We start from the raw sequence: 72,089 nt of genomic DNA on the forward strand, positions 1-72,089 counted from the left end.
CGCCAAATTAAAGGGAGATATAACGTCGTTGATCCGGTAATGCAAAGGTATCAGCAACTCGTGAAAGAATACTCAGTAAAGATACGAAGCCTTATTTGGAGAAACATAGGCTGGGAAAATAACAGACATGCGGATACGCTTGCCTTCATAGCCTCAATGATGGAGGATCCAAAAATCGGGCATATCATGATTGAGCGGTTAATGCAACCTTCAGTGAGCAGAGAGGAAAGGGAGTCCCAAGTAATGATGATAGAAGAAACAGATGTGGAAATAAGCGATGATGATTGGCGAGCCCCCATATACAACTATTTGATGAAAGGAGATCTCCCACGAGACCGGAAAGAGGCAAATAAAATTAAAAGTAAGTCCACAAATTACGAGGTGCGAGAAGGAATCCTGTATAGAAGATCTTATTTGGGTCCGATGATGAGATGCTTGTCGCAGAAAGAATGGATAAAAATCATGAAATCTATTCACTATGGGGATGCTGGTAACCATAGTGGAACCAGGTCACTAGCTCTCAAAACCAGGACGCAAGGGTATTTTTGGCCATATATGCACAGAGACACGAAATATATATCCACGAGGTATGAAGCTTTTCAAAGATTCGAGAAAAGGATACATGCACCATCCACGGGTTTAAACTCTGTATTGAGTGTATGGCCCTTCGCCATGTGGGGAATAGATATCGTGGGACCATTTGTAACCAGGACAAAGCAAATGAGATACCTGATAGTGACAACATATTATTTCACGAAATGGGTGGAAGCCAAAGCCTTACAGCACAGGCGAGATGGTGACGTGTACGATTTCATCCTGGAGCATATTATTTGTAGATTTGGGATACCGGTCATGATTTTTTCAGACAATGAGAAACAATTTTAAGGAGAAAATGTAAGGATGTTACTCAACGCATTCAAAATTCAAACCGGGAAGTCAACTCAGTTATACCCACAAAGCAACAGGCAAGCGGAGGCTACAAACAAGACGCTAACAAAAAAATTGAATAAAAAGTTGGACGGTCATCATAATGGATGGTGTGAACAGATTCCAAACGTGTTATGGTCATATATAACCACCAGGAGGGATGCAACGGGGATGTCACCCTTTTGTTTGAAATATGTAGCTGAGGCAGTGCTACCTGCTGAAATTATCCTTCCGACCACGAGAAGAGAAGCATGGGAGAAAGGGGTAAACTCATATTTGATTCTAGCGAAATTAGACGACCTTGAGGAAAGCAGGGAATTCACATTACAACATATGGTAAATTATCAACAGAGGTTGTCAAGGGAGTATAAAAAAAGGATAAAACCTCGGAGCTTCGTACCTGGAGAGCTTGTGCTGCGAGAAATACCCCCATATCAGAAGGGATCAGGAGGAAATCTAGATCCTACGTGGGAAGGTCCTTATATCATGAAAAGGGTAGTTGGCAATGGGGCATACGAGTTGGCGGACTGCGAAGGAAAGGCAATAAACGTATATATCAAGAAGTATTATCCGTGAATGTAAGTTCTAATGCAGAAAAGTCAATAAACGTGTAGTTGAATGGGGTTTATTAATGAAATATCTCTTTCATAATCAGCTTATACAAAAACAAGACTTTTGAAATCAGCGAACAAAATTCACGAGATAACCAAGGAGAAATAAGACCTCACATTTGGAGGAAAAGAAGATTCATGGATAAACAATTTCTAGGGAAATTTAAAACCTTCTCCGAAGGCTGAGAATCCATGGCATGCACCCTAGTTCGCATGAAAGTGCAAGAGGCAAGACCTAATGCATGTCGTGAACAACTCTCAGAGAGATAAGCTAGAGGCAATGATAAGACCTATCCGCTGAGGGTCCCTTTTTATGATGGCCTTCCAGTAAGGGGTGCAGAAATATGACCAAGGCGCCGACGTATTCGGTTGAGCTGCGGGTGCCTGGGACGTCTGGAGCGTTACCGGCCATGTCCGTTTGGAAAGTATTGGCTACGATGCACTCGATCCCAAAGAAACCTCACTTAGGGTGTAGCTTTGTAACCCCAAGCCATATCGGCGAAGGAGATAAGAAGCCATGAAAACAACTGACTGTCGTAATAACTGGACGGGAGGAGACCAACATGCATGTTAGGGTTGCCCTCCTTTAAGGGGAAATCAGGGGGAATATAAAGGGATGGCACCCTCCATACTAGGGAGCTGTGTGACCAAAAAATACGGCAATGTCATGGGTCTAATGTTAATGGGAATAGGTAGGCCTATCGCATTGTCGCGGAGAAAAATAAAATAAATGTTAAGACGAGGTAGATGGATTATCATTCGCAAGGGTAATAAGCGCATGATACTTCGTCGAATTAAAATCCCTCAAAAGGGATGAGGAAAAATAAGACCTTAACTAGGAGGCGCAATAAGATCTCGTAGAGCCATATGGTAAACATAAATTCATGCAACAAGGGATAAGCATGAAATTTGACTAATAATGCGACACTATATTGATCAGCTAATTCTCAACAAGAACAAGAGGCAAGTATATACTTTTTAATTTATGTTCTTCTTTAGCATTATCCTCACAATACTCAGCGTCTTTCCAAAGTATATACTTGGTACGAAGTTCGTATTACGAAGGTAAAGGCACGAGATAGAGGTAAACAAAAAAACACAAAGAAGAGGTAAATACATTATTTACATACAAATAAGTCTGCCCCTAAGATTGGGAGTATTAAACCGAAATAAAAGTTAAGATTACAAGAATATCAAAGTTCAAAAAAGTCATGTGTCCTTAATCATCTCTTTCATGACCCTCGTCGGATTATGTATCCTCGCAATCATCCTCTTCATGAACCTCGTTGGTTTCAGTATCCTCGCCAACAGGGGATGACTCATGGACGGTAGGAATTAATTCTTTGGCAGCGGGATCAGGCTCGTCATCAGAAAGTACTTTGAGATCCAGAGGAACGCGAGGAATACCTTGGGAATCACAGAACTCGTTAAAGAGCCGGACCTTCTCGTCCTGGGCATTTCTGCGAAGACGTTTTGCCATCAGGGTTGCGTCCTTCACCGTCTGATCGAGATCCTCCTGCAGAAACCGGACATCCTCTTGGAGAGTGGAGACCTTATTAGAAAGATCGTCCTTCTCCTGTAATAGAAGAGAAACCTGATCCTTAAGCTCCGGCTCATGTTCCGAGGAATGATCGAATTAAACGGATAAGTCATCATCAAGAGAAAGCCAGTGCCAAGGTAACAAAGAAAAGGAGACTCACGGTGAAGACCAGATGAGATTTTCCTCTCTTCTGCAAGTTGCTCCTCTAGATGGAGAATACGAGCGCTAGACTTTTTCATCAGTTCACGAGTCTCCGAAGTTCCACGAGATGAGCCATACTGCGATGTTGTTCCTAAAAAATAAAAAATCTACTTTAAAATTCCGCGAAATACCATAAGGTAAAAATGAATGATTAGCTCAGGACAAAGACTCACCAAACACATTATGACAGAATGTTGCTCCATAGAAAGGTTCAAAGAAGCGTTCAAAATAAAAGATTGATCTTCAGCCAAAAAATCGTTAAAACTGAGAGAAACCAAAGACTCAGTAGCCTCAGACCTTAAGGAGGGATTTCCGCGTGTCAAAACAAAAATCTCTCTTAAAAATTTAAGGTTAGGAAGAAGATCAGGCTCCTCCACTTCGTTAGCTTGCTGACCCCCTCTAGTCGAAGTAGGTTCGGGAAAAGGGGCACTATGCGACGGGATAGTTTCTCCAGACGAACGAGGATGCTGACGAGGAGAGTAATCGGTGCGAGGTAGTACTGAGGAATGGACTTGGGTCAAGCTGTCCACATCCAAGACATGACGACGACGCTGTGAAGTGCGAAAGGTGGGAGGATCGTCCTGAAATCCATGAGGTTAAGGGTTAACGAGAGAAGAAGAAAGCAAGTTAAGGAAGAAAAGGATACCTGGGAAGTGGCGGAAGGAGCCCCAGAATGTTGGCGTTTCCTCAAATTCTTAGCAGGGCCATCCGTTGTTTGAGGCTCATTCTCCTGAAAATGGGAAGTCATGAATCAACAAAAAAAACGACCAAAAGGAATGCCACGAGATACGAACCTATATTTGGACTGGTTTTTTAGAACGGTCTTTCAGCATACCAGGCGGGGGAAGAGATACTGAGACAGGAACAGGGACGTTAGGAGACAATAAAATGAAGGCAAGGAGACCAAAGAAAGATAATACTAACCTCGTTGGGCATCTTATGCCAGCGAAATCGACCTGCGTCATACGCCGTGAGATGGGCATGTTGAGGGAGAGGACTAGTTCAAGCATCCCCATTCTATTAAAGGGAACATCATCGAGTCCTCATCACTAGAAAAACGAAGATACTTATTTCGTTTCGTACCAACAGGATCAACATCTAAAAGAAGGGCCTTGGACGGGTCAGCCAAAGTTTTACGAGAAAGTTTGACGCCCCACTCCTGATAGGCTCTCATGGTCATATATTGGCCAGTGTAATTCGCAGAAAACGATACAATGTTGTAATCCACGGGAACAAAACTTTTCACCAAGAGTGGAATCTGGGAAGTATCGCCATTAGACCTTCTGACAAATTCATTAGAAATACGGATGGCATTTCCACTCAACTGATAGACGCCTCGCTGAAGCTTGACTAGGATTTCATAAAAAAGAGGGTTCTTCGGATCATACAGGAGAAAAGAAAGACCTGCTCTCAGTTGACCAGCGGTGATCAACATCTTGGTAGAAGACCAAGTTTCTGTTTGAATCCATCGATAATTTAATTCCATGAACTTGGTTGCAGTAATAGGAGAAGAAACGGAGGAATCGATCGCCGGAGATGGAGAAATACCCAACTTCTGAAGATCGGCTTTAAATTCCTCATAAGTTGTGGATGTAGTAGTATTGGGAACTTTCTTGGGAGCCATTGGAGGAGAGCTAAACGAAACCTAAATTTACAGAAGGCAAGAGAAGGAAGAAGATAAGGTAAAGGTTATAAGGGATAGAGAAAAGGGATATTTATAGAGGTGACTGGTCAAACCAAGTTACATACGATCGAAGAATTCGAACCGGTGATCAGCGGTTACACGAGAAAAGTACCACGTGGAAAGCATTTAGGGGAAGGAGTGGAGGTTATCTAACTTCAGATGGTTCTTATTTTTCTTTCCCTACGATTGAGAAGAATAAGATAAGGAAAAATGTGGATACCAAAATATGGATCGCCACGTGGACATAAGGAAGACACGAAGATACGGCCTGAAGATCCTGCACGTGACACGAAAATCTTCGTCAGAGACTCGTCAAATCAAGTCAGAGTCACCATTATTGACAAATTGACGAGGTAAAAACTATGTGAGAGATAGTGTTTCGTTAAGAGGCAAACTCTACGAGGAACATGGATTTGAAGGATCTATGGAGTACCCTACAAGGCAAGCCACGAAGTAGAATAGGACGAAGAAAGATTACTTGGAAGAAAAGGCAAGCCGCAAAGTAGATAAATTATGGAGCAAGAAAATAGACAGATGTCCCGACAGACCCATGTGAGAATAGCGAAAGAAGGGGAAAAACTTTATGGAAAATGGTCCGGGCGAAGTATAAAGCACCTCCGCGAGGATGTTGCGAGGTAAAATGAGCTGTAACCCATTAGGATTGATTAGCCTATAAATAGAGACCCTTGGGCAAGATTAAGGAGAAGGCAGATTTTAGTAGAGTGAGAGTGCTAAGTCTAGAGTGAGATTAGGGTTTCCTTGTATTGAGAACTTGTATCTTTGTTAATTTGAATGATTTCATCAATAAAAATATTTGTGTTTATATTACTTAGTATGACTTAGATTTTGGTTACGATCACTTTGGGTGTACTACTGGGTTTCCAGTAGTTACATTTGCTACATTAAGCTTAATTTGAGATTTTTTTTTATCTCAACAGGCCAAGAGAATCTCACTACACATGTCAACCACGTACTTTAGGTTGAATATATTACTAAAGATAGTTCTCTTGTTGTGATACTTCAACATATACTGGTTCGTTAGTATCATGGATGAAGTAGAGCAATGGAAATTTTCTAACTCTTTTGAAGTACATGTGATTTTATTTGCAACTCTTTTGAAACTATTGACTTTTTAATAGTCTAGCACGTGGATTACATTTCACGAAACATTCAATTTTGGGGAGACAATATCAACTACGCAATAATGGTCCAAATACTTCTAAACCCAAAATAAATAAATTGGAGTTGGTACAACCAATTGAGCAAAAAGACACCATTCAACTATAGTCAATATCATATTCAAGAGAATAAAATAGCATTAAAACCAAAATTCTTAATGATCGACATCAGCAATCATAATTTAAATTGACAAAAATAAACAAAACTAGGCATGTAATAAAAACAAATAAATAATCCTACCAAGTACTCAATGTAAACACCTACATTGTAGTTACATACCTCAAAAATTTGGTTCCCACGGTGTATAGACATAACCAGAACAACCTTGATCGCACACATCCCAAAACCAGGCTCGATGGAACAACAACTGGACCAGGAACTGATTTGGATAGAGACTGGTTTTAAGATGACCTGGTTGGACCGGGTTCGGGTGGAGCGGGTTGGACCGAATTGGATCGGTTTGTATGGACCTAGTTGGTTGGACCAGAACGGACCGAGTTGACCTGGACCAGAGATTTTTCTTTCCATTTCTAAGATTCTTCTTTCTCCTTGTATGTCTCCTCAGATTTCAACCAAACAGGAACGAAATTCCTACCCAATAAATTAACACGACCAGAGATTCAATGAGACAAAAATTAGTACACACGGACGGTACAAATAAAAATATAGTTTAAATCAAATCAAATCATGATTCATAGATTTAATATCTATTACATGTATATAATCACAATTATATTGGATCTGACAAGATCAAAAGGAAGATTAAAACGAAGACATAAAGAGAAATTTTAGGTATACCTCCTCGAAGACCCAAGAACATACAGATTTTCAAGTTTCATTCGTATGATTAATCCAGATCCATTGATTACCACGCCTTGAACAGATGAAGAAGAAATCAATGATAACTAAAAAAAATTATTCCCTTTTTCGCATGGTTAGATATCGTGACTGATAACATTCTGTAATGGAAATTTAGGAAACACTCTTAGGATATCATAACAACTTCTGTAATGTAAGTCTTTTCCGTTGATATGAAGTCACTCCGCCCGGTTTTTTGTTCAATGTCCATCATAGTTTCACCATTCCTTATGTTTCGACTTGCTTGTATTACTAAAGAAACATATATTTCTCAACGCGCTCGCATTTCGGTTGTTTCGTTGTTTTCCAAAATGGACTGGCTTGGAGTGCACCACCAATGATAAGACGTTCAGTAAAAACACATAATTCCTACACATACATTCATCTTCTGCAATAATAAATTTTAGACTCTACCTTCCTATTCGATTTTGCATATTTGCTTGGTTAACAACTCTCTGATTTTCGACAGCATTTTGGTTTTCTATGTACTCAGCCATGTTCATATTTATTTATTTATTTGAAAAAATTAGAAGAGTTTTGAAAAGCATTGAAGACGTGCGAGTTTGAGATATTCTAGAGATATTTTGAAATACCGGTGTGGGTTGAAATAAACTTAAAGTTGAATATTTATAGGGGACGTGAGGGATTTCTGACTATTGGATGACAAGTAACAGAGCGATGATCATAACACCGAGCAAGATAAAGACTATTGCTGACGATTTTGTGATCATCTAGCCTTATAAAGACCTAGCCTTATAAAAACCATTGAGCGACAGAGCCTCTATCGCGTATGCCTAAGTGGTATATTTGCCTCTCAACCATCCCCGGTGGGTGTAAAAGTGGCAAACCACTTCAAATTTCCGTATGCATGGAACAGGTCTAATGCTTCGTAAATGACTAGCAAAATGTCGATATGTCCGAGTGGTTAAGGAGACAGACTTGAAATTTTTTGCGCTTCGCCCGATCAGGTTCGATCCCTGCTGTGTACGTCTCTTTTTTATTGGAAGTGCGCCGACAACTATAGTCAATTGACTCAATTTAGTTTGTTTGTTTTTGATTGGAAGTGACAAATTCTAAACTAAGACAATATACAAAATTGCAGCACAAATTTTAAGTGACAAGTTTATGTAGATATCTATCTATTCTATATCTATATTATATAAAACCAACCAACTACCCTTACTGTAACAAAATGAAGCTGCAGAAATTTTGGACAATTTTACCCATGATTGTATAACATTAAAATAAAAGATAAAATATTATTTGAGGACTAAATGGCAATCTAGATATCTGAAAATTATTATTCCCATTTTACCCTAACTTTCATATATACATTAAAAGAGATGAAAAATTATTGCAGGGGAACCACTGTAACTTGAACGCAATTAAATGTTCGGATCTCATCTTCCTTTCTCCAACCCATTGACCCGTATTTGATCTGAAATTTCATCACACATTCATAGATTTTTAATTGGAAGAATAGATTAAAAGGATGCACCGATTGCTTCTTCTCATAGATCAAAATCTTGAAAAACAAAATCAACAAAGTAGCAGTCCTTGAAAATGATCAAAATAGCCATACAAGCAAAACCCATATCTAAGCTGCTTCTTCTATGTAAGAGTGAAGTTTCAGTTCTAGATCTAATGGTGGACGGTAGATCAAAGGTGCATCATGTGTAACTTGCAACAAAAAGAATGAAAGTGGTGGTGGCATAGTATGAATCTGAGAGAGGTGGTTGTTGGAATGGTGGTGCATGTGCAGCAGCAATAAAACTGGGAGGGAGGAGAAGCTAAACAGAGTTTTAGGTTTTCTTTTCGGGAGAACGAGGAGGGAGGACGTCCTAAAACTTACCACCTCACATGTTTGCAGAGATACGTGTCTTATTTACACCTTGGACTGTTGATGCCCAAAAATTAACTCCACGCAGTTTATTTACTTTTGCACGCGCAGAGCGCGTGCCTGCCACCTTGTCAATAAGAATACATAGATCTCTTCATCTGCTAAGTGACCAAACAATGGCTAATATAATGGACAGAAAAACTAGTGTTTTAAGGGGGAAACAAGAAAGAGATACTGTGCATAATAAAGTCTGCTTGTTTTGCTTGAAGCTTGGACTGTTGAGAGGCAGAAAAAGAAAGCTGAGGAGCCAAAATATGGTAAAGCAATATACACGAAAAAAGCAAATAAGGAAGGAGACAGATCTTCTCTCCCACATAGGATCATCTGTCTGCTTACAAAATAATAAATTCTTAAAATGAAGACACGTTGAGAAGGAAAATGTAAGTGCTGGGTGATGATGGTCAATAAGAACTAGCTTTTTTCTATCATGAAAACATACATTTTAAAAACCTGGCTAGTTTCCGGCATATGTGATTATTTGGGGTCTATAAATTATTTCATCTACCCAATAGAAAATGATAAGGGGTGTTTAAATTTGTTGAAATTACCAATTTACTCTCTAAAAAAATTAATATTACCAATTTACCTCCATTAACTTTTAATAATAAAGCTTAAAACCAAAATCAGATTCATTTCCACCCCTATAAACCGATTCTTCTCTTCTCTACTCTTCTTCTCCCTCTTTTTTATTTGTTTTCAAACCAAAACATAGTCGATCATCGACGATCCAAAAACGATTAATCGTTTTTTTTTCTTCTATATAATGTCGAAACCAACGCTAGTGAAGCGTGCTACTAACAAGAAATTTCCTAGTGAGAATAATCCCGGAATTGTTGAAGCGATTCGAAACAAAACGAAGAACACAATGGTTGAGGAGGAAGAACCATCTTTGATCACACAACAAGAGGAGAAAATGGGTCGAACTAGGTACTTTTCTATCAGCCCAATCCTCTAAACTAGGTTTTAGTAACATGGAATCGCTCAAAAATCGAAAATTTTGAAATCAATTTTTTTCGGGTTTGCCAGAATCAGATTATGTCAATGTATTTGCGAATCGACTGCATTTAGAAACGATTGATGTTCCCGCCCACAAAGACCGGTTATGCTGCATGTGTTTTCAGGTTCGATAAATTTGAGCCAGAATCGGACAATGTTAATGTCCATATAGCCCAATTCAGTTACTGTAGGGATAATCGTTTTTCAGTAACTTTTTTTTCGTTAGAATCAGATCACATATGTGTCCACAAAACCGATTAAGTAGCCTTTGGTTTCATCATTGCTTAGACCATAATCGGATTTTATGAGCATTTATAAACATTGATTATTAATGTGTAATGTTAGAATCGGATTTTATATGTGTATCGAGTAAAGCAATTGTTGTAAGAAAAACTGCCCAATTTTTTTGTATCTTTTTTTTGTTGTTAGAATCGGATTACATGAGCACTTATATAATCCGATTATATATGTCTTATGTTAGGAATCAGATTTTAAATGTGTATCGATTAAATTGATTGTGTACCTACAATTCAAAAATATGCATTGAATTCCATTGTTGTTTGTCTCTTATCTCCGTATTCTACAAGCCAAACAAGGGAAAACAACCACGGAAAGACGAAAACAAATATAAGAGCGAAAATGACTTTGATTCTCCTCAAAGTTCGGGACCTCGTCGAGAGGGTGGTCAAAATTTGTATGCTTCCCCACCGAAGGGGCTCGGGGAGTAAATCCAAAAGGATCTGCATCAATGACCCACCGCCACAAGCGGAGCAATCAACACAAAAAGAATCTGATTCTGCCACACCTACTGAAAAAGGAGATGGTGATAGAGAAGTTGCTGAAGGAGAAAGTGAGGAGGTCAATGATGAAAAAAGTGGTGGTAAGGAGGTCAATGAAGAAGAAAGTGGTGGCAAGGAAGTTGATGAAGAAGAAAATGAGAATGAAGGTGATGAAGAAGAAAGTGAGAATGAAGGTGATGAAGAAGAAAGTGAGAATGAAGTTGGTGAAGAGATAGGAGAAGTTCAAGAACAAGTCCAAGGAGGAGAAATTCAAGAACAAGTCCAAGGAGAAGAATTTCCACAACAAGTTCAAGGAGGAGATGCTCAAGAACAAGGTAAAGACAGATGGTAAGAATGATGGTCCAAGAAGAAGAAAAGGGACCACATGCCCGACCCGCTGAAGATGTTTCCTCGCGGCCCTAATGATACCGTTTACGGTTTACCCGGTGATGGAGAAAAGTTATTATAGGGGGTATGAAGAGAGTTGGGCCGCTGTCGTCTGCCATACCATAGTACGACCTAAATCTTATGCTATGTAACATAAAACTTATTATCCATGTAGTGTTTTGATTATTGTCCATCGGATTTTATTTGTTTACATGATCACAAGGATGTCGTTCGTTGTATGAATCCAGGAACGTCAGTGAGTATGATGAAGAATTGGCTACTGGAAGCACCAGAATCAACAGTTGGAGAAGTTGAGAAAGTAATCGAGCTAGTCAAATCTATGGGGTTGTTGTCTGCGGTCGACAATTTGGTTCTTGGTTACGACAAACCTATTTGTGCCGCTTTTGCCGAGAGATTTTACAGGGAAACAGATACTTTGCATCTTCCGTTTGGCGAAATGACAATAACTCAAAATGATCCGAAGTTCATTACCAGTCTAAGCATAGAAGATAAAGCCGTGAAGCATGAAAACTACGCGGAAGAGCTTGAGTGGGACAAGATTTACGAGTTCACTAAGAATGCCTTCCAATGGGATGAGGAGAAGACCAAGTCAGAGATACTAGTAGGCAAAGCAAAGTTTAGGATATTGAGTCTCGCATGCTTGAGGTACAACTTCATGTGAAGGAAGAAGCTTCGTGCTGAGGGAGAGAGGTGACTAAGGAACGTATATTCGCCACGGCCAATGCGTATGTCCTCTACATCCTGGGAGATGTTATCCTCCCCGACGTTTCCGGTACCCATGTGAGCGCTAACTTTATTCAGCTGTTGCAACACAAGATTCACGAATACTCTTGGGGGGTATGCGATCCTTGCACACTCGTTGAACGAGTTGAGAAAGGTTTCTAGGGCTCAAAGGAACTAATTTGGAGGTAACATGGATTTTATGCAGGCGTGGATATATTTGCATTTTCCAATATTTGTTGAAAGGGATTTTGTGAACAAGCAATGGGATCGTAACTGTTATGGAGACATCTACACCTACAACAGTAAGTCGAAGTATCAAAAAGAGGATTATTTGAAGTTGAGACGCCAGTTGGACAAATTGTCGATGAAAGATATTGTATTTGACCCTTACAAGAAGAATTTGGCTAAAGGAAGAGGAAAAGTGTTTGGGTTCGTCGAGCAAGACCGTTATTTTGGGCCTTTGTTTTACCCAAGAGGATGTGTGATGTACAACTCAATGAGAGTCGCAACACAATACGGATATGTACAAAAAAATCCCAAGGGAGCACAAAAGTGATTCGATTCTCGAACTTGTGAAGGATAACTTTAGACTTAAATTCAAAACTAAATAGAAAACTCACTAATAATTATAACAAACACTGACAAAGTTGGTATCAATATTAAAAGAACACTGAGGCTAAGATTCCACTATTTTCCAAGTTTAAGGTGATTTAATCCAATCTTTGTATTCATGCAATTTTCTCGTTCAATTTGATTCTTAATATTGCAACAGGTAAATTTTCAAAAGCAATAATTGTAAATACCAAGTACGAAGCATCAAAAGTCTTAAACTAAGCATACTCCATCAAAATAGATCACAATTACTCAAATAAAAATCATATTCGATATTATTTCAAGGCAAATAATCATAATAAAATTGCAATAAATAGATAAAAGAGAATATACCACTTATTGTTGGAAAAATAGCTTCCTCTAGCGCCTCAGCAATGGGGTTTAGCTCCTCATATTAACCATGTTCTCAAAATATGTTTTTATACCTCAAAAGTGTACAAGGAGGTGAAAAAGTGGTAACACAGCCGATTCGCAACAGTGTGAGAGTGTTGCAGAATCTCTGTTACAAAGAGGAAACAGTAGATAAAGACCTAATACAATTACTGTTGATAAACGATAGATGAGTTCTGCTGTTGAATAGCGATAGTGTTCTGCGACAGATACTTGTGCGTCAATGTTCTTCGTGTTCTTCCTCTTCAGCAGCAGCAGCAGAATAAGGTATTTTCCTGCAACTCGATCTCTGGAGCTTTGTGGTGTTCCAAACTTCTCTGAAAGGATTCGTAAGTATTCTATGAGCTATCCCAACTCCTTTTATAGCCCACAGGTCAATTTAATCTCCAAGAAATCTCCTTTTTATTTTTGCCAAAGTTACGGGTTTTATCTATTCTTTCCATATCCTCATACGCGGCTTCAAACACTCCCTGTTTTGCTTCTCACGCGTCTTCCAAGTATAATCCAACGTCCCAGACTATCTCAAAGATAGTCTTAACTTCAAAAGAGAATTCTATTTCCTTATCTACCTGTATCTTTCCCGGAATAATCTAAAAATTACCGAGAATATATGCAACTCTCTGTTTTGATGCAAATCGATAAGTACTCATCTTTTCTCAAATCTGGCCGCCTTACCTTCCCTGTTTAATCAAAATAGGTTCCTACCAATCCAACCCGACAACCAAATCTGAATATAACTCCACCTTCTACCGAATCAGGATGTCCGTGATAGTTCCTCTCCGTTCTGCTCCAACACGATCATGCTGCCAATTATGGTCGATCAAAACACCCTTACCAGCTCCATTATACTCTAACAGGATCATCCCAACAATAATCTGCCCTTGAATCTCTTTAAATATCGCTTGAATCTCGAACCCTAATCTGCAGGTGTGATGGTTCATTGTCCCGCCAAAACTGATAATTCAAATGTAGAAGATGGTCGCCCCCTATCCAGAGTAGAGGTGCGATTAGCAGGTGCCTGGAAATGGGATGCCCCTTAGTAATTATATTACCCCCTATCCAAAGTGAGGGTCCGAATAACAAATGTCCTCCCACGAACGCAAAAAAACACTTTTCGAGCCAATTTCGCCGCAAAATCTTATTTCTCCAAAAACACCTAGAAAAACATAAAATAATCAAATAAGTATAAAATCGAGCACTAACAGTACACATAATTGAGATCAAAATAGACATATAAATGTGTCTATCAAATACCCCCAAACTTATTATTTGCTAGTCCTCGAGCAAATCAAATCTAGAAAATAAAATCCTAACTCACTGTCGCAGGAAACGTCGATTGCATTTAGCGCAGGCAATAAGCCTTTAAACCCCTAGGTGTCTCTAGTGGCGGAGTGTTGTCTCCGGAGGGCTTACCAGAGGTATACCCACAAAACCTTTATACTCCAGACTCTAGCTATCTACACATAACCTTGGAAGGCACTAAAGAATCTCCTTGGTTGGCATACTGATTGACTACAGGAGGAAATACCCTGATGCAAAATTCCAATTGTTGTATACGAGTTCGCACTCAAGCATACTAAAATTCATATAAAGTGACAAAGCTCTACTCAGATAGTCGCACTATGGACATCAATATCCGGAGTCAAAACTAATCAATGAATAGATCAAGAAGATGGATATAGATAAAAACATAGATGGTTTTGATGTTTACTAGGTGAACGGTGTTTCTCATATCTGTCTGAAGGCCTCCGCCAAAATGAACCTATCCTAATGGACTGAGATACTAGTCTGACTAATATCAACACACTGGCATATGCAAGGGTACCAGTGGTCGATAATCCTAACTTTAGGTCAACACAACTGGCATATACAAGGGTTCCAGTGGTCGACTTTATTGAATTTATTCCAGTTGGTCTGATGGTCTGGTCTCAATTTCTTTTTTTTCTTTCTTTTTTTACTTTTTTTTTTGTATCTCAATCACTCTAATTCACCCTAGCATTGTTAACAACTTGAATCGTGAGCCCCACCTAATCACTTAGAGAAACATAGTTTAAAAACAAAACAAAATAAAAACATAAGTGAAAAGGACTCAACGAGATATGGTGAAACTATCATGTTATTTCTAACACCTGAGCTCTGTGCTTTTATGAATAGACTCTTTAGATGTTTCCATCTAGTCATATTGGTTCCTCAACTCCTACAACCAAAGTGATTCCATCCACTTAGATTGGTTAGTGCCATCCTTAATAGAGATAAATTTCTAGGCTATGGAGTTTATTTATTGCAACGAAAAGGTAACAAAAAGTTCTACCCCACCCCCAAACTTAAATATAACATTGTCCCCAATGTTTCTAATTAAAGAACAGTACCAAAAATATAAGTAACATGAGGAAATAGTAAAGAGAGAAGTCGGAAAGATAGTACCTGGGTGAAGTGTACCAAAAACCTACAAAAATATTATACAACATACAAAATCGCCTCGATAGTCAATCAAGGTAAACAGGGTCCTCCAGAGGGACCTCCTCAACATCACCTGTAGGAAAATTCTCTAAAAAGGGCTTCAATCGCTGACCGTTAACCTTCGAAGAACTACTACCATCTGGTGTCTCAATCTCAACAGCGCCATGATGAAAAACAGTACGGACCACAAAAGGACCGGTCCACCGAGAGCGCAACTTCCCAGGGAATAGATGCAACCGAGTGTCATATAGAAGAACTTTTTGACCTAGAGAAAATGACTTTCGTAAAATATTCCTATCATGCACAAGTTTCATTTTGTTCTTATACTCCTTAGCACTATCGTATGCATCTCTACGAATCTCGTCCAACTCATTGAGATGGAGCTTTCTTTGAGCTCCTGCCTTGTCAAGTGAAAAGTTTAAGTTCTTAATAGCCCAATAGACTCGATGCTCTAACTCAACGGGCAGGTGACATGCCTTGCCAAACACTAAACGATAAGGTGACATTTCAATGGCTGTCTTAAACGCAGTACGGTAAGCCCATAAGGAATCAGTAAGCCTCGATGACCAGTCTTTCCTATTAGGATTAACTGTTTTCTCTAAAATACGCTTAATTTCCCTATTGGAGACCTCTACCTGACCACTAGTCTGTGGGTGATATGGGGTAGCTACTTTGTAGGTAATACCATATTTTTTCATTAAAAGTGCAAACGGTCTATTACAAAAGTGTGAACCTCCATCACTAATTATAACTCGCGGCGTACCAAAACGTGTAAGTATATTCTCTTTCAAAAACTGGACTACGACCCTGTGGTCATTCGTTTTACACGGAACCGCCTCAACCCACTTAGACACATAGTCTACAGCGACAAGTATGTAAAGATAACCAAACGGAATAGGAAATGGACCCATAAAATCAATGCCCCACACATCAAAGACCTCAATCACTAAAATAGGGTTCAAAGGCATCATATTTCTACGGGAAATGGTTCTTAAGTTCTGGCAACGCTCACAAGAAACACAATGACTATGGGAATCTTTAAACAACGAAGGCCAGTAAAATACACACTGCAAAATCTTAGCAGCAGTCTTCTTAGCACTAAAATGACCCCCACATGCATGTTCATGACAAAAGGAGATAATACTAGACTGGTCACTCTCAGATACACATCTCCTAATAATCTGGTCTGGACAATTCTTAAACAGATAAGGATCGTCCCAAAATAAATGCTTAACCTCGGCTAAAAACCTAGAACGATCTTGCTTACCCCAATGTTGAGGCATTCGACCAGTAATAATATAATTCACTATATTTGCATACCAAGGTGATTGGGAAACAGAGAACAATTGTTCATCAGAAAAACTATCCCTTATAGGAAGGGAATTATTAGGGGAACTAACAACTAGCCTAGACAAGTGGTCTGCTACCACATTCTCTGCACCCTTCTTGTCTCTAATGTCTGGACAAAATTCTTGTAACAAAAGGATCCATCTAATCAATCTAGGTTTGGTATCCTTCTTGGACAAAAGGTATTTCAAAGCAGCATGATCAGTATAGATTACAACCTTAGAACCTAATAAATAGGATCTAAACTTATCCAAGGCAAACACGATGGCTAGAAAATCCTTCTCGGTAGTTGTATAGTTCATTCGGTCATCATTCAGAGTTTTGCTAGCATAGTAAATCACATGGAGTAATTTGTTTTCTCGCTGACCTAGCACAACGCCTATAGCATAATCTGAAGCATCACACATAATTTCAAAAGGTAGGTTCCGGTTAGGTGCCTGGACTATCGGGGCAGTAGTGAGTAAAGTTTTAAGCTTATCAAAAGCCTTTAAGCAAGCATCATCAAAGACAAACTTAACATCTTTTGCAAGCAAATTGCAAAGAGGTCTAGAAATCAAGCTAAAATCCTTAATGAATCGACGGTAAAAACCTGCATTCCCTAAGATGACTTAATATCTTTTACGGTTTTTGGGACATGTAGAGTCTTAATAAGGTCAATTTTTGCTTTGTATACCTTTATACCCTTTGAAGAAACGATGTGCCCTAAGACAATTCATGATTCAACCATGAAATGACATTTTTCCCAATTAAGCACTAAATTCTTTTCCTTACACCTAGTCAACACTAATGTCAAATGATGCAAGCACTCATCAAAAGATGAACCAAACACTGAAAAATCATCCATAAAGACCTCTAAAAACCGTTCTACCATATCAGAAAATATGCTCATCATACAACGTTGAAAATTCGCAGGGGCATTACATAACCGTAAAGGCATACATCTATACGCAAAGGTACCAAAGGGACAGGTAAAAGTGGTTTTCTCTTGGTCTTTTGGGGCAATAACGATCTGATGATAACCGGAGTAGCCATCTAAGAAGCAATAGTGACCATGTCCAGCTAATCGCTCTAGCATTTGGTCGATAAAAGGAAGGGGAAAGTGATCCTTCCTGGTGACCTTGTTCAATTTCCTATAGTCAATACACACACGCCATCCCGTGGTCACTCGGGTTGGGATTAATTCATTATTATCATTCTGGACTACAGTGATACCTGATTTCTTGGGGACAACCTGAACAGGGCTGAACCACTTACTGTCTGAAATTAGGTAAATAATACCCGCATCTAATAATTTAAGCACCTATTTTCGAACTACCTCTTTCATGTTAGGGTTCAGTCGACGTTGCATCTCCCTAGAAGGTTTGGAGTCTTCCTCTAAATGAATCTGATACATACACACAGTAGGACTTATACCCTTAATATTCACTATAGTCCACCCTAAAGCTTCCTTATTGTCTTGAAGTACTTTTACCAGCCTACTTTCCTGATCACTATCCAAATCGGAAGCTACAATCACAGGTAAAGTCTCAAATGGGCCTAAAACACATACTGTAGAGTATCGAGTAGTGGTTTATGGTCCAACTTTGGGGGCTCTTCTAAAGAAGGAATTAGGGTAGTCTCAGAAACTGGTAACGGTTCGAACCTAGCTTTCCGTTTATCAGTGTCTAACACAGGGGTAGAATCTAATAGAGCATTCACTTGTTAAATAGTGCTATCGTCATCAAAATCTAAACCAAAATGGGATAGACAACTTTCTAATGGGTCTTCAAATAAAATGTTTGGTAATGACTTCTGAACTAAGGCTTCTATCATGTTCACCTCTTCAACACATGTGTCATCTAGCTCATAAGGTAGCTTACTGACATTAAAAATGTTCATCTCTATAGTCATATTACCAAAAGATAAATTCATCACACCATTTCAACAGTTAATGATCGCATTCGACGTAGCTAAAAACGGGCGACCTAAAATCACAGGTATCTGGTTCTCTGGGTCTGGGACAGGTTGAGTATCTAGGACCACGAAATCCACTGGATAGATAAACTTGTTGACCTCAATAAGGACATCCTCAATAACACCTCGAGGAATTTTAACAGACTTATCAGCTAACTGCAGTGTTATCTGAGTAGGTTTAATTTCACCAAGTCCTAGCTGTAAGTATACATGGAATGGAAGTAAGTTCACACTGGCTCCTAAGTCAAGTAAAGCTTTTTCTACCCGGAAGTTACCTATTGTGCAAGCAATGGTAGGAGAACCTGGGTCTTTGTACTTTAGAGTTCTGGTGTTCTGAATGATTGAACTTATGTGACTAGCTAAAAAGGCTTTCTTATGGACGCTAAGTTTTCGCTTTCGCGTACACATATCCTTAAGGAACTTGGCATAAGCAGGAATTTTCCTAATTGCATCTAATAAAGGAAGGTTTATGGTAACTTGCTTAAAAACCTCCAATATGTCATTAAAGTTCGACTCCTTTTTTGTTGGTATTAATAGTTGGGGAAATGGGGCTCTAGGCATAAAATCAGACCTTTCAGGAACCGATTCACATCATCAGAAACTTTATCAGTCTCCTCAGCTACTGGTCCTGAGAGGTGAGATTCTGAGGGGTGAACTAGAGTATGTTCACTATCGGGCACCTTATTGTCTACAACTCTACCACTCCTAAGGGTTCTAACAGCATTCAATTGATTCGATGGTTTTGCACCTAATTCATGAACTCCTCTAGGGTTGGGTTGTGTTTGACTAGGAAACTTACATTTTTCTCTCAAAGAATCACTTATCAGACCAACCTGGGTTTTTAACTCGGAAATAGCCTGACTATTTTCTTGTCCTATCCTGTTACTAGCTTGTAGACTCTGTTCTACGGATGACTGAAATTTTGCAGTTTGCTGAGTTAACAAGGCGAGAGATTCCTCTAAACATAGGATTTTCTTATCTGACTGATTCTGAAACTGAGCTAGTCCTGAAGGATTCTTAGTATAGCCAAAACCTGGAGGAGCATTAGAATTACTAAACTGACCTTGACTCTGGCCCTTAGACCACGAAAGGTTTGGATGGTTTCTCCAACCAGGATTATAGGTTTCTGAATATGGGTCAATCTTTTAACGGTTATCAAATCTAGTGTTACTATAAAGAGCATTGGCTTGCTCTTCAATATTCTGGCCTTCCAAAAAAGGCTCCACTCTACCACTAGTCTGGCCCACTTCTAAAGCTTCTAACCTTTTTGCTATAGCAGCAATTTTGGCATCTGATGCATAACCTCCTTCTACCCTATTAACGTTTCCTCTACTTAAAAGAATTATTTTCTGGGGTGCCCTACTATTTTCCCATTGCTGGGTTTTTTCGGCGATTTCATTAAAAAATTCCATCGCCGCATCAACAGTTTGGTTTTCAAATCCACCAGTGCATAGAGACTCAACCATGGTCGTTGTGGAATAATCTAAACCCTCATAAAGGATCTGAACTAGCCTAACCTTTTCTAAACCATGATGAGGATACTGGGATAATAAATCATTGAACCTTTCCAAATACCTGTATAAAGATTCTCCCTCTTGTTGTGAAAATGTGCATATTTGCGTCCTAATAGACGATGTTTTGTGCCTGGGGAAAAACTTATTGAAAAAGGCATATGTAAGTTGTTCATATGTCTCAATTGACTCGGAGTCCAAACTATATAGCCATGACTTGGCCTTATCTTTTAGGGAAAATGGGAATAACCTAAGTTTCAAAGCATCATCATCTAAGCCTCTAATTCTTAGAGTACTACAAATTTCTTCAAAATCCCTAACATGGTAATAGCGGTTTTCATTTTCTTTCCCTAAAAAGATTGGGAGCATCTGTAAGGTCCCAGGTTTCAGTTCACAGGGTGCCTCCGTTTCAGCTAACTTAATACACGAAGGACGAGTAGTCCTAGTCGGATTCAACAAAGCTTTTAAAGTTGCCATTTCTGGCACTATCGGAATATTAAGGATTGTCTCCTCAAGCGGACGTTCAAAAACAGACTCTTCAAAAATCGTACTTTCTAAATTGAGGTAATCGAGACATTTAGAACTATTAGGTTTCTCTTTAACAAATCTACCTAGGGCGTCTCTTTTACGTTCAGGCATGCAAAAAAATAAGGAAGGGGATTCTATTCAATCACAAAACAAGGCTGACTCAACCAAATCAAACCTATTGATTTCTAGCAAACAAAAAGCATGATGGCTCCACTTAGATTGTTTCTAGACCAACTTCTAATCCTTCGAAAGGGAATTCATTACAGTTTAAGCAAACCCCTCTGGAATCAATCTGAGTTAAAGTAAGTTGAATAGAGGCGAGGGAAGCTCGGTGGAGCTTTGATACCAAGGCCTCACCGGTATTACAAGGCGGCGCAGTCACGCATTCAACTTACAGAAACCGTCAAGAACTTCGAAGTATGCTTAAAAGAGTAACCAATATTTTTCGAATGACTTTCCTGTTAAGCTCGTTACCCTATCGGTCTCGTTCTAGTCAAAATTTTAGGCTTAGGTTCGCTTAGGTTACGTGTTCCTAAAGCGGGCAAGAAGAGAACGGTGATGAAGTCGACTCGGTCCACTGACTCCGATGTCAAGTGTACGAACCCAAGGTGCAGAGACGATATCGTAATTGTCCTCCTTCTCTGCAAACAGTTTATATTTAAAGTACCCTTTCGTAGGGTAATAAAAAAATAATGTCCCAAAGTCCAAAAGTCCAAAAAGAAAAGAAAAATTACAAAAATAATAAACCCTAATACAGTTTTTTTTTTCTAAAAGAAAATAAACAAACCCTAAACTAAAATTGTCTTCTTTTCTGCTCTTTTTGCTTTAATATTTAGCTCCAAGTCTTTATGAAATCACCAAACTCTTTGGCTCACTTTTCTTTATGATCCAGAACCTGTAGACACAAGATAAATACCCAAAAACATAAAAAAGAACAAAAAAAATAAAAAAAAATATTTAAAACCCTAAAAACAAGTCCCCGGCAGCGGCGCCAAAAATTGATGTGATTTGTAGATAGTGGTAAAAAGTGATTCGATTCTAGAACTTGTGAAGGATAACTTTAGACTTAAATTCAAAACTAAATAGAAAACTCACTAATAATTATAACAAACACTGACAAAGTTAGTATCAATATTAAAAGAACACTGAGGCTAAGATTCCACTATTTTCTAAGTTTAAGGTGATTTAATCCAATCTTTGTATTCATGCAATTTTCTCGTTCAATTTGATTCTTACTATTGCAACAAGTAGATTTTCAAAAGCAATAATTGTAAATACCAAGTACGAAGCATCAAAAGTCTTAAACTAAGCATACTCCATCAAAATAGATCACAATTACTCAAATAAAAATCATATTCGATATTAGTTCAAGGCAAATAATCATAATAAAATTGCAATAAATAGATAAAAGAGAATATACCACTTATTTTTGGAAAAATAGCTTCCTCTAGCGCCTCAGCAATGGGGTTTAGCTCCTCATATTAACCATGTTCTCAAAATATGTTTTTATACCTCAAAAGTGTACAAGGAGGTGAAAAAGTGATAACACAGCCGATTCGCAACAGTGTGAGGGTGTTGCAGAATCTCTGTTACAAAGAGGAAACAGTAGCTAAAGACCTAATGCAATTAGTGTTGATAAACGATAGATGAGTTCTGCTGTTGAATAGCGATAGTGTTCTGCGACAGATACTTGTGCGTCAATGTTCTTCGTGTTCTTCCTCTTCAGCAGCAGCAGCAGAATAAGGTATTTTCCTGCAACTCGATCTCTGGAGCTCTGTGGTGTTCTAAACTTCTCTGAAAGGCTTCGTAAGTATTCTATGAGCTATCCCAACTCCTTTTATAGCCCACAGGTCGATTTAATCTCCAAGAAATCTCATTTTTCTTTTTTCCAAAGTTACGGGTTTTATCTATTCTTTCCATATCCTCATACGCGGCTTCAAACACTCCCTTTTTTGCTTCTCACGCGTCTTCCAAGTATAATCCAACGTCCCAGACTCTCTCAAAGATATTCTTAACTTCAACAGAGAATCCTATTTCCTTATCTACATGTATCTTTCCCGGAATAATCTAAAAATTACCGAGAATATATGCGACTCTCTGTTTTGATGCAAATCGATAACTACTCATCTTTTCTCAAATATGGCCGCCTTACCTTCCCTGTTTAATCAAAATAGGTTCCTACCAATCCAACCCGGCAACCAAATCCGAATATAACTCCACCTTCTACCGAATCAGGATGTCCGTGATAGTTCCTCTCTATTCTGCCCCAACACGATCATGCTGCCAATTATGGTCGATCAAAACACCCTTACCAGCTCCATTATACTCTAGCAGGATCATCCCAACAGTAATCTTCCCTTGAATCTCTTTAAATATCGCTTGAATCTCGAACCCTAATCTGCAGGTGTGATGGTTCATTTTCCCGCCAAAACTGATAATTCAAATGTAGAAGATGGTCGCCCCCTATCCAGAGTAGGGGTGCGATTAGCAGCTGCCTGGAAATGGGATACCCCTTAGTAATTAGGTTGCCCCTTATCCAAAGTGAGGTGGTCCGAATAGCAAATGTCTTCCCATGAACGCAAAAAACACTTTTCGAGCCAATTTCGCCGCAAAATCTTATTTCTCCAAAAACACCTACAAAAACATAAAATAATCAAATAAATATAAAATCGAGCACTAACAGTACACATAATTGAGATCAAAATAGACATATAAATGTGTCTATCAATTGTTCACCACCCTTTACCATCATGTGAATATTGGGATGAGAGAAGGTACAACAAACATTTTATGGATGGTCATTCGAAAACAGATGATGAGGTAATTCCGGGTTACATGCTGCGGTACCTCAATGGTTCGCATACTCGAGTGATACGAGTAGATGAGAGGCCCCTGATAGAGGATAAAGCTACATCTCTCGAATACCTGGTGCATATTGTTACGCCGTTATTGTTAATGGTTTTAGCATGATTTGTTGAATGTTTGTTGTTTAAAATATAAACAGAGAAGACGAGTCGAGCACTTGATAACCCAAGCAAGTCTAGATATCAGGGAAGGAAAAATTTAAGGCCAATGAAAAGATGATTGATGAATTGAACAGTCTCGAATATACAAAGTTTGTGGAAGCGGTGGTGGAGGAGCCAAAGAAAAAGAGGAATAAAGTCACACCAAAAAGGAAGACTCAAGGTGAATCGAGCATCTCCCAAACTGCTAAACGAGGATGAGGTGGTCGTGGACGTGGTCGTGCTGGGGATGTTGGTTGTGATGAAGATGTTGATGAATGAATGGCTTCAAACTTATGTCTTTAACTATGGATAATTATGGAGTCAAAACTTATGTCTTAAACTTATTCTCCAATTATGTTTGGTTATATTCCTAGTTTATGAATGAATGAATCTGGTTTCTTTTAAAAATTGTGTGTGTTTTCCTAAGACGCGACAAAAGAACCAACTACAATGTGTGTGTGCAAAAAATGCAGGATTCTGGCAGTTTTTCAGTCAGAATCGGTTTACATTTACTTATATAAAATCCAATATTGACAGTTCTCAGGGGTACAATTTCGGAATCGGATTTTGTGGGTGCACAACATAGACCGATTCTGGAACTATCATTCACCTGGTTTGTAAGTGTTCAGAGTCGGTTTACACAGATACTTTTAAAGTCATATTCTGAGAAAACAAAATAATCCAGAGTTTTGATAACCTTAATAATTGGTTTATATGGGCATTTCACGTAATTCGATTCTTGTGAGGAAAAGTGACAATTTTTCTGTATCTTTTTTTGATAAGAATCGGACTACAAACCGGTTGTTTAGAGGCAGATTTTGACAACCTTCATAATCGGTCTATGTGGACATCACATGTAATCCGATTCTTGCAAGGAAAAGTGACAGTTTTTTTATAATTTTTTTTTGCCAAGAATCGGATTACATGTGCAATATTAAAAACTGATTATTGAGAGGCATATTTTATATGATTTTGCTAGGAAACAATCGGTCTATGTGGACATCCCTAAAATCCGATTGTGTGAAATGAATTCGAAATAGATAGCCGCTGAGTCTTTATCTATATAAGGACAACCTCTTTGAGCCACTCCCACATTACACACTTAGCCTAGAAAATGGAATGGGATCCAGAAGAAGATACGCAATTCGTGAAATGGGAACCGTATGAAGATTTGTGTCTCATTAAATCATTTTCTAATACGTTCCATGAACGTCCGAATGAAATCTATTCAATGCTTTGGAAGAGAGTTAAAGAGTTCTTTTATGGGCGTACCTCGAATCCCAATAACCACAAATGGAGAGACTTGGCATTTCGATTCAACTATATAAAAAGTGCAATGTGAAAGTATGTTAAAGTTAGAAATATGGTGTACCAACATCATCCAGAAGCTCCTCTTAGGGAAAAAGTGAGTAATTCGATAATATTTATACTTATGTCATCGTTAAAAGTTCGCATACTAACATTTAAGAATTCAATGAATTTCAGCTGGAACGTTTCAATGGGCTATGGAGAATTCATAATGGGGAAGCTAAGTTCATTCACCACAAAGAATATACGACGTTGTACCGACGTGCTCGGAGGTTCATTGACGAACATTTGATGTGTCAAATTCAAGAATTCACATATTGAATCCTATATATGTAATGCGCTAATTTCCTAAACTATGTAATGAATATTTTGTTTCTGAAAGTAAAGTATAATAGGAATATAGGATTATGTGGACATCCATAAACACTGATTTTAACAATCGGTTTATATGAGTATTGAAAAAACCCGGTTCTGGGTTTACTTCCTCATTTGAAAAGACTCAACCCAGAATCCGTTTACAACTGCACTAACATCAACCGATTCTGGTTCGAGTTTTTTTTTTATTTTTTTTTCAAATTATGATGATGAGTTAATGGTAATTGATTTCAGGGTTAACTTGATTAAACATCATTTAATCACTTAGTTTTGCCATTTAGTGAAATAGTTGGATAAGGGGTTATCCATTTTACTTTAAAATATTCTTTTTTGTCTTGTAGTCGCGGGACCCAAATAATCACAGTAGGCCTCAAACTAGCCAGGTTTTAAAAACGGAAATGTAAGTGCAAAAGCATATTACAAAAAAAAAAAGTTGTTTCTTGAAAAGATTCATTAAATCCGTCTTAGACCAACCTGAAAAGTAACTCTTGCGTCGGTGATGTACATTTGAGAACGGGTATTTACTACTAAGTACAATTCAAAGCAACCAAGTTTTTCCAGAGACAAGATTTATCACTTTACACAATGTTTTCACATGCTAATATGGATCACAATTCAAAGTCTCTACAGTAGCTCCTAGTTTTGCCACAACTCCAAGAAGAAAAGTCTAGCCAATCAAATAAACATAATCACGACATTAGGCACTAAAATCACACTGAACTAGTATAACAAAGACAATGATGCAAAATTAAGTAAACATGGTGTTACAGCAGATTTTACCTCCAAAGCAGTTATAGCACTGTTTGCTTCCCATGTGAGCGCACGTCATGCTTTCAAACTTCTTCAGTAGTGCAATTTTCTGCTACGATTTAAAGTTTTTAAGCATGGTTGATAGCTCATATAGGGCTATTAGGTTGGGAATACAATTCACAAGCAATTGGCAATTCATAGCACCGGGAGAGTATACTTCAAAGATATCGTATGAAAAGATTATTGATAGTACAGAGATTGCGGATGTTGCAGGTCTTCTGGAGAATAAGATCATCCCACCAAGAGTGATGTTCCTGACTTGGGAATCCCTGCACGAATCTTTACCTACAAAATGTATGCTCAAAAGAAGAAGAGTTCAGATTCCATCAACTATATGTATTCTCTGTAATGAGGAGGAGAAAGACCTAAAACATCTTTTTATTCATTGCAAATGGTCGAAACCAATATGAGATTTCTTCCTTTCTTCTTTAAGGGTTAACTGGTCCATGCCAGAGGTCTTTAAAAGTTTTGTTGAATAGATGGAAAATTTACAAAGTTAGTAAGAGGAAATCAATTGTTTGGCAGTTAACTCCTTCTGCCATCTTTTGGGAGATTTGGAAGGAGAGGAACTCGAGAATTCATAGAGGAAGAAATAAATCTTTTGAAGATATCAAGATGCTGATCATTTAAAGTATTTTCTTGTGGAGTTCTCCGAAGAATATCTTCAAAGATTACACGGACAATCAAATCTTGTTTCAATGGAACACTATAATTTCTATGTAATAGGAACTTTTTGTTATTCTCTGTTGTTTTTCTAGAGATATTGTGATTTTCTGTAAATCTTATAAATACCTTTTTCCATTTTAATATATCCTTCCTTTTAAAAAAAAAAGACTTCTTCAGTAGGGTCTCATAGATGGATTGTATGGAAGGATTGCTAACCTATAATCAAAAAGAACTGTCGCTCAGTGGCAGGATTAAAATCCAAGAAACTTACGTCTCAGGTCTTTTAGTATATTAAAGTTGGAAAGGAAGTTACTTAATATTGACCATCGTATGTATCGAGAATCGAGAATACACCTTTACAGAACCCAGGAACTCTAACTTCATTAAATGATTCTTGGACCCACAACTCATACACCTACACTTAAATAAGACGGACCAGTTTCCCATAACAATCGTAAATGATAAACGTCTCGACGAATTTCTCCCCAAATTTTTCACGCAACACACAAAATACTGGGTCCCAAAACCCACCCTTTATAATTCCTCTATGGGGATCCGGAGCTGCGTGTATTGGAAGAATTCGCCGGTCAGTGTAGCATTCCTCTATAACAATAGAGTTAAATCAATATCAGTCAACTGTGGTGATGTATGTGGCTATCTGCCTTGTGTATTGAATAAACATAAACGAGACTGGACTCAACTCAATCTAATTAAAACCTATTCAATAACATCAAACCAGGGGCGGAACTAGGATTTGGAACCATGGGTGGCTTGGAAATTGGAACAAATTTATGCATACTTGTAGTTTTCTACCCTGGCTTGACAACAATTTCGGCTAGGTTTGCATTGGAGTGGGATAAGTACAACAACCTATTTTAGAAATTTTTTTTAATAGGTTAGTATACATGCAGATCCTCCCCTGATGCAAACTCTGCCTCATTGCAGATCATCTTTGACATAAATTGACTCGGTCTTAGACTATCCGACTTGGACCATGTACCCTTATTCCTGAACCAGGTGATTTAAGTGGATCTCCCAGTTTTGGAACATTTAAACCGTACAAGAAGTAGGAATGTAAGAAGGTGGTCTACACTATATAGTTTTTCAGGGAAAACTTGATTCCAATTTGTGTTATATGATCTCATGTTATATTTCAGCTTTCGTTAACATACCAAAATTTAACTATAAATGCATTTCCTTTTGGGTTTTGTGGGAAAAAATGATGCCGAAAATGTGAAATAATGTGGAAATGACTATGCCATTTGTCAACGTATTTCTTCCCTCCATATAAAGGATGAGGTAGATATTAAATTTGTTTTTTTTTTGTTAAAACTTTAGTTTTGTTCAATTAGATATGGTATATCGATAAAACCCTAGTCAAGTTTAATCAGGTCTCGGGTTCATACTCAACGGGCCTGGTGTATCTCCTTCGCCTATCATACATTTGATTAAGTAAACATTTAAGTTAACAGACTACAATGTCATTTTACAACAAATTACTTTCAGTCAGATTGATCCATTTAACTCAGTCTGTTAATTTAGTTTAATTTAAAAGTTCTACTGACCGAACTATTGACCAATAATTTTAGACTTCCACGACCTTTTCTCATAAAGACAATACATAGAAAATAACTAACTATTTATAAATATTTACCTTTACATTAACATATAGAACTATATAAAAAAAAAAAACTATCTAAGGCCCATATTAAATGGGCTTTTATCCTTCCTAATAGTGTATTATATCCTCTTCATCCATTGGCGGCCTCCACTCTATTGCATTCCAAGGATTAAGTTCAAGAATGCCATAGATTTTTCACAAGTTGTTTCTGCAGGAGAAGATGATATTTTTTTTGTCGTTGCTTCTCTTAGACTTCTTCATCTTATATTTTGTTATAAAAGGAGTCGTCATTCAAATGTAGTGAGGTAACAAAAGGCAACAACAAATTTTCTGTCTTCAGAGATTCATTATGAAGAATAATGACAGAGGAAGGTACATCAAAGCAAAGTGACCGTAGCTATGTGACGTTGAGGTTGCGGCAGAGTTGTTATCTGATGATGATCCAGGAGGTTCTAATCCAAAACCTGTTGATCCGGTCGGATCTGATCCAAATCCAACTGGTGGAGTTAGATCTGTTCCAAAGCCGCCTGTTGGAACGGTTGGGGTTGGTCCAGGAGGGGTCGGAGTGTTGACGATGGATGGACTGGAGCTAAAATAATATAACAAATATATCATTCTACACACTTATTCCACTTATCAAGCATACAAAATTGAAGAATAAATGTCAAGTATCTTTTACCTAGATGATGGAAATTTGCATGTCCCAGAACCTGCAAAAAATTAACCAAAAAAATAATTATTAAGATACATTACGTCAAACTTTTATCAACTAAACATTTGCTAGGCTAACAACCAGTTTCTTGTAAAATATTTTTATTTCAATCAATAAATCTTATCTTTATAATAATAATAATATAAGTATTTTAAAGTAAAACTAAACTAAAATTTAAAATTTAAATAAGAATAATAAACTATTTATATCGTTTGATTGCTTGTACATCGTTAAAACTAAAAATATATCGTATTATTTTATTTTTAGACACTGTTTCAGAATGTGTTTATCATCAGCGCAATAACACTTCAACGTGACAATTTACGAAACAGAATTTTACAGTTTATAAGCTTTTTTGGCAATACTTTACGTATTATATCTACAGTGTTCATATGTGTAGCTACTTTATTATATCTACAGCGTTCATACGTATTATATCTACAATGTTTATACGTATTTTTTGGAAATACTTTACGTATTATATCTACAGTGTTCATACGTATTATATCTATGTATCATATCTACAGTGTTCATACGTATTTTTTGGCAATACTTTACATATTATATCTACGTATTATATCTACAATGTTCATACGTCTAGCTACTTTATTATATCTACAGTATATCACAAGAGTTTTTCAAAAACTCGCAACAATACCGAACTTTCCATAAGAGACATATCAACTTGCCATAATAGTCGATGAATGTACGGCGTGAGAGCAACTGCAGTGGACGACTAAAACCAAATTTTTAGTCGAGTGGGCTGGCGTAGTGGGACGGACCATAGATCAAAATTTGATCAAAGAGTAAAACCCAGAACAAATTTTGTCGACGATCAAGACCAAACCCAAATATAGTCGGGCGTTTATATAATGTCCGCCTACACTACGGGCGTTGATATAATCTCCGCCTTTCATCGCGCGTTGGTATACATAACGCCTCTCTTTATGTATGGCGTTCATATAATACATATCTTTATTTGGGGCGTTATCTTTATCAACGCCCCACTTCTTTTTTTTATGTTCATATAATGTACGCCCCACTTCTTTTTTTTCAAATCTTTCTTTGGGGCGTTATCTTTATCAACGCCCCACTTCTTTTTTCTTTTTTCTTTTTTCTTTTGTTTTTTTTGAATCTCCCCGCCTAAACTCAGGCGGGATCTTTACAAACGCCCCATTTTAGGCGTTATCTTTATCAACACCTGATTCCAGACGTAAGCTTTATCAACGCGCGACCAAATTTACTCTTTCTCCACTGCGTCACACGACGGACTAAACCCAAATTTGGTCTTTTTTTTAGTCTTTGATCTTTGGTTATACTCGCACCACTGTGGACGCTCTGAGGGGGGTTTTCAGGAATAAATTACTGAACCTAGATATGTAAATTCTGGACTTCTACGTTTTATCAGCAAAAATAAAATAAGATGGAAACTAGTCAAGGCCGAATACGACAGGGTTGGAAATAGTAACTGGTCATGTGCTTAGACCTTACTAAATAATATTGTAATAGAAAAGAAAAAATCCATAATCGGGATCAATCTTACTTGGGTCTGTAGTGGTTGTCATGGCAGTCCCTCCAAAACTGCAGCTAGTTGGCGCAGGATTCTTCTGGTAGTAGCTATTAAATGCAAAAGATGCGTGATCCCGAAGTGTATTTGGGTTGTAACAACTTCCTCCTTGTTGAATTTTCGAACAATCTGCACCACCGAATCCACAAGCATAATCAAGAGCGACCTGCAAAGCCGTCTGTGAAGCTGATTGACTTGCAACACACCATGTTCCTGAACCACCACCGCCACCTCCATTTCCACCACCAAAACCACCTCCATTACCACCGCCACCTCCTCTACCACCGGCACCTCCATCACCAAAACCGCCATCACCACCACCAACGGTGCCGCCGCCGCCACCTCCACCACCTGAGGGGGGAAATGGGGGAGAAATCGTGGGATCAGTTATGGTAGTTGGTGGTGGCAAAAGTAAAAACGGGGTTGGAGGTGTTATAGTTGGTGGGGGTTGGAGAGGAAAAATTGGAGTAAGAGGGGTCAAGGTTGATGTAGGTGGAGATACAAATGGGCCTGTAATAGGTGTTACTGTGGGTGAGTTAATGGGATTAATCACAGGGACTGTAGTTTGATCCCTTATTGTTCTACTCAACACTACATTTCTTTCATTTTCGACGAGTTTTCTATGAGAAGAGATTTGTATATGTGCTTTTCCTTCATGATTCTTCTCTGTTTTACTTGCACCTATAATTCCAAAAAAAAAAATAAAAAAAATAAAAATAAAATTAGTCTAATCATTTTGGCCCCATTTTTGCAAGAACGTAACAAGAATTTAAACATATGCAGTGAAACCAGTTATACAAATATTCTACTAAACCTGAATAAGAGAGACCCAGGAGGAGGAGGAAAATTGTGCAATGAAAAACTCTACGGGTGTTCATCTCTCCTGAGTTGCTGCAAGAAACTAGTGTTTGAGTTTTCTTGGTTGCCTCTTCTTCTTCTTCTGTGGGGTTGTCTTGAATTAATAAAACACAAATGCCAAGTTAAAAATGCTGCTGCTGATTATGATGATGATGATGAGGAGGAAGATGTTTGAATATAACAAGAGAAGATGATATTAGAAAGGGTTATATCATATTTCTACGTATTTACTTATATGATTAAAGAAATGGAAACAATGTGAAGAATCGGAGCTTTCTTGACAAGAGAAAGAGAATAAAAGAAAACTTGAAAGAAGAAAAAAAGGATCAATTATAAGCTACGGGCAAGATAATTAAAAGTTGGACACGAAGAAGAGAAAAGAATAAAGATTACAAAGGAAAAGAGAGTTGTTTAGTTTCTAAGTTTAAGTCTGTTTGTGTTTTTACTTTTGGTATCATATTTTCAAGATTTTTGTTTTTCTTCTCTTTTACGACTGTTTTATGGGACTAAATCGAAAATCGAAATAAAGATGTGAACAAATATCACAAGGGAAAAAGGTTTAGTAATCTAGAAGAAGAAGGCATAAATTGAACTGGAATCAACAAATATTCCAATTACAGGAGCATAGAAGATCTGGATTCTACAATAAAAGGGCTTCAAAGAGTGTTTTAGCTGATGTTTCAAGGTAAACTTGTCCTCTCAATCATCCTCAGCCAAAATGTCTCCCTCTTCAGCTTACTGCACTCAAGAAAATGAGTTGGCCTGTGATCCTCAACAGGTGTTTATTCCATACTAGAGATTAGTACGATGCTCCACTCCCTGGAAGTTGCAACTCCATGACCTTTGTCAGGAACCTGAAAATACACAGCGTCAGCAAGTCTCTAGTTCATGAGATATAAAAATAACTTAAGAAACAAGAAAAATCCTTTCTGAGAGGTTTTCAGTGCTAGTGTAGTTGAGTTCTTTATCCCATACTTTCAGAAGAAAAGTAGAGAGATCTACAATCAGGGAAAGCTTACAACTGTGAACATTTTCTATAGGGATCAAGAGAGTGGTAGGGAAGGAAACATTCATAGACTAAAGTCTAAACACGAACATACTTTGCGTCATGAAGTGTGTCAATCTTACCACGTAAAATCCAAGGAAGCGATCGCTGAGGAGCATCTGAACCTTCTCATAGAAAGTTGGAAGGTAACCATGAGGATTGCTTCTGCAATCCTTGTTGGCATGACCTCACTTGTACCCTGAAGGGGTAAAGATGATACACTTCACTCCATTTCACAGCTTGTTACTCTCAAGCTTTCGAGCATGGCCAGTCAGATCCTGCACAAGGTAATAAGATTTTAAAAGTCAGATCCAGCTTGACTCTGCAAAATACAGTACATCAGCAACTCAATTTCCAATGTTTATCTCGGTAAATTTAAACTTCCCATTAGGTAAGGTGATGCAAAATAAGGATCTTATGCCGAATTATGAAAACAGTGATAATGATCAAAGAAAAAAGAAATCAACTACCTGTGGAGACATCTGAGAAAGCATCCACCTAAGCGGCTCCAGGTCATGCAAGAAATCATGCGCTGGAATAGCCAATGGGAGAGTGAAATGCTGATGCATACCAAACACAGAGAATCTCTTTCACTCGAAGGTAGTCAGGGGGACTTACACCATACAGGTAACCTGCGATTTGTGTCCTGGGATCTGCTTCACGGATGAACTTCAAAATCTTCTTCTGCATAACAATAGGGGTATCCCTTCTCCTGCTCACAAAAACCTCATCAATTTAAAATCAGAGAACACTCTTTAACCGGGAAAAAAGAAGAAGAGAGAAACAAAGAAAACATCAACCAGGTAGATCAAATAGTTAGTTTACCTTAATGTCCTCCGAATTAACATAAATAAATGAGACTCGGTGTTGGCATTCAATCTGTTTTATCTGCTGACATAGTTACGGAGATGGAGTAATCTCAGCACCAACAATAATACCACAAATCTCAGACTGGATCAGCGCCGATGTGTTCACATTCTTCTTCTTTGCATAATCTGAGGGTGTAAGATCTCTCAAAGCAACCTCTACCTGCGTTGAGGAAATTCTTAGTCAGCCCTTGTTTGCACAAATACCAAACACTTGCACATCTGACCACGTCAAATTCACATTGGTCTTTAAAAATGTGAAAAGAGGCTTGCCTTCATCCATTGATCATCAGTGTGAGAAGGCCAAATGTGACGTGGTCCAGTGACAACCATTGTATCAGGCTTTATCAACATATTTGCCTTCTCGTTGTTCACATGTAAGGTGCGCAAGCTCAACCGATCAAACGCGAGAGAGCCGTGTAAGACGATACACTCGTCAACAGATAATCGTAGAGATTAAACAGAAGCATTTGTGGCTCAAGCCTTCAGCATTAAACCACCTAATTTCTCAATCTTCAAGCAACCTGGAACTCATTGCCTTTAGTAACTACATTGGGGAAATCGAGCAAGTGGACCTCCAGAGGGTCAAGCATTCCTTTACGAGTGACAATAATCTGCTTTGGATGCTCCTCAACTGGCAAGGACCGCTCAAGACCAGATACTTACTATGCAGTTTTCCACTTGCCCAGCATGCCGATACGTTTCTGCCCTGCCCACACACACATATGGATGACCTATGGATACCACATGTTTGTTAAACCATGAAGTATAAACACTGAGATCAAAAACCAAACACAATAAATCCATAAAACACTTCTAAAATTGTACCTTCAGAAACAATTGTCCCGTCCTTGGATTGAATATAAAGATTGAACCATTAATGGGTTTTGTTGTGTGATTTCCTTCAAATTTGTGGATTGTTACACTATATACGTTGGTGTCATCGACAAACTATATTATTTGATTGCTGGAAATCTCTCCATAGTTTTGAAATGACAGATATAGTCCAGTAGGCTCAGAAGGTTACAACTGTAACCCCTTCCTAATACGCTCCCTCAGCACATATAAAAGCTGGATTTGACTGCACATGAAACAGGAACCATCAGTTAGGCCTTAGAGCATCCACAACCATAAATGGTAAAAACTATCTTAATATGCTAAATATAGCCTCCCATTTTAACATACAACAGCTGAAATCACAATGAAAAAGATTCCTATTAATAGAAGGTGGAGTTTAAAACATTTTCCAAATTCAAATTTCAAAAAGTAGGTCCACTATTATAAGCCAAACGGGGTTTCAAACTCTTTCTAAAGGGTTAAGCCAAGTTTTAAACTGAGCCCAAGAGTTTGGCGTGGTTTTAAACTCTGGGCGAGGTTTGAAATGGCGCCCTCAGTTTCAAACACCTTATGCCAAATTTAGGAATTGTAAATGTATATGGTATAAGTAGCAGTTTACACTCTCAGACATGGTGTCAGTCGTATAATCCATGAATTTCGCTCGAGGATAATGTTCTATATCATGGGAATCATAACTTAGCCAGCATGCTAGGCTTTGACATAGGCCACTAATGGGCTGCAAACAGAAGAACATCCGCACAGGATCTATCCAACCTTAACTCTTCTTTGGATGAGTTGTCTCCTTCTGCACAGTCTCTATTTCCCAATGCAACTAACTCTTGATCTAAGACTTGGCAGAGATCCATAACTACATTCTCTTCCTACACAGTCTCTATTCTGACCTAAGTCACAAATAAATATCGATGCTGTTTTTCTTAAGGAGACCAGACAGAGTACCCATACATACAAGTTAAAAGCCGTTCAGGCTGGCTACGGGGCATCCTGAATCAAAGCATGAATCATATTATTATCAGAAGAATCACATGACAAACCATTTCTCCACATCAAAACTAAACCTTCAGAAAGACCAACAGGATCTAAGACTTGATGATGAGGAAATTGAAATGGGATTAACAGAGGCATGATTTTGGATTTCTCAAGTTAAGTTTCGCAAAGGAAAATCATATCAGGATTTTGGGTTTCTTATCAGATCTTTTAAATGATTTCTAGTTACAGGAACATTCCAAGATAAAACGTCCATGATTGATGAGACAAATTATGGAATGACCTAAAAGTAATGGTGAGAACAATAATCATGAAAGTTTTATCTCGAAATTACAAAATTAGAATGCAAACTATTCTGAGAAATGCAAATGCAAATTACACGAGAGATTGATTTTTACCTGATCAATAAAGGTATATCCTTCAGCAGAAGTACTAAATTCACATTGAAACAAAACCCTACTCATAAAATAGTAAGTTCAGATGACCTTGATAAAACAAACTCTCAAGATCCTTGCAATAGAGAGAGAGAGATTTGTGGCTTCACAAACAATGGAGATGCTTTTTTTGGTTTCTCTTACCAAGAAAAGGCTGTGGTGGTGGAACAACAGCTAGACAGATTTGGGCTGCAACCATTATGCTGAGCACCAGTATACATATAAATCTGACAAGGTTGCAGAGGTATATCTTTTCCTATCAGGCACGGTCCTATCAGTTTTGGGAGAAGGCAATATTGTTTATTTTTAAGCATGAGATCCAGTAGAACTAAAAATAGGAGATGACCAACATAGCTACTGCTTGTGTTATTTAAATGTCAACCTATGATTGCACCAAAACATGGTCAGCAGTCAGAAGTTAGCTTTAGCACAAATTTAGGACTTCTTACATATCAATCAGATAAACTGACAAGCCACGGCAATTTTAGACATGAAGCAAACATCTGGAGTACTCACAAAAGATTGTGGACTTTATGCAGAAGACAAAGAAGGAATTAGGACAAAGAATTATGCTGCATTAAATTTCCAACAGAGCCGGTGTAATATAACTTGCATAATAAGAGTACAGTGATGTTTATGTGATTCTTCAACCAAACCTGATTTTTGAACAACATAGCCCGCCGCAGAAAGAAAGAGGAAATACAACCAAAAGAGTTCAATGGGGTTCCTCTTTGACCAACTTGGTCCCAGAATATCAGTAAGGAAACTAATCAACTACAAACACAACTCCTCACAACTATTTATGGTTAGTCGAGTGAGGAGTACCTTGGCAGCTCTTGTCCTTTAAGACACAACAATTAGCTTAGTTGTGAACAACAGAATGGAATCATAAATCATATTAACAGAAAAATTAATAGGGCAGTTTCCTATTCAAACTACCACCTTCTGCAAAATGACACTAGTAACTACAACACTAACAGAAGCAGTATCATAGAGTTAAGACGCAAGTATTCCCTACTACTGCAAAAACACCCATTTCCTTGATTTTGCCTGCATATACTTATTCAACTCCATGTGTACATGAAATACCACTAACAAAATGCACAGTTAACAAAGAAATATAGCGTAACCCGAAAATAAAGAACACAGCTATTGGACAGATTATGTTAGGTTCACATAAAGGTTACTTGTAATCCAATTTCAAAAATGAAACTCAATGTCTTGAGAATGATATAAATATTACTTCTAGAAACTCAACGAAGATTACCAGTTTATATGTTTTCAGGGTTCACCATCCATCCTCCTGGAGCTGCTCGAAAGAATAATGACGGCTTCCAGTTTCTTCAATTTCAACTGGCTCCATTATTTTTGTACCTTCTTCCCCTAATTCTTTCAGCGAAACTAAGGTGTTCTTGTGAAGGGATACTTCAAGAAGCCAATCCTTGAACTTCACAAGCCTTCTGGAGGTTGAAGTTTCTGGATCATAAATGCTGAGATGGTTAAAATCATAAGCTAAAGCACGATCACTCTTTGTAACGGCAAACAATTTGCTTATGTCAATCCTAAACTCTTTACTCCAAACCAATGACTGATGTCCCTCTCCTTCTTTCATTCCTGATTGAGATTCTTGTTTTTCAGTAGCCATATGTCATTAATTCTATCTCCTTCGACCCATAGATAAATAGCAAAAGACAAAAACCCATCCAAAACCCCTATCCTAGCATCACACCAATCACTGTCTGGTGGCAAAGGAGGTGGTGAAATATGTTCACAAAACTGTTCCTCAGCCAAATCAAAGGGGATAATCATTTCCAATTTATCGTCCAGCCAATAAAGAGCTTCATCAGCAAATACACCTTGTGCCCATTCATAGTTGGATTCAAAATTGAAGTTCGCAAGCTTTCTCCAACCATTTCCACTGCCTAGAGTGTATATGCAGACTTCTACATGGGTCTTCAACACAGCTATTCCTACAACTTTGTATTGATTTGTTTCAGAAACATAACCAAATCCAATAGAATATGTGTTAATTTTAGGAAGCATAACACTTTCTCTGGTAACAGGGTTGCAAATCCAAACAGATGGGTGGTAGAGGTCAAGAAGACAGATCAACCCATTACAGGAACCAAGAAAGTAAAATTGCTTAGGTGAAATTAATCCTTTTAATTCTCTGAATGGGCGTGGCCGATTCATCACGATTCTCATTGTATTCAATATACCAAAAAAATCTCTTCATATACGTCAAAGCAAGAAAACCTAACTCACCAGAATCAGCAGCAGATCCAGAAGGATGATTGAGATGTTGTAAGTGTGTTTTGGAGAATAAGGATGATGAGAAACAAGGTTTCTCCAATTTGTGCATACCAACTTACAGTCAAGGACTGTATCAGCAGGTAAGCGAGCTAAAACGTCTAACGTAATCTCCAAAGGAAGAATCTTGAAATAATCCATGAACCATGAAATGAAACCCTTTATGCTTGAAGAAATAGTGATGGAAGATTGGGGTTTTAGGTCTGTGGAAAGAAAGAGTAAAGCAGGAAGAAAATGAAAGGGTCCATATAGTGAAGGAGATGGATTCGGTTATCTTCACACACACATTTTATATTTTGGCAGCCACCTGAGTAAATGGATTGTGTATAGTAACAGATGGACCTTAAGAGCAACTGCATTGATACGATCAAAATCAAAGACCAAATACCAAAAAAAGGACCAAATTTTGGGTTTAGTCCGTATTGGTACGCTACGGTGTACGAGTAAAATTTAGTCGAGCGTACATTATACCCCCGCCTGACCCAGACGCACATATAATATCCGCCCCACCATCAGGCTCACATATAATGTCCGCCCCATTTTATTCAGGATCATATATAATGTGATCCCCACCATCAGGATCACATATAATGTGATCTCCACCATCAGGCTCACATATAATGTCCGCCCCCCATTTTGAAACCATCAGGCGCACTTTATACTTACGCCCCACTCCAAACGGTTCTTATATCAACGCCCCACGCCAGACGGATTTTTAATCTCCGCTCGACCAAATTTGGTTTTGGTCTTGGTCCCAGACCAAATATAGTCTGGAATTTGGGTTTAGTCTGGTTTTTGATCTTTACTCTCTTCCACTGCGTCATGTATTGGGACCAAATATTTGGGTTTAGTCGTCCATTGTGGACGCTCTAAGGTACATTACAATTTAGATTAACTCGAAACCAAATTCCTTCAGCCTCAAAGTGCATTCCATTTTTAAGAAAGAAAAGAAAAAGAAGAAGAAGAAAGAAACTAGAAACCCTCATTAGCCAGATTCCCTCATACTGTTTAACTACTGCATCTTGCGCTGACGCTGCTGTAGCTTCACACCTTGAAAATGTTCAAGGCAGATTCACCACCAATCCCTATGGAACGGAAATGAAGGTAATAATCTGTAAACGTAGCATCTCTGTATACACGCGGGTTTTCTTCAGAGATTAAATCATTGATAGGTCCATACAACTTGATGCTATTTGGTTTAAAGAAACATGGAACTGACACTCTTGGTTCGATGCGGTTAGCAAGTACGCGATGCTGCACACTCTTAAACCTGTCATTACTGACAAACTGCTCAAAAGAAAGAAATTTTTTTTGTTTTCATACGATTCGTGTCAACTCAAACTTAGCAGTTGTTGTAAATGACATGCACATTTGGTAAGAAAAACAAAATTACCTGGAGGAAATCACCAATGTTTACTATTAAAGCACCAGGGATAGGCTTCACATTAACCCAATAATTCTGGTGACGAACTTGCAGTCCACCAATATGATCTTGGAGGAGAATGGTAAAAAAAGCTGGGTCTGCATGCTTCTTTGTACCTAAGGTTAGTTCAGGTTCAGGGCATGCTGGATAATAATTACCATTAATGGCCAAACTCTGGTTGCAGTCCATGCCTTTGAGATGGTCCTTTCTTAGCCCTAGAGCCTCTGAAAATAATTCAGTAAGAGCATCTCCTAGATCGATGATATACTTCCCGTACGCGAGCATAATATCCCTGCAAATGTCTGGCAATTCGTGGGGATTGATAGGTTCAGGACTTGAAAATAAACATCGAAAGGTATCCCTCCAATCAGCAGATTTTCCTTTGTAAACGTCAAGATACATGTCGCATTGAAATTTTGCACTGTGGTCTTTGGTGTAGAATTGTTTCTTGACTTCCATATCTTGTTCATGAAATTTATGAACACTTTGTATCATTTCCTTGGTCACGGTGAGAGGGATTCCGTGATTTGACAACTGAAAGAACCCCCAAGTCATTGATGCATGCCTAATTTCATCGACAATATCTTCACGTCGGCTATCCATGCAACCTATGTCTATCAATGGAATCTCAACACCCTCATCATGAACAGGTAAATCTTGTGCTAGCTCATCAAGTTTCCGGATAAACATTTGTGGAACCTTTTCAATTCCAGCATCAACCAGTCCTTTAACACCAGCTTTGGCATCTTCGAAAGTCTTAAACTCTTGGTTACGATCATAAGTCAAAACTTCCGGTGCCTCCATTTTGACGAATCAAATTCCTATGCGTGACTTGTATTAGCATTAGCAACAAAACAAGTATCATTATTTATCAAGCAAAACAACCGATACTTGCAGAGGTAGATTACTTTATTTTATTAGGCCAGTCTAAACAAGTTTTCTCCGGCTCTCTTAGAGCTCCGGTGGAAATTGCCACAAGACAATCAAACCACTACTAGGTGCTACTACAAAATTATAACAAGGAATCGAAATATATACCTTGGAAAGCATCATAATTTATACTCCAGAATTCAATTCTAGTAACAATTAATATGTTGAATCACTTGGGAATTTAACATTATAAGCCCTAAATGTGTTTACATATCAATAAAGAAGTAGAAACAATGGAGAGTTTGCCATACTTACTTGTCAACAATAGATCTGTGGCAGGTTTTGGGTCTTCTTTATCAACAATTTGAAATTTGTAAGATATGGAAGGAAGGAGATAGAGCTCACGAACTGCAAATATTCTACAAAATGAGAGGATCCAACCTGAGTTAGTTCAATCTTTTCCATAATTGTTGTGTGAAGGAACAAGGAGAGTAGTCGTGGTCGTTGACCTTTGTCGTTTGCGGTGACTTACACGGAGCAAACCCTTTGTTGAACTCCCTAAACTACTTCATAATTTACTGTTTTCGCAACAACCAAAACTAAAGATCATGTTTTATGTGGTCCTGTAACCTGCTATTGATTAAGTTATTCTTCTTCTTGGCTTGAAATTGCAGTGTTTATTGGTATTGGATTTCTTGCAACTCTTGCACAGATTATCAGTTGGTGATATTGTTGCAAAAGATGGAATGGTGTTTGATCGTTAATTTTTATAACGATTGCCTCTACTGAATACAGGGTTCAGGATGCTTGAAAACCATGTACAGTCATCCTTTGTCTAGTTTCCCTTCTGTTTCCCATTTTTAGTGATTTATTAGTGTCTCCCCCGTGCGTTGCACGGGGATAAGTTAATTGAGTTACTATTTCTGCTGAAAATGTAAAGATGGGCCTGTCCTATTGTTTTATGAATGCAGCATTTTCTAAGGTTGTCTTACATACTTCAGAATATATTCATTCATTTGAAAGTGCTAAGTATTTCGAAAGTGCTAAGAAAATATAGTTCACAACTATTACTAAGATAGTTCTCAAACATTTATTTGATATTCAACTCAAAGTACTAAAAATAATAACTAAGAATCAAATTATTAAGAAAGTAATTTTGCCGAAATGAACTAAGAATGAAACTAAAAATGAAATTACTAAGAGAGAATAGCTAAAAATGAAACTAATAATAAAACAATCCTACCCAAATCACTAACAGAGAATCATACGCACTCTACGCATCCTCATCACCTTCATCTCCGTTTTCATCACCTGCACCTTCTTTTTCATCCTCGTCATCTTGTTTTTATCTATATCGTCTGCCATTTCTATTATCTTTTTAAGTATCCCCATCATCTTCTAAAAGCATCCGCCTTAGCATTTTTCTTTTTTGCTCAGTGGTGGTCTTACTTTTTTTTCACCATAGCATTTTCATCTTCATCTAAATACTCTTCCATTTCATCATCTTCCTTTTCAACTACCATACGCCTTAGCCTCTTTCTTTCTTGATGCTTTTATATTTGGCGTGTTTTATCCTTCTAAAGTCTGACCTTCTGTTGCTTGTCTTTTTGTGGTGTTTTCGGACCCAATTGCTCACTGGTGATGTTCTTTTGTTTCACTATAATATGAACTTTCAAGACTGTGTAACTGTCCGACTGTTTTTGGATGTTGTTTTCAGTCATCTTTAGCTTGAATCCAAACTTTTCTCCAATTAGTCTATCAAACACTTGTGTAGCTTTTTCTGGTTCACCCATCTACAAATCGTGTAACATTTCAGTTTTTTATTTTTTTTGGAAATAATATGTGTTAATCATAAGAGTAGATAAGTGTCTTACCTTCTCGCAACGCTCAGCGTATGCAACATGTTCAGCCGCGGTATATTTCAGCATCTTCTCGACATTAAATCCGAAAATTATTAAATCTGCATATTCTGCGTTATCCTTGATCCTTATGGTGATCCGATATCTCTTTCAATGAATAGTAATTAGATTAGGTTTCATTTTTTATCATATAATTGACATATTTTATATTATTCCCTTATCATGGCAATACTTCTCCATCAAAGCTGTTTTTGCATCTTGGGCAAGTAGTCTGTCCATCCTTGTTTTGGACTTGTTTTTTTGCATTTTTTGCAAGCTATGTAATAGTAGTAATACCAACCCTTTCCTATGTCAAATAGGAATCACATGAATTTGCATTTATCTGTATTATTAAATTTTTGAATTAATATAAGACAATGTATAACTACAGCATAAATTTGTATTTATCGTATTCTCATTGTCCATCAGCATCTGACTGGCTTCATACAGGGAAATTTTGTCTTCAAAAAGATCTTTCTCCTGTTCAAGGTGTATCTCTTATATTTCTCCAGTTTCTTCTCCAAGCCTGTGTAAACATTAGCATGGTTTAATTTTATTTTGTTTATCTATATAGTAGCATGTTTTAATTTTACTGTGATTATCTATGAACTGCATTCATATGATGGAAAGACTGATTAACCCTGTAATAATAACAAATAAATTAGGTCACTGGTTTTAAGTTTTTTTTTATGTATACATTATATGCATTTTTTACCCATGCGCTCTTTGACAAATGTTCCTGTGACCATGATGATTACTGCGGCATTTTCGTTACTATCTAGTATTCCATCATCTATCATAGTCGCTAATTCACCCCATAGAGTTATCTTCATCGTCTCTCCCCTAATACAGGTAATAGTAAGTGTTAGTTCTTTTATCTTATAATCCGTACTAAATTAGTTTGAAATGAAAAAAGTAGTACCCGTCATCGGTTGTGATGTAAATCTCTCATATGTTGACATCTTTAGTTTCATCATGTTCCTCAACTTGTTTGATGATGATGTTTGATATGGAGTGTAATCTTCCTATTACATCTGAAAGATAAGCCAACGTTATGCTATTATCGAGGATAAATTTTTGGATTGGTAATAAAACTTGGTTTATGCTTTTACTTGTACAGAACTGGTTGTCGTTTTTCCTTCCAGGTACCAACTCCAGAGGTTATAAAATTATAGCCGTTGAATTTTGGCGTGCTTTCTGGACTTGTTTACCTGCGATAATGTTATAAAATTATATATACTCAATTACTCATCCACAATTGTCAATTGGAACAAATGAAATCTCTAAATAGCTCGATGGCAGTTATAGTTGAAAGAATGATTGGGGAAGAAAGAATATCGAATGAAAAAAATTGGTGAGGTTGCTTAAGTTGTGCATCTATCATATATTAATCAAGTGAACAGAATGTGTTTCTATAAATAACCCAAGTGGAATAGTATTTAACGGACACTGGGTTAGAATTTATGCATCCAATCATTCCAAAAGTAGTGTGGATCATATTTCATCTTCTTCAGAAGTCATTGCCATTTAAAACAAAATTGTCATTTATCTGCATAAAAGAGCAAGAATGCAAATGGAAGAATCTGCACTTTTTTGAAATGATCAATGGATTAACATGGGTCGTTTTTGTGGTTAAAACTATCATATCCAAAAATGTTATTAGTTCCATATACTATTAAAATTGATAGTCATATTTCAGCAGATATAATCTTAAATACAACGTATTTGGCATATAGTCCCACCTTCAACAACTAATATAAGTGTTTGTACTGTACAACCCTTTTGGAGAGCTATCTGCTAGCATACAACTTACTATGAAGTTATATATGTCTAATTATCTTTTTAATCCGAAGCTTAATCATTAATTGATTCAAATAGGCAAGTAACCTGTAATTCCAACTTTGTTTGTTGGGCATCCAACATCCGATAATACTGGGATCATTAGAACCTCGCTGCATGCCAAACAGCCCTGCAAAAAATTAACTGGTTTAGTTACAAAGATAAAAGAATTATTCAAAAATCATTAAACACTTTATTTAATTACTTAGGGCAGTCACCTCGGGTCTTCAGTTATGTCTTGTTAGCTTGTTTCTTTGCTTCAAGCTTGAGATGGTGCGACGTAGTTAATCATTAAGATCACTGATATGCATACTTGTATCTCTAGAAACGATAAAAGTAAAAAAAATAAAAATAAACACAAATATTTATATAAGAAGAAAAGCCATAGCAAAGGATATTGAACAGAAAGTTGAAATTATTAAGAAAGTTCAAACCCAAAACTATTAGAATCAAAACAAAATCTTCAAATATGTCCAAGAAAGATTATGGGTAATCCCCAAATCATAAAACCTCAGATCTATCTCACCATCCCTAATAAACCTCTGCAAAATAATCTCAATTTCTTCTTGTATTATTAATTTTTTTTCTTAAGCATTATTAATGTTTTTATATCTTCGTTGATCTTTGGTTTGTTACAATTGGATTCCGCAATACAAACATCATACATATTAAACACTTGAAACCTGTATATATGAGTGTCACAGAGATATACATAGAGAGAGAAAACTTATACCTGGTTCGAACTGATAAAACACACCTGCAAACACAAACCCGACCAATAAAGAAATCCAAAAGAAAAATTATTGAAAACCAAATTCCTATCTAATGTTTAACTCAGTTTATAAGAACAAATCGAACAAATAATAGATGTTAAAGTAAAATAAGAAGTCTGAGATTACCTGGTTCTCTTTACTTGCAGTGGAAACATCAACAATAAACATCACCAATGCCATAACAAAAAAAAAAGCAGTATCAAATCCACACCCTATGATATAAGAAAAAAAAAATGGATAAATTGATTTGAGAACAAACGACAACGAAAAAGATAGAGGGATAGTAGAGAAGGCGTAGAAGAAAATAAAAATTGGGGTTTCAGAAAAGTTTCAACAACCATGGGTGTTCAGCGCCAAATATTTTTGGATGCAGAAAATCAGCGAAGTAAGCTCTCAATCCCATTCCGTATGCGGCAAAAAATAGTAAAAGAATCCGAAAATATTTCAAATGCTCAATTCCTATTGGCAGGAGGCCAGGACCTCTAGAATTAAAGCTTTTGGCCTAACTTTGAATGTGAGACCAGCAATTTCTACTCAAATTATATATACAATGTCAATTTCCATTTCTGAGCGACTTCTATATTGTTGAAACTAGCTTTCTGGGTTTTGCACTTTTTGCTCAATTGGTCATCATCCTGCCAACGTCCATAACTACACAGTCTCTATTCTGACATAAGTCACTAATAAAATCTCCATGTTGCACATTCATTCATCACAGAATAAGGTTATCAGTGACTCTAGCCAGCAATTGAATATGACTTTCGATTAGCTAAGACAAGAGATTTTAGTTTTAGAGAACAAAACACAATACAAATTAAGAACAAGCAAAGGTAGATCTCATTATAAGTAAACAATTTTGATACACCACTAAATATTAAATAATAGATGAAGATTCTTCTTTGGAAGTAACCAGACACGGAATTTGATACACCACTAAATAATGGAGTAGATGAAGATCCTTCTTTGGAAGTAACCCAGACACGGAAGATGGAATTTCACATAGGAAAATGTCAATATATCATGTATTAAGTGAACCTGTTATAGAGAAAATAACCTAAATCTTCTCCTTTCTCTTTTGGAGAAAAATGAAGGTTTTATGTTTCTGACAGGAAAAATCATAGTGCAACCAAATTTTTGTTGTTGTTGATGCTATTGTCTTCCATGATTTTGTGGGCTGCTGTTTATTTTTAGGATTAGGGTTCTGTTCCTTTCTCACACAGGCGAGGGAGGCAGCAGGCAGCAGCATAGCTTGAAGGAAGAAGAAAACCTTTTTTTTTTTTTTTTTTGAAAAGTACGGATTCCTTTTATTCATTAAGATTGGATTGTTCTAGGGAAAGCTATCCCAACATCATCATTCGTTACAATTACATTGAGTGATTTCGGGTATGCATTGTCTCACACCCGGGTATGAGTCGTTGTTGTTCATGTGTGTAATTGAGTGTGTGTTGCCAGGATCGCCAGTCCATCCGTCGTTTGGTTCGCCTCTCGATACACATGCGTCATAGAGTGGTTTGTGATCTATTGGAGATGGAATTGTATTTCCTGTATCATTGTACTAATGATCCATGGGTTGTCTTCTTTCTTGTTAGTTAGCATTGAGAACAGCGCCTTCGAGTCCGTCTCAAAGATGATGTTTGTCCACCTTTATGATGTCGCCATTCTTGCTGCAAGCAAAAAGGCCCAAGTCTCAGCGACAAGAACCGTGGTTATCCCAATAGGAGCCGCCATTGCCATTATTACATTTCCATCTGTAAGGAGAAGAGATCTGAGTTTAGGGTTTAGTTGTTAATGTTCATTTCTTTTTATTAGTGGATCTAGCGGATGTGACTTACATCTTGTTTGTTTGCAGCTGACTCGGCGTCTGGATCTGAGTCGACCTCTGATTCGGGCCGAGTGAGCAGTCAGACCGTTTGTTTTGCATTTTGAGTCAGATCTGACTCGACCTATGACTCATACATAACCCCTGACTCGGACCCATTTGAGTCAGCTAACAAAATACCCCTGACTCACAGGACCAAACCACTGACTCACGTTTTTTGAATCAGATGAGTCTGATCTGACTCAAAACAAACATATTGAGTCAGATCCAGATGAGTCAGGTGATTTCACTCAGATCCAGGTGACTCAGATCCAGACGACTCAGATGAGTCAGGAGTAAACAAACACAGTCTTATTTACATATCTGATCCAACCCAACTGGGACATAATCTAAGCCTTTGTTGCCTAATGACTGGTGTTTTAGGCTTGGTGCATCCATTTCTCGGTAATGTTGGTGGTCATTTGCGAGTTCGATACACCTTATGCAAATATCTCATAAAATTGTAAGGAAACTCATCCTTGATCCTTCCACCAAGGGCAAGCACTCTGGTGCAAAAAAGAAATTGGCCGGAAGGGTGAAAATGTCAACCGCTATGGCCTTACCTAGTGCTTGACGCAAACTTCGCCAAAGTTAAACTTGACCAATTCCACAACTTCTTAATTATTGATTCTAATTTGCAGTTTCTATCGATATAATCGAGGAAAAAGATATTTTTTATATTCTTCACATAGTATAGCGATAAGTTGATTACTTGAAAGTTCTATATGTATGTATATATATATATTAAAAAAGAATTTTCTTAAAAGTTAATCACTATTGATTTTGATAAAATCATGATCTCAGTTAATCGGATTGAATTCATTAGCGAATCTTAAATGGAAGATGTTTGCATCTTGGGGTTAAATGTATAACCTATTAAATACGTTTTGTCATCTTTGTTTTTTCCAAATATTTTTAAATCACGGTTTAAATGGACGAGTAAAAAATAGTTTGGGTGAAATGGCCAAAAAAAATAGTAAGGATGAAACTGGTTTCATCCTTACTGGTTTCATCCTATCTTAAATTTAAAAAATAACAAGGATGGAACTGGATACATTCTGTGTAAATTAAAAATAAGAAAAAATATTTGAAAATGGGCACGATGAAACTGGTTACATCCTAATTATTTTTACATTTTTGTCCATTTAAACAGTATCAAAATCTAACTGTCCATTTCACCCAGGAATTGTTGATTTTGGTCTTTTTAACCAATTTTGTGTATATAAACAGAAAATGGGCTATATAGACAAAAAGGCGTGTTCTATGGGCCAAATGGAAGGGTAGAGATTTCGTCTGGGTCAAATGGACAGTGAAACTTTTTATATGAAACTGACCTAATTACCCTTACCTTTCTTCTTCCTCTCTAGATAACATCGATCTCCTCCACCGTTTCCATTACTTTCTTCTTCTACTCTCTGCTCTCGATCTTCTCTTTCTCTACCACCACCATCATCAACTATAAGCATATCTCTCAGCACCACCATCGACAATAACTATCGCCGCCATGATTCTACACCGTCTGCACCATCATCATCCTTCTATACCACCTCCGCCATATCAAACTTTTCTCACCATTAAACACATCAACATCCACAAAACACCAATATCAACTCCACCATCGTTAAAGAGATCTGCAGATGCCTAATTTGGGTTTGAATCAACCAATTTTAGAAAATCACTCATGATTATACCAAAAAACGCAGGTCTGGAAACCCTAATTTTGTTTTTTATTTTATTTTCAAAAATAAATGGATTGATTGTCTTTATTTTAGCAGAAATTGGTGTATGGTGATTTTAATTTAACCTTACCTGCTGAACCTAAGTTGAAATTAATTGATTTTATGAATTTAATTTTCATCTTCATTGCAATTTCTTCAGAGTACTCTGTTTTTGATAAGAAATGGATGAAGACTATGCTCAAATTGGTAAGTTTCTTGACCTTAATTGTGTTTTGATTTCAAATTTGTTCATCTTAATTAGATGAAACTGGTTTTATCTTGTGCTAGATTGAGTTGAACATACATGGCTAAAATGGGTTTCATCCTATACTAAATTGGGTCGAATTTTCTTTCACCCATTTTAAACTAGGATGAAACCGGTTTCATCTATAGGTAGGATGAATCTATTGGTGTAACTGGATTTTAGTTGGTTATTGTAATGACTTTAAAGTTTATGTTGTGGATGAAAATGGTTTGCATCTGGTTATGTGTATTGTATGGTTTGCATCTGGTTATCGAAGTCATGCCGCAACAAGTGATTGTAAGAAATGCCCAAGTGAGTTTTTATGGCTAAATGTTGAAGGATGTAACTGGTTTTCATCTAGCACTAAGATAGGACATAACTGGTTTTCATATGATACATGCATATTTGAAGTTTAATAAAGATGATAATAAGAAGGATGTAACTGGTTTTCATCTAGCATAAAAATAGAATGTAACTGGTTTTCATGTTATTTGATTCTGTTATTTGTTCGCGTCCTAGTTTTCATGTTATTTGATGTAACTAAGTAAGTAATTTTCCCTAATTTCTTATGATTGATGAATTTAAATCTAATTAGTGATTGTAAATCTAATTGACTTCATATGAACTTTTCTTGGTTACATGAGAATGTGGCTAATATCCATAGCATGATACATATATACATTGTACTACTTCCTACAAGACTAATTTGGTTAAGTGAGAATGTTTCTTATAGTATTAAACAAGTTTCATCTAGGTTTAATTTGTGGTGTATAATTTTTCAGCATGTTTATACTATGATGAAAACCAGTTTCATCCAGGTTTAATATAATATAAACTAGGATGAAACCAGTTTCATTTAGATTTAATTTGTGTTGTATATAATTTCAGCATGTTTAAACTAGGATGAAAATGGTTTTCATCCAGGTTTAGTATAGTACAAACTAGGGTGATATCAGTTCTATTTAGGTTTAATTTTTGGTGTATATTGTTTCAACACGTTTAAACTAGGATGAAACTGGTTTCATCCAGGTTTAATGTGTGAGTACCTGTTTAAGTAGTAGTAGTAGTGTGTTTACTAACCAGCAATCTCATTTATCAAACTGTAGAATAAAGCAGTAGTAGTGTGTTTACTACTAGTACACTTAATTTTAATGGAGGGTAGGTTTGTGATATTAGTAACATGACGTTTATGTATCATTGTAGTATGGGTGAATATCTAAGGGAAGGGATAGAATGTAATCAAAGTTGCTAGGGTATATAGGACCATAGGTAGTTGCCAATATAGGAGGAAAGGATTAGTGCATGCTATTAACATAAGAGTGAATGGTAAAAATGGTAATGATTCTAATGATCACAGAATGTAGATTCTAATGATCTGATTAAAAAATGAAGAGGGTGTCCGGCACATACATGAGGGCTCCTCCGAGCTACTAAATGTTTAAAATTATATAGTAGGGATTAATATGAGTTTAAGTAGGAGTTTAGAGAGATTAATACTGGTGAGGATGAGGTTGGGATTGTAAAACCAAAAACAGGCAGCTAAAATATGTATTTTGTCTTACAAAGAGTTTTTATGCGAGTGGCTCCACTCAAAGCTGTGGAATATCATCATCATCACCAAATACATTTCACTCTGTCGAGTGTCTTGAGTATCTGAGACCGCTGGATATCTCTCAGCTTCAAGTCCCTCATGGATGATGTTTATGCAGGGAAAGACCCACCAGCCGCTTTTGCAACAAGCGTCCAAGCAGAAAAGGTCCATGGTGCTATTAGCCATAGGGTCACAAGACTACTATAACAACCTGTAAATTACACATCACACTAGTAAAAATTATCAGTAGTATGGTCTTAGCTCTAGTTTCAAAAAAAAATTGGGTAGTTAGCATCTTGTGTCCCATTATTTGCATTTTGTGCCAATGGATTTATACTCTTCAAAGAAGGAAAATCCTAATATATCTGGCGTAATTCTTTTGAGACATGGTTTGATATATGCTGTAAATGTTACGGATAGGTTTCTTTCTTCATTTTTTTGAACGGAAAATTGGTCATTTTTTTGAACAGATAAGTTGCAGGGGTGACGCTGAAATGAGATTGATGTGATGTCGAGGATATGAAATTGATGCTGTTGCGGTTAAATGTAATGGCTTGGAGGTGCTTGTACTGGAGTTTGGTTGCATCTGCAGTTGTTGGATCTGGTGGCAATAATTGAGCTAATGGGAACTGGTGGTGTTGTTTTGATGATGGAGAAACTGGTTCTAGTGAAGTGTCAGGTGGACTGGTTGGTATTGCAATGGAATGAATGCAGGAGATGACATTACAGATGTGCAGGTGATGGCAGTTGTGGTTGGCATGAGGAAGAGATGAAGGATCTGCGACGGATTGAAGTTATTAAACTATGGAAGTGGAGTTGTTGCTAGCACTTGGCCAGGCAGAGAAGGTAGTGAATTGCAGGTGGTCTTGTAACTGCTTACAGGGAAGCTGGAAGGATTTTGCAGTTACAATGGTTGAATGTTCAAGTTGCAGATTCATGTTACAGGGAGAGAGTAAAACGCAGTGCTGCAGAAATGTAATTGCAGTTGAATTGTAGCTACAGACGCGGGACAAAGAAGATACAGGTGTTGCTGCTGTTGCGCAGTGGCTGTGAACTGAGATTGAATAGTTGCAGCTGAGTTTGGCAAAAAGTTCTGTTTTTTTTTTGCTCTGTTTTACATACTCTGTTTTACGTACTCTGTTTTGCTTGCAATTAATTCGTAAAACAGAGCAATTAATTCTGTTTTTTTTTTTTGTTGTACTCTGTTTTCTTTTGCAGATTACTCTTTGTTCTCCAACCCAGGAAACATTTGAAGAAGATAGGGACATATTGGTTTGTTCCAATTAATTCATAAAAAATATTCTGGGTGAAATAACCAAATTGATTATTTAAACAGTATATTTCTGATTTTTGGCTATATAAACAGTATATAAACCTAGAAATCTATTTCACCCAGGAATTCTTGCTTTTGGTCTTTTTGACCAATTTTGTGATACATAAAAGTTGGAAATTTAACAGAATCCAAATATTGAAACATATATTTAAGATGAAACCCAACAAGAATTGGAAAAATTGATGATAATTGAAGCTTTAGGATTATGATAGAATTATGATTTCTTATTGTTTGGATGATGTTGTTAATGAGAACCTTACCGATGTTGATATGCTGATTAACCAAAAAGACAGAGAGACGATGAGAATTATGAAATGCATATCAAAACTACTAGTTGTTGCATGTTTTTTCATAGTAACAACACCTTCCTAATTGGCTAAAAAAAATCAGATTGGTGTAGTTACATCCTATACAAGAATGTTTTATTTGCCTATTTTTGCACTACCATGGTGCAACTTCTAACCTCATATTATTTAGATAATAAGCGCATTTTAATACACTCTCTTTTTAACCATGAAACTGCTACTGCCATTCTTAGTATGAATGTCTGTACAACTGGAAAAGATTATCTTATTTGGAAACCAGATGGGAAAGGTAAGTTTCCTGTCAAAAGTGCCTGTCACACTCTCTGTGCTAGGCATGTTAATGACACAATTAATAGTGACCCTATTCCAAAAGAAATTTGGAAGAATCTCTGGAAGATTAAAGTTTCTCACAGGGTGCAACTCTTTGCTTGGAAATGTTTAAAAGATGTTGTCCCTGTCAGGGATAAAATATCTAGATATAAAACTGATGTAGAGCCTCACTGTGTTTTGTGCAATCACAATAATGAAACTACTGATCATCTGTTAATTGACTGTTCTTATGCTAAGGAAATATGGAATGGTTTGAATATCGAGAATTTTGCTGTCTCAAATCACGTTGCATCTTTTCAAGATTGGTTAATAACTTGTTTTTTTACAAGTAGCAATGAAGAATATCAAAGGAATTATGCTCCTGATCTAAATGTAATCAGATTTATGTGTACCATCTGGTACATCTGGAAAGACAGATGTAGCTTAATTTTTAAAGATGTTAAACCAAGTGTTTATAGTACAGTGATCAGAATTCAAATCTGGTGCAGCAATGTAATTTTGTTGTTAGTTCTGTCACAATAAACTGGAACAGTAATATGTATATTAAGAAACGGATTCCTCCAGAGGAAGGATTCATTAAAATTAATATTGATGCTTATATAAGGAAAGGTAGCATTGGGCTAATTGCTCATGATTTTGCAGTTAAAGAATGGAACTTGGAGGAAGAGGTGGAAGCTGAGGTTGGACCTGAACATTTTGAATGTAAAGCTCTAGTCAAGGCAGTGGAGTGGATGGAAGACTATGACTTCAATAAAGTGATATTCGAGATGGTTTGCGAGAATATGGTAAACTCAATCTGCAGAGATGATTCTCTTGTGCGCTGGTTCAATCACCACTTGATTCTATCAGTTAAGAATAAATTTTTAAGTAAAAACTATTGGTTTTGTAAGACAGTTAATAGGCTAGGAAACAGTGTGGCTCATGCTCTGGCAAGAAAGGCCAGGATTGATGCTCAAATTTTTTATTTCCATTTGAATTATCCTCCTGACATTACCAGTTGGATAAAAGAAGATTATGTAAGACTCTGCACTGTTTAATCAATAAAATAATTTTAGTATAAAAAAGATGGGCATTCTAGTAATAGCCAACTAAGGACGATACATGAAATGTTATCTCACCATTTGTGTTCAAACTTTGTTATAGAAGTAGTAAGGTCTCTACAAAGGGACTACCAAAAGTCAGCTCCCCACGATTCAGATAATGAGTCGGATTCCCTTTTCTGATTGTCGATAACCTTATCCATCTCACAAATTTGAAAATAAGATATTAATTAGTCATAATAATGCTACACGAATCAGGAGAGGGAGGTAAAAGAATAATAATAGGCCTTACTAGATCATATCAAGTTAGTCTTACTCAACTTTACTAACTAGAATTTGACTAGTCAGCTCTACGAGAGCGGGACTCACTCAGCTCAGCTCGACTAAAGCGTGACTAGCTCAACTCACCTCTACTAGCGCACAATTAGGTCAGCTCAGGAGGATACCGACTTCATGATCAGGTGAATCTCATCTAGCCAACGAAATCGAATCACAAGTTCAAACATCAATATTGTTCAAGTTAAGTGTGTCCCTTCTAGCATGAATAACAACAAATAGACGACCTATAAATACGTGTAACGTAGGATAAAAACGGTTTGCGTCACATAATTTCGTTATGAGTTTTTTTTTATATGGAGACATGCATAGGATTTCAGAAGAGGTTATTATACTGATCATATATTTCCATACTACATCTAATAAAGGCACGAGCCAACTTTACGTCTCATACTTATGGATGTGCATGCAAACCAGGGCATGACTAGTTAAGCTTTATGTACTGTGTTACTACGATTAATAATTGGAATGCTGAACTGAATTTGAAAGAACAAACGGAAAATGATAACAATCTGCCAAAGCAGCCTCAGAGCAATTTCATTAATTCAATCTTAACGTTTTACAATCAGTTTCTTACACTAACAAAGAATAAAGAGAGAGATAACCCAGATCGGGTTTAACTAATCCGAGTATGACACATGTCCTTGGCTTGACTAATCCTATTATGACACACTCTACCAAACTGTTAGCCACTAACTATTACTGAGTACACCCTCTGAATTACTCAGGGAAGACCATAGTTCAAGGATAGTCATATGCAGGTATATGACAAATACCCTCCCCATCACCAAATCCTTTTCCTCAAGGATTGAACTTTGGAAAGTGACTTTTAATGTTGCCAGCATCTTACCATGTGGCATCCTCAGTTGTAGCATTGGTCCACTGAATGAGTAGTTGAGGAACTGAGACACCATTTCTGACAACTGTTTTGGAATCCAGTGCAACTGCAGGAATTACTAGCACTTGACCTTCACTATTGATTACTGGAAGTGTGGGAGAGATGGAATATCTAGCACCAATCTGCTTATTGAGTTGTGAAACATGAAAAACAAGATGGATTCTTGCCTCTGCAGGTAGTTTCAATTTGTAGGCTACACTTCCAATTCTTTGGAGGATGGTGAATGGTCCATAGTACTTTGCAGCAAGCTTTAAATTCTTTCTCAATGCTAGAGAGGCCTGTTTAGAAGGTTGGAGTTTTAAGTATACTCTGTCACCTACCTCAAAATGTCTATCTACTCTGGTCATGTCTGCATGGAATCTCATTCTCTCTTGGGACTTGCGGAGTGAATCTTTCAGTAAATCCAACACAACATCTCTTTCTTGTAAGTACTCTTCAACAACAGTAACATAAGTGGTAGAGGTAGAAGGAAAAGCTAAGTGGGGTGGATTATAACCATAAAGGGCAGTAAATGGACTTACCTTAAGGCTTGTGTGATAATTGGTGTTGTGCCACCATTCAGCAAGAGGTAACCATTGGTGACACTTTTTGGGTTGATGTCCACACATGCATATGAGGTAGCTTTCTAAGCATGAGTTCACTCTCTCGGTATAACCATCAGTTTGGGGATGGTAAGCAGTGCTGAGATGGAGCTATGTACCCAGTGTCTTAAACAAGTCCTGCCAAAAATGGCCGGTGAAGATTTTGTCTCTGTTAGACACAATAGATGCAGGCAGTCCATGGAGTTTGTAAACCTGATTGATGAATTCCCTGGCTACAGAAGAAGCAGTATATGGATGATGCATACCAAGAAAATGGGCATTCTTGGTTAATATGTACACCACAACCAAGATAACAGATTTCCTTTCACTCATAGGGAGGCCTTCTATAAAATCCATGGAGATGTGCTGCCAAGCATGATCAGGAATGGGTAATGGTTGCAACAGCCCAGCTGGAAAAGTATGGTCATTTTTGTTTCTTTGACAAACTTCACAGGTTAACACAAATTGTAGTAATTCCTTCTTCATTGCTGGCCAATAGAATGTTGCTTTTGCTCATATATAGGTGGCTTGAATACCAGAATGCCCACCCACTGGAGAAGAGTGAATGCAGTCCAAGATTTTGGACTTAATATCTGAAGCAGAGCCAACATATATTCTGGATTTGTATCTCAGAATCCCATCAGTATAAGAATAATTTGGTAGAGTAGCTGATTGAAGGGTAAGCTGTGCAATGAGTGCTTGCACCTTTGCATCATCAGAGTAGCTGTCAATGATTTTCTGAGACCAAGCTGGCTTGGAGATGGATATAACTTGACAAGCACCAACAACATGAGGTCTCCTAGAAAGTGCATCAACAACAGTGTTCTCAGACCCTTTCTTATATCTTATTTTATAATCAAACCCCAGAAGTTTGATCAACCATTTTTGTTGTAAGATAGTAGAGATATTTTATTCCAAGAAATGTTTGATGTTTTGGTGATCGGTTTGAATAATGAAGTGGTTAACTTGTAAATACTGCCTCCATATGGTGACAGCTTGGACAATAGATAACAACTCTTTTTCATAAGCGGACAATGCAGCTGCTCTTAGTCCCAAGGGTTTACTGTAGAATGCAAATAAACATTTTTGCAAAAAAATTGGCTCGAAAAGTTGTCGGAAAGCACCCGGAGGACATTTGCTATTCGGACTCTCACTTTGGATAAGGGTAACCTAATTACTAAGGGGCATCCCATTTCCAGACAGTTTCTAATCGCACCCCTACTATGGATAAGGGGCAACCATCTTCAACATTCAAAAAACCAGGATTTTGGCGGGAAAAAAGTGCAGTTAAAGAACAGTTTTGGAAATCGTGATTTGGAGGAGTTTGAGGTCGACTAAACCTATGATTTTCATAGGATACACTCCCTATGAGTCTAGGAATCTGATATGGGCGTTTAAATCGATTAGACTGGGCTCAATCGACGGATTTTTCTCACAACAGAAAATATGGAAAGTCACGTGTGTGACCTGTTTTAGGGAATTTTATAGAGGTTAAAACGTTGTAAACCTTCCCAAAGATTTGTATCTATCTAAGGAAGAGTTTAGAATAAAAAGGAAAGCTCGGAAACGTGTAGAAATCCTAAAACAAGAAATTGCCGCAACTTGGCCGTGAAAAGAAGGAAAGAGATTTTGGAAGATTTGGGAGAGATTTAATCGGTATTTTTGATATAAATAGATGTCTTGGGTCATATAGAAGAGGTGTCGAGAGTTTGGGAACCTAAGGAGAGCCAGAGAAGAAGAAATCAGAGCTTTACCAAACTCTGTTTCTGCTGCTGCTGCTGATGCTGAAGAAGAAGAACGCGAAGAACATTGACGCTCGGTAAACATTCGCAGAATAGTGTCGTTGTTTAACAGCTGAAGAACATTAAGCTGTTCAAGGCAGTCTTATTTTAGGGTCTTAAAATCAGCTACAAAGCAACAGTTTTTCTGTAACAGTTCCATTGTAACAGCTGTTTTGCAACACCAATACACTGTTGCAAACAGTCTGTATTATTACTTTTCACTCTTTTAATCATCTTTTGAGCAACAAACACACATTTTGAGATCATGATTAATATGAGGAGCTAAACCCCATTGCTGAGGCGATAGAGAAAGCTATTTTTCCAACAAAAAGTGGTATATTCTATTTTATCTTTTTATTTGCAATAATTATATGATTATTTGCCTTGAACTATTGTTGAATATGATTTTTATTTGAGTGATTGTGATCTATTTTGATGGAGTATGCTTAGTTTTAAGACTTTTGATGCTTCATACTTGGTATTTACAATTATTACTTTTGAAAATCTACTTGTTGCACTATTTTAGAATCAAATTAAACAAGAAAATTGCATAAATATAAGTATTGGTTTAATCAGTTTGAACTTGGAAAATAGTGGAATCTTAGCCTCAGTGTTTCTTTTAGTATTGATATCATCTTTGATTGAGTTTTCTATAATTTTTAGTGAGTTTTCTATTTTAATATTAGAATTTAAGTCTAATTAATATCCTTCACAAGTCTGAGAATCGAACCACTTTTACCACTATCTACAAATCACATCAATTTTTGGCGCCGTCGACGCGGATTTGTATTTAGGGTTTTAGATTTTTTTATTTTTTTTTATTTTTGTCCTTTTTTATGTTTTTGGGTATTTATCTTGTGTCTACAGGTTCTGGATCATACAGAAAATTGAGCCAAGGAGTTTGGTGATTTCATAATGACTTGGAGCTAAAGATTAAAGAAAAAAGAACAGAAAAGAAGACAATTTTAGTTTAGGGTTTGTTTATTTTATTTTAAAAAAAACTGTATTAGGGTTTATTATTTTTGTAATTTTTCTTTATTTTTTTTGGACTTTTGGACTTTGGGACATTATTTTTTTTTATTACCCTACGTAAGGGTACTTTAAATATAAACTGTTTGCAGAGAAGGAGGACAATTATGATATTGTCTCTGCACCTTGGGTTCGTACACTAGACATCGGAGTCAGTGGCCCGAGTCGACTACAACCGATTCATCCCCCATCTGGAACGGGAGGTAAGATTCTAAACACTCGCGAATCCCCTGTCATCAAGTTACTGGACTCCTTCGTATGCATATATGTTGAGGACTGAATACGGACATTTATTTTTCTAGTAAAGGGAAAGGCCTGGCTATACAAGATAAGGGTTCGGATTTCATCACCGTTCTCTTCTTGCCTGCTTTGGGAACACGTAACCTACGCGAACCTAAGCCTAAAATTTTGACTAGAACGAGACTGATAGGGTAACGAGCTTAACAGGAAAGTCATTCGAAAAATATTGGTTACTCTTTTAAGCATACTTCGAAGTTCTTGACGGTTTCTGTAAGTTGAATGCGTGACTGCGCCGCCTTGTAATACCGGTGAGGCCTTGGGTATCAAAGCTCCAACGAGCTTCCCTCGCCTCTATTCAACTTACGTTAACTCGGATTGATTCCATAGGGGTTTGCTTAAATTGTAATGAATTCCCATTCGAAGGATGAGAAGCTGGTCTAGAAACAATCTAAGTGGAGCCATCATGCTTTTTGTTTGCTATAAATCAATAGGTTTGATTTGGTTGAGTCGGCCTTGATCTATGTTTGCTTACCCTTCCAATTTAGAAAATTCTATTGTATGCCTGAACGTAAAAGAGACGCACTAGGTAGATTTGTTAAAGAGAAACCTAGTAGTTCGAAGCATCTCGATTACCTTAATCCAGAAAGTCCGGCTTTTGAAGAGTCTGTTTTTGAACGTTCTTTGACTGAGGAGAGAATCTTTGTTGCTCCGATAGCGCCAGAAATGGCAACTTTGAAAGCTTTGTTGAATCCAACTAGGACTACCCGTCCTTCGTGTATTAAGTTAGTTGAAACGGAGGCACCCTATGAACTGAAACCTGGGACATTACAGATGCTCCCAATATTTTTAGGGAAATAAAATGAACACCCTTATTACCATGTTAGGAATTTTGAGGAAATTTGTAGTACTCTAAGAATTAGAGGCTTAGATGATGATGCTTTGAAACTTAGGTTATTCCCATTTTCCCTGAAAGATAAGGCCAAGTCGTGGCTGTATAGTTTGGACTCCGAGTCAATTGAGACATATGAACAACTTACATCTGCCTTTTTCAATAAGTTTTTCCCTAGGCACAAAATATCGTCTATTAGGACGCAAATATGCATATTTTCCCAACAAGAGGGACAATCTTTATATAGGTATTTGGAAAGGTTCAATGATTTATTATTCCAGTGTCCTCATCATGGTTTAGAAAAGGTTAGGCTAGTTCAGATCCTTTATGAGGGTTTAGATTATTCCACAACGACCATGGTTGAGTCTCTATGCACTGGTGGATTTGAAAACCAAACTGTTGATGCGGCGATGGAATTTTTTAATGAAATCGCCGAAAAAACCCAGCAATGGGAAAATAGTAGGGCACCCCAGAAAACAATTCTTTTAAGTAGAGGAAACGTTAATAGGGTAGAAGGAGGCTATGAATCAGATGCCAAAATTGCTGCTATAGCAAAAAGGTTAGAAGCCTTAGAAGTGGGCCAGACTAGTGGTAGAGTGGAGCCTTTTTGGGAAGGCCAGAATATTGAAGAGCAGGCCAATGCTCTTTATAATAACACTAGATTTGATAACCGTCAAAAGATTGACCCATATTCAGAAACCTATAATCCTGGTTGGAGAAACCATCCGAACCTTTCGTGGTCTAAGGGCCAAAGTCAAGGTCAGTTTAGTAATTCTAATGCTCCCCCAGGTTTTGGCTATACTAAGAATCCTTCAGGACTAGCTCAGTTTCAGAATCAGTCAGATAAGAAAATCCTAAGTTTAGAGGAATCTCTCGCCTTGTTAACTCAGCAAACTGCAAAATTCCAGTTATCCGTAGAACAGAGTCTACAAGCTAGTAACAGGATAGGACAAGAAAATAGTCAGGCTATTTCCGAGTTAAAAACCCAGGTTGGTCTGATAAGTGATTCTTTGAGAGAAAAAGGTAAGTTTCCTAGTCAAACACAACCCAACCCTAGAGGAGTTCATGAATTAGGTGCAAAACCATCGAATCAATTGAATGTTGTTAGAACCCTTAGAAGTGGTAGAGTTGTAGACAATAAGGTAACCATGCCCGATAGTGAACATACTGTAGTTCACCCCTCAGGATCTCACCTCTCAGGACCAGTAGCTGAAGAGACTGATAAAGTTTCTGATGATGTGAATTCGGTTCCTGAAAGGTCTGATTTTAGGCCTAGAGCCCCATTTCCTCAGCTATTAGTACCAACAAAGAAGGAATCGAACTTTAATGACATAGTGGAGGTTTTTAAGCAAGTTACCATAAACCTTCCCTTATTAGATGCAATTAGGCAAATTCCTGCTTATGCCAAGTTCCTTAAGGATATGTGTACGCGAAAGCGAAAACTTAGCGTCCATAAGAAAGCCTTTTTAGCTAGTCACGTAAGTTCAATCATTCAGAACACCACAACTCCAAAGTACAAAGACCCAGGTTCTCCTACCATTGCTTGCACAATAGGTAACTTCCGGGTAGAAAAAGCTTTACTTGACTTAGGAGCCAGTGTGAACTTACTGCCATTCCATGTATACTTACAGCTAGGACTTGGTGAAATGAAACCTACTCAGATGACACTGCAGTTAGCTGATAGGTCTGTTAAAATCCCTCGAGGTGTTATCGAGGATGTTCTTATTGAGGTCGACAAGTTTATTTATCCAGTGGATTTCGTGGTCCTAGATACCCAACCTGTCCCTGACCCAGAGAACCAGATACCTGTGATTTTAGGTCGCCCATTTTTAGCTACGTCTAATGCGATCATTAACTGTCGAAATGGTGTGATGAGTTTATCTTTTGGTAATATGACTATGGAGATGAACATTTTTAATGTCAGTAAGCAACCTCATGAGCTAGATGACACATGTGTTGAGGAGGTGAACATGATAGAAGCCTTAGTTCAGGAGTCATTACCAAACATCTTGTCTGAAGACCCATTAGAAAGTTGTCTATCCCATTTTGGTTTAGATTTTGACGACGATAGCACTATTGAACAGGTGAATGCTCTATTAGATTCTACCCCTGTGTTAGACACTGATAGATGGAAAGCTAGGTTCGAACCGTTACCAGTTTCTGAGACTACCCTAATTCCTTCTTTAGAAGAGCCCCCAAAGTTGGACCTTAAACCACTACCCGATACTCTAAAGTATGTGTTTTTAGGCCCATCTGAGACTTTACCTGTGATTGTAGCTTCCAATTTGGATAGTGATCAGGAAAGTAGGCTAGTAAATGTACTTCAAGACAATAAGGAAGCTTTAGGGTGGACTATAGCAGACATTAAGGGTATAAGTCCTACTGTGTGTATGCATCAGATTCATTTAGAGGAAGACTCCAAACCTTCTAGGGAGATGCAACGTCGACTGAACCCTAACATGAAAGAGGTAGTTCGAAAAGAGGTGCTTAAGTTGTTAGATGCGGGTATTATTTACCCAATTTCAGACAGTAAGTGGGTCAGCCCTGTTCAGGTTGTCCCCAAGAAATCAGGTATCACTGTAGTCCAGAATGATAATAATGAATTAATCCCAACCCGAGTGACCACGGGATGGCGTGTGTGTATTGACTATAGGAAATTGAACAAGGTCACAAGGAAGGATCACTTTCCCCTTCCTTTTATCGACCAAATGCTAGAGCGATTAGCTGGACATAGTCACTATTGCTTCTTAGATGGCTACTCCGGTTATAATCAGATCGTTATTGCCCCAGAAGACCAAGAGAAAACCACTTTTACCTGTCCCTTTGGTACCTTTGCGTATAGACGCATGCCTTTCGGGCTATGTAATGCCCCTGCAACTTTTCAGCGTTGTATGATGAGCATATTTCTGATATGATGGTTAGAACGGTTCAGAGGTCTTTATGGATGATTTTTCAGTGTTTGGTTCATCTTTCGATGAGTGCTTGCATCATTTGACATTAGTGTTGACTAGGTGTAAGGAAAAAAATTTAGTGCTTAATTGGGAAAAATGCCATTTCATGGTTAAATCAGGAATTGTATTAGGGCACATCGTCTCTTCAAAGGGTATAGAGGTAGACAAAGCCAAAGTTGACCTTATTAAGACTTTACAGGTCCCAAAAACCGTAAAAGATATTAGGTCATTCCTAGGGCATGCAGGTTTTTACCGTCGATTCATTAAGGATTTTAGCTTGATTTCTAGACCTCTTTGCAATTTGCTTGCAAAAGATGTTAAGTTTGTCTTTGATGATGCTTGTTTAGAGGCTTTTGAGAAGCTTAAAACTTTACTCACTACTGCCCCGATAGTCCAGGCACCTAACTGGAACCTACCCTTTGAGATTATGTGTGATTCTTCAGATTATGCTATAGGCGTCGTTTTAGGACAACGAGAAAACAAATTACTTCATGTGATTTATTATGCTAGCAAAACTCTGAATGATGCCCAAATGAACTACACAACTACCGAGAAGGAACTTTTAGCCATCGTGTTTGCCTTGGATAAGTTTAGGTCCTACCTATTAGGTTCTAAGATCATAATCTATACAGATCATGCTGCTTTGAAATACCTTTTATCTAAGAAGGATACCAAACCTAGATTGATTAGATGGATCCTATTTACAGGAATTTTCCCCAGACATTAGAGAAAAAGGGTGCAGAAAATGTAGTAGCAGATCACTTGTCTAGGCTAGTTGTTAGTTCCCCTAGTGATTCCCTTCCTATAAGGGATAGCTTTCCTGATGAACAATTGTTCTCTGTTTCCCAATCACCTTGGTATGCAAATATAGTGAATTATCTTGTTACTGGTCGAACCCCTCAACATTGGGGTAAGCAAGATCGTTCTAGGTTTTTAGCCGAGGTTAAGCATTTCTTTTGGGACGATCCTTATCTGTTTAAGTATTGTCCGGACCAGATTATTAGGAGATGTGTATCTGAGAGTGACCAGTCTAGTATTATCTCCTTTTGTCATGAACATGCATGTGGGGGTCATTTTAGTGCTAAGAAGACTGCTGCTAAGATTTTGCAGTGTGGATTTTACTGGCCTTCGTTGTTTAAAGATTCCCATAGTCATTGTGTTTCTTGTGAGCGTTGCCAGAAGTTAGGAACCATTTCCCGTAGAAATATGATGCCTTTGAACCCTATTTTAGTGATTGAGGTCTTTGATGTGTGGGGCATTGATTTTATGGGTCCATTTCCTATTTCGTTTGGTTATCTTTACATACTTGTCGCTGTAGACTATGTGTCTAAGTGGGTTGAGGCGGTTCCGTGTAGAACGAATGACCACAGGGTCGTAGTCCAGTTTTTGAAAGAGAATATACTTACACGTTTTGGTACGCCGCGAGCTATAATTAGTGATGGAGGTTCACACTTTTGTAATAGACCGTTTTCTCTTTTAATGAAACAATACGGTATTACCCATAAAGTAGCAACCCCATATCACCCTCAGACTAGTGGTCAGGTAGAGGTTTCCAATAGGGAAATTAAACGTATTCTAGAGAAAACAGTTAATCCAAATAGGAAAGACTGGTCGTCGAGGCTTACTGATGCCTTATGGGCTTACCGTACTGCGTTTAAGACACCCATTGGAATGTCACCTTATCGTTTAGTGTTTGGCAAGGCATGTCACCTGCCTGTTGAGTTAGAGCATCGAGCCTATTGGGCTATTAAGAACTTAAACTTTTCACTTGACAAGGCAGGAGCTCAAAGAAAGCTCCAGCTCAATGAGTTGGACGAGATTCGTAGAGATGCATACGATAGTGCTAAGGAGTATAAGAACAAAATGAAACTTGTGCATGATAGGAATATTTTACGAAAGTCATTTTCTCCAGGTCAAAAAGTTCTTCTGTATGACACTCGTTTGCATCTATTCCCCGGGAAGTTGCGCTCTCGGTGGACCGGTCCTTTTGTGGTCCGTACTGTTTTTCCTCATGGCGCTGTTGAGATTGAGACACCAGATGGTAGTAGTTCTTCGAAGGTTAACGGTCAGCGATTGAAGCCCTTTTTAGAGCCTTTTCCTACAGGTGATGTTGAGGAGGTCCCTCTGGAGGACCCTGTTTACCTTGATTGACCATCGAGGCGATTTTGTATGTTGTATAATATTTTTGTAGGTTTTTGGTTACACTTCACCCAGGTACTATCTTTCCGACTTCTCTCTTTACTATTTCCTCATGTTACTTATATTTTTGGTACTGTTCTTTGATTAGAAACATTGAGGACAATGTTAGATTTAAGTTTGGGGGTGGGGTAGAACTTTTTGTTACCTTTTCGTTGCAATAAATAAACTCCAGAGCCTAGAAATTTATCCCTATTAAGGATGGCACTAACCAATCTAAGTGGATGGAAGCATTTTGGTTGTAGGAGTTGAGGAACCAATCTGACTAGATGGCAACATCTAAAGAGTCTATTCATAAAAGCACAGAGCTCAGGTGTTAGAAATAACATGATAGTTTCACCATATCTCGTTGAGTCCTTTTCACTTCTGTTTTTATTTTGTTTTGTTTTTAAACTATGTTTCTCTAAGTGATTAGGTGGGGCTCACGATTCAAGTTGTTACCAATGCTAGGGTGAATTAGAGTGATTGAGATACAAAAAAAAAAAAAAAAAAAAAAAAGAGACCAGACCATCAGACCAACTGGAATAAATTCAATAAAGTCGACCACTGGAACCCTTGTATATGCCAGTTGTGTTGACCTAGAGTTAGGATTATCAATCACTGGTTCCCTTGTATATGCCAGTGTGTTGATATTAGTCAGACTAGTATCTCAGTCCATTAGGATAGGTTCATTTTGGCGGAGGCCTTCAGACAGATATGAGAAACACCGTTCACCTAGTAAACATCAAAACCATCTATGTTTTTCTATATCCATCTTCTTGATCTATCCATGTGATTAGTTTTGACTCCGGATATTGATGTCCATAGTGCGACTATCTGAGTAGAGCTCTGTCACTTCATATGAATTTTAGTATGCTTGAGTGCAAACTCGTGTACAACAATTGGAATTTCGCATCAGGGTACTTCCTCCTGTAGTCAATAAGTATGCCAACCAAGGAGATTCTTTAGTGCCTTCCAAGGTTCTGTGTAGATAGCTAGGGTCTGGAGTATAAAGGTTTTGTGGGTATACCTCTGGTAAGCCCTCCGGAGACAACACTCCGCCACTAGGGACACCTAGGGGTTTAAAGGCTTATTGCATACGCTAAATGCAATCGACGATGCCTGCGACAGTGAGTTAGGATTTTATTTCTATTTTATTTTTGCTCGAGGACTAGCAAATAATAGGTTTGGGGGTATTTGCTAGACACATTTTTGTGTCCGATTTGTCTCGATTCTATATATTGTTAGGGATCATTTTTGTACTTATTATGGTGTTTTATTTATTTGTAGGTATTTTTGGCTAATAAGCATTTTTGGAAAAAATTGGCTCGAAAAGTTGTCGGAAAGCACCCGGAGGACATTTGCTATCCGGACTCTCACTTTGGATAAGGGGTAACCTAATTACTAAGGGGCGTCCCATTTCCAGGCATTTTCTAATCGCACCCCTACTCTGGCTAAGGGGAAACCATCTTCAACATTCAAAAAACCAGGATTTTGGCGGGAAAAAAATGCAGTTAAAGAACAGTTTTGGAAATCGTGATTTGGATGAGTTTGAGGTCGATTAAACCTCTGATTTTCATAGGATAGGCTCCTTATGGGTCTAGGAATCTGATATGGGTGTTTAAATCGATTATACTGGGCTCAATCTACGGATTTTTCTCACAACAGAAAATATGGAAAGTCACGTTTGTGACCTGTTTTAGGGAATTTTAGAGAGATTAAAACGCTGTAAACCTTCCCAAAGATTTGTATCTATCTAAGGAAGAGTTTAGAATAAAAAGGAAAGCTCAGAAACGCGTAGATATCCTAAAACAAGAAATTGCCGCAACTTGGTTGTGAAAAGAAGGAAAGAGATTTCGGAAGATTTGGGAGAGATTTAATCTGTATTTTTGATATAAACAAATGTCTTGGGTCATATAGAAGAGGTGTAGAGAGTTTGGGAACCTAAGGAGAGCCAGAAAAGAAGAAATCAGAGCTTTACCAAACTCCGTTTCTGCTGTTGCTGCTGCTGAAGAAGAAGAACGCGAAGAACATTGACGCTCAATAAACAGTCGCAGAACAGTGTCGTTGTTTAACAGCTTAAGAACATTAAGTTGTTCAGGGCAGTCTTATTTTAGGGTCTTAAAATCAGCGACAAAGCAACAGTTTTTCTGTAACATTTCCATTATAACAGCTGTTTTGCAACACCAATACACTGTTGCAAACAGTATGTGTTATTACTTTTCACTCTTTTAATCATCTTTTGAGCAACAAACACACATTTTGAGATCATGATTAATATGAGGAGCTAAACCCCATTATTGAGGCGATAGAGGAAGCTATTTTTCCAACAAAAAGTGGTATATTCTATTTTATCTTTTTATTTGCAATAATTATATGATTATTTGCCTTGAACTATTATTGAATATGATTTTTATTTGAGTGATTGTGATCTATTTTGATGGAGTATGCTTAGTTTTAATACTTTTGATGCTTCATACTTGGTATTTACAATTATTACTTTTGAAAATCTACTTGTTGCAATATTTTAGAATCAAATTAAACAATAAAATTGCATAAATATAAGTATTGGTTTAATTACTTTGAACTTGGAAAATAGTGGAATCTTAGCCTCAGTGTTTCTTTTAGTATTGATATCATCTTTGATTGAGTTTGCTATAATTTTTAGTGAGTTTTCTATTTTAATATTAGAATTTAAGTCTAATTAATATCCTTCACAAGTCTGAGAATCGAACCACTTTTACCACTATTTACAAATCACATCAACAAGATCTATGAGCTGACTGAAAAGTTGTTTGGATGGGACAAGGAAACGACTATGGCAAATATGTACAAGACAAACCGTTCCCGGAAAAAGACTATCACATTTTTCAATCTCGTTCAATTGTTTGGGAATACGAAGGACAAGGAATTGAATCATGAACAAGTTCAGCAAACTGCCGCTGCTTATTTGTTGTTCACTTTGGACATCGTTATATTCCCTAATGCTAATGGTAACAGGGTGCATATGACAATCTACAATACTTGGATCCCTTGGATATGGTCCATGAGTATTCATGGGGCATTGCTTTCTTGGCACATTTTTTGGCGGAAATGCGTAGAGCTTCTAAGGCGAACGCCTGTCAATTTAATGGTTATTTCACTTTAATTCAGGTATAGTGAACTATTTATTTTGTCATCTTTGTCATTAATTTTGTTAGTTTCATTGGAACGATCTTTCATTGGCATAGGTGTGGGCTTATGAACACTTCCCAACATTGTTCACACAGTACAAAGGGTTGAAGTTAATGCATGGTTATCAACAACATCAAGCTCTAGCTCAGAAATACTACTTAAACATTACCCCAGAGCCCAATAACAGCAAACGGTTATTCAAAATGAGATTGGTTTTGGACTCCGTGGCTGCCCAAGATGTTGTGTTTGACCCGTATAGGAATGCCGGATGAGTTTAATTTTCAAGGCGCGACAATGTTTCATTTTACAACGGACCGTTATTTCATCCAAAAGGATTTGTTATGCACAACCCTCGTCGTGTAATACGCCAACTTGGGTACAAGCAGAAAGATCTTACGGATACATCTTATCGGAAAATCTCTCATGACTTTCTTCAATGCCAAGCAAATGAAAACCATGCTCTGGTAGTTTACAACCCAAATCCCATTCTTGCACATTGGAGGGAAAGGGAAGAACGAGGACTCGTGTTGGATAGAGTTGGTTGGGAATTAGCAGAAAACGGCTATGAGACTGAACCAACCTTTCTCAGAGGTCATCGGAAGTACTCGCATCCTTATATTGTACGCCCGGCTACTGTACAAGTTCCTCCACAACCAGATCCTCCCTCCACAACTCAGGCTGAAAATACTGTATCTGGACTAAAAAAGATCCTTACATTGTTGGTACGTACTTCTTGTTCACTTACTATTATTTTAATCTATATCTATGAACTCATATAAATGTACATACTAAGTACATGTTTAAAAATGTTGAAAACAACGTCAGCGGATAGGAAGTTTGTCAAATTTCTTTAAAAAAAAGAACAAGAACGGAGATGTGTTGACCCTGAAAGAAATGGAGACAGTCGAGGAAAAGCTTGATAAAATTGAAGATCCAGAGGCAAAAGACTTGTGGGGCGAAAGGAAAAAGAGGGCACACAAGAAGCCAAGGACCGAGTGATCGTGTGTTTCTTCTATAGTATTAGGTTGGTCTTGAACAATCTAGTGTTGGTTTATGTTTGTTTGTGTATCTTGAACAATGTGTTTGTTTGTGTGTCTTGCTGAACTGTTTGCTTGATTTGGTTTATGTTTGATTTGTTTTCGATTTGGAACCTCTTAACTTTGGAGTTTGTTATTTTAAATAATCTAGTGTTGTTATTTGATTTATTATGTTGATAAACCATTATCAAATTACCTCTCTTCCCTTACATAGTTTGAATGTGCCAAGATCAAATAAATTACAGAGTTTTTGTTTCAGAACCGGCATGGTCAAAAAGCGTAAAGTCCATGCCGGAAATCTAAATTTTCAAAATCAAAGAAATTACAAAGTACCGGTATTAATTGTATTTTAATTTCAAAGACGGTACATTTACTAATTTCTCTGATATTTTTCCTAAATTCCCAGCATTGATTCAAAAGTTAAGTTCTACGCCGGTACCTGTTTACCGGCATTGATTCAAAAGTTAAATTCTATGCTGGTACCTGTTTACGGCGTTGTAATATTGAAACACAATCTTGCCGGCATTGGCATCAAAATATGATTTAATGTTTACAAATCACACTTCAAAAAAAATGTTGTGTATTAATGAAGAACCACATATATCCAAATTACTCCTCATCGCTTCCACACGTATGAAGTTGCATCTTCTCCTCTTGGAGAGTTTTCTTTGATAAGGTCAATGCATCCCAAAATTGGTGATCTCCTTATACAATGCCATCCATCCCTTCCAGATATTGGGATCTAGAACGTTGTTTTTAATCATCCCACAAATAGGTGGTAATGGACAATTTTCTTTGAGTTTTAGAATAACAAAATGATTACCGTTCACGAACGCCAAAACAACTCTTCTCTTCCTAAGGGATCCTTCGCATTTTTACCACTTTGGTGTAAATGTTACTTCTACGGTGGGGGTAAAATAATGAACAACACATCTAAATGTATCCCCCATTAGATGCCCACAAAGCGGCATTCTCATCCAATATTGAGAAGGAATGAACTCAATTTCATGCTGAGGACCTAACACTTGAGCATACATATTATCAAACCCCTCGCCTTCACCAACCAATTGCTCATAAAAGCTCATCTTTTTTACAAGTTGTTCGGCCATCCTCATTCTAGCATATCGGCATGGTGTCATCCCTCTACTAACCACCGTCTCAAAGATTCCTAATTGTTCGGTCACGGCATGATAGCCACAATTTCCATCTCCATCGACATCATCCGTATATACAATATACTCGCGAATAGCCTCAGGAAGTTGCTCTACATAAGACTCTATTTTGGTATGGTAATGTCTATAAGTTTTACCTGTTTTGGAATCCTTAAACATCTTCATATTACCAACTTTTAGCTTAATTATATCCAATTCATCCTCTGCAATGTTTACATTTCCAATGTCTTCTATATGTGTTGGGAGTCCGTACTTCCTTGGCCTACCCCTTCTCCTTGGAACCGAAACTACATCAACTTTGGTTGTTCCTACGGAGTTTTCACCAAGGTGTTGTTGTTGACTAGATATGTGTCGCTTACATTTGCTATCACTTATTTTAGGTGGGGATTCAGAGTTTTCACTTATATGTTCTTGACTTGATGTAGGTTCCTTATTCGGCCTACCATTTTTGTTTGGCACCGCCGCCTCATCACCTTGTTGTTCTTGGTATCTCAATGTTGGTACCTTTGGCGGCCTACCCCTTTTCTTTGGAACCTCCGCTACATCGACTATGGATGTGGCTTCGGAATTCTCACCTTGTCTTTCTTGGTAGCTCAATGTTGGTACCTTTGGCGGCCTACTCATTTTCTTTGGAACCTCCGCTACATCGACTATGGGTGTGGCTTCGGAATGCTCACCTTGTTGTTCTTGGTATCTCAATGTTGGTACCTTTGGAAGCCTACCCCTTTTCTTTGGAACCTATGCTACATCGGCTATAGGTATGGATATGAAATGCTCACCTTGTTGTTCTTGGTAGCTTTATGTTAGTACTTTTTACGGCCTACCCATTTTCTTTGGAACCTCCGATCCATCGGATTTTGGTGTGGATACGGAATCCGTCGTTTGTTATTGACTTGATATTGGTTCCTTCCTAGGACTGCCCCTTTTTTTTGGAACCGGCGCTTCCGTGAACCTTACTTCTGAAATCTCACATCCGGTTAGATCTCTTTTCTTACTTGCATGGTCTACCGGGAGGATCTCCCTTTGTTGGCTCTTCACTTTGATCTGTCCATGGCCGTGTAATTAGCCTTAGTTGGCTCAAAAAGACTTGTCGGCTAACCGAGTTTCCACGTGAGTAAGCTTCGTAGAATTCCTTTGCTTCATTCGTACCCCACGGTGATTGTCCGGGATCTTCCGTGTGGGGGGGGGGGGGGGGGGGGGGTTTAAAGATAGTTTCTTCCAAAATGGATCGATAACCTCAATGGGTATCACTTCTTCATACTTCACAAGCATATGACGACACAGAATCCCCAACTAAGACATGTCGGGACAAATACACACATCACTTTGCCGTAGTTTATCTCCCATATCATTTGTCTCATCATATGTTTTATTGCCCAATGAGAGATGTTGAACTCTATTCCTTGGAGCAATTTACCATATTGAAGAAATTGAGTCATCTTTTCCATTGAGCTTTTCTCAAAAGCCTTCTTGATCCTATCGATATCACTCTTAAAGTATTGCTCCTACCTCGGTGACCATAACCAAATTTCCTTGGTCGGACTGTCTTTAAATCTCCCATGAGTGGACTCCGCTATACTAGTTGCTTCATTCTTGTAGTGTCTATATCGGTTTGTCCATGCACACACAAATTTTTCCTTGAACTTATCCAACCATTGAGTCCGATAATACCAGACAGCAGTCCGATAAACTTCGTTCCAATTGGCAATAAACTTGTACAATATCTTTTCATACATATCCTCGGTAGACCAATAAACTTTCTCCAAATCTCTTAGAAATTCCAACCACTTTTTATGATTTTCCTCATGTTCTTTGTCCACTCGCTCTTTGATCTTGCCTCTCTCATCTTCTTCTTCTTCGGGTGATAGTTTGTTCTTGCGAACATCTTCCTCTAGTTGAAAAATTAATCTTCTTAATATCTGCCTTTGTGGGTTTAAACAAGGCATGACAGTTTTGTATCACATTATTACGTATATGGTATGTACATAGGAAATTTTGTGCATCTGGGAAGACGTCAGATATTGCATTCATTAATGCGTCATCTTGATCGGTTATGATGACCCTCAGAAGTTGATTTTCCCGGAAGAATATTTTTAATTGACGTAATGCCCAATGATAATTATAGTCCCTCTCGTTTTCCATTAAACACCAAGCCAATGTGAATGTTACCTTGTCCGATGTGTGCCCCACGATGTTGAACAACGACATATTGTATTTGTTTGTCTTGTAGGTGCAATCCATCATAAGAACACCACAAAATGTATTAGCCAACTGTGAAAGCCAAGGATATGGAATTAATATTTGAATGGGCTTTTCGTCCGGCCCTCTTTTGATGATACGCATGTGGTTGTGATCCCAAAATATCTTCTCAAATTCTTGCATAACGTTCCTCCCTTCCTATTCCACCCTTCTAATACTTGCTTGTGCGCTATAAATTGTACTTAGAGAAGACACGTTCGTCTCATCCTTTTTCTTGAAGCCACTAAGAATTTGTCTCGGTTTGATAAATGCTTTGGTCAATCTCTTTACATCCTCTATTTCATGAGGTTTTATCTTCGCAACTAAGGAGTGACCAATA

At 37.6% G+C, this 72,089-nt stretch overlaps 2 protein-coding genes and 2 long non-coding RNA genes across 7 annotated transcripts; all 4 read right to left on the reverse strand.

The window, feature by feature from the left end:
• Positions 1–28,332: 28,332 nt before the first annotated feature.
• On the reverse strand, positions 28,333–31,738 carry LOC113355753 (transcription initiation factor TFIID subunit 15b-like). The gene is made up of 4 exons (XM_026598689.1): positions 31,486–31,738; positions 30,648–31,352; positions 29,072–29,102; positions 28,333–28,981 (listed from the first exon to the last, which is right to left on the reverse strand). Exons 1-4 carry the CDS (start codon positions 31,547–31,549, stop codon positions 28,729–28,731), a joined length of 1,053 nt encoding a protein of 350 aa, XP_026454474.1. The 5' UTR covers positions 31,550–31,738; the 3' UTR covers positions 28,333–28,728.
• A 349-nt stretch (positions 31,739–32,087) lies between these two features.
• LOC113355755 lies at positions 32,088–33,601 on the reverse strand. The gene is made up of 4 exons (XR_003362597.1): positions 33,400–33,601; positions 33,045–33,286; positions 32,658–32,852; positions 32,088–32,383 (listed from the first exon to the last, which is right to left on the reverse strand). It is a non-coding gene; the product is annotated as an uncharacterized LOC113355755 (long non-coding RNA).
• Positions 33,602–33,714: 113 nt separating this feature from the next.
• Positions 33,715–38,258, reverse strand: LOC113355756. Its single transcript, XR_003362598.1, has 3 exons — positions 36,984–38,258; positions 34,269–34,521; positions 33,715–34,174 (listed from the first exon to the last, which is right to left on the reverse strand). It is a non-coding gene; the product is annotated as an uncharacterized LOC113355756 (long non-coding RNA).
• A 608-nt stretch (positions 38,259–38,866) lies between these two features.
• Positions 38,867–41,143, reverse strand: LOC113355757 (1-aminocyclopropane-1-carboxylate oxidase homolog 1-like). 4 transcript variants are annotated; one of them, XM_026598693.1, is made up of 4 exons: positions 40,852–41,143; positions 40,635–40,738; positions 39,420–40,280; positions 38,867–39,313 (listed from the first exon to the last, which is right to left on the reverse strand). In XM_026598693.1, exons 3-4 carry the CDS (start codon positions 40,251–40,253, stop codon positions 39,071–39,073), a joined length of 1,077 nt encoding a protein of 358 aa, XP_026454478.1. In that variant the 5' UTR covers positions 40,254–40,280; positions 40,635–40,738; positions 40,852–41,143; the 3' UTR covers positions 38,867–39,070. The 4 variants fall into 4 exon arrangements, with proteins under 4 accessions (XP_026454478.1, XP_026454476.1, XP_026454475.1 ...); XM_026598691.1 differs by having other exon boundaries at positions 39,420–40,270; positions 40,829–41,143; XM_026598690.1 differs by having other exon boundaries at positions 40,829–41,143.
• Positions 41,144–72,089: the final 30,946 nt, after the last annotated feature.

The sequence above is a fragment of the Papaver somniferum genome, chromosome 3, assembly GCF_003573695.1.
Source record: "Papaver somniferum cultivar HN1 chromosome 3, ASM357369v1, whole genome shotgun sequence".
NCBI classification, from domain to species: Eukaryota; Viridiplantae; Streptophyta; class Magnoliopsida; order Ranunculales; family Papaveraceae; genus Papaver; species Papaver somniferum.

Excerpts from the sequence above, each read along its gene's own strand:
- LOC113355757 (XM_026598693.1), bottom strand. The coding sequence starts at position 40,253 with ATGGAGGCACCGGAAGTTTTGACTTATGATCGTAACCAAGAGTTTAAG. Across the intron at positions 39,314-39,419 it reads ACATTGGTGATTTCCTCCAG|TTTGTCAGTAATGACAGGTT; the intron begins GTAATTTTGTTT and ends TCTTTTGAGCAG.
- LOC113355753 (XM_026598689.1), bottom strand. The coding sequence starts at position 31,549 with ATGAACACCCGTAGAGTTTTTCATTGCACAATTTTCCTCCTCCTCCTG. Across the intron at positions 31,353-31,485 it reads CCTGGGTCTCTCTTATTCAG|GTGCAAGTAAAACAGAGAAG; the intron begins GTTTAGTAGAAT and ends TTGGAATTATAG. Across the intron at positions 29,103-30,647 it reads GACAACCACTACAGACCCAA|GTTCTGGGACATGCAAATTT; the intron begins GTAAGATTGATC and ends AATTTTTTGCAG.